The 72,089-nt window shown below is 39.2% G+C and overlaps 4 protein-coding genes and 2 long non-coding RNA genes across 7 annotated transcripts; 2 read left to right on the forward strand and 4 right to left on the reverse strand.

Moving 5' to 3' along the window:
- The first annotated feature begins 523 nt into the window (after positions 1-523).
- LOC136251343 (uncharacterized) lies at positions 524-2,558 on the forward strand. The gene is made up of 3 exons (XR_010699026.1): positions 524-606; positions 1,501-1,688; positions 2,216-2,558. It is a non-coding gene; the product is annotated as an uncharacterized lncRNA (long non-coding RNA).
- Positions 2,559-2,687: 129 nt separating this feature from the next.
- On the reverse strand, positions 2,688-4,499 carry LOC136251347 (uncharacterized). Its single transcript, XM_066043795.1, has one exon. The coding sequence runs from the start codon at positions 3,834-3,836 to the stop codon at positions 2,796-2,798; it is 1,041 nt and encodes a 346-aa protein (XP_065899867.1). The 5' UTR covers positions 3,837-4,499; the 3' UTR covers positions 2,688-2,795.
- A 13,434-nt stretch (positions 4,500-17,933) lies between these two features.
- Positions 17,934-26,672, reverse strand: LOC136238205 (uncharacterized). The gene is made up of 7 exons (XM_066028560.1): positions 26,540-26,672; positions 20,888-21,341; positions 20,639-20,834; positions 20,455-20,592; positions 20,250-20,399; positions 18,968-19,117; positions 17,934-18,915 (listed from the first exon to the last, which is right to left on the reverse strand). Exons 2-7 carry the CDS (start codon positions 20,939-20,941, stop codon positions 18,533-18,535), a joined length of 1,071 nt encoding a protein of 356 aa, XP_065884632.1. The 5' UTR covers positions 20,942-21,341; positions 26,540-26,672; the 3' UTR covers positions 17,934-18,532.
- An 8,728-nt stretch (positions 26,673-35,400) lies between these two features.
- Positions 35,401-35,928, forward strand: LOC136248071 (uncharacterized). The gene has a single exon (XM_066039888.1). It carries the CDS (start codon positions 35,401-35,403, stop codon positions 35,926-35,928), a length of 528 nt encoding a protein of 175 aa, XP_065895960.1.
- Positions 35,929-36,743: 815 nt separating this feature from the next.
- On the reverse strand, positions 36,744-40,807 carry LOC136238213 (uncharacterized). The gene is made up of 3 exons (XR_010692854.1): positions 38,885-40,807; positions 38,600-38,830; positions 36,744-37,153 (listed from the first exon to the last, which is right to left on the reverse strand). It is a non-coding gene; the product is annotated as an uncharacterized lncRNA (long non-coding RNA).
- Positions 40,808-51,943: 11,136 nt separating this feature from the next.
- Positions 51,944-55,299, reverse strand: LOC136238219 (uncharacterized). 2 transcript variants are annotated; one of them, XM_066028586.1, is made up of 5 exons: positions 54,300-55,294; positions 54,062-54,250; positions 53,878-54,010; positions 53,518-53,829; positions 51,946-53,398 (listed from the first exon to the last, which is right to left on the reverse strand). In XM_066028586.1, the coding sequence occupies exons 2-5, from the start codon at positions 54,221-54,223 to the stop codon at positions 52,884-52,886; spliced, it is 1,122 nt and encodes a 373-aa protein (XP_065884658.1). In that variant the 5' UTR covers positions 54,224-54,250; positions 54,300-55,294; the 3' UTR covers positions 51,946-52,883. The 2 variants fall into 2 exon arrangements, with proteins under 2 accessions (XP_065884649.1, XP_065884658.1); XM_066028577.1 differs by having other exon boundaries at positions 51,944-53,398; positions 53,878-54,250; positions 54,300-55,299.
- Positions 55,300-72,089: the final 16,790 nt, after the last annotated feature.

The following is a 72,089-nucleotide window of genomic DNA, read 5'->3' on the forward strand; positions in this document are numbered from 1 at the left end:
GGGGCGATACATTGATAGGTGTGCATAATGCGTGCGAGTTGGCATGTCTGCATACGGTCGGACGCGGACACGGACATTTTAAAAATACACTTTTACATTTACAAAACAGTTATTTTTCATACCTAACGTCGTTTTTACAGCAGCATTCGCTTCCAGACCCAGGCGTAGATCTTGTCATAGCGCTTATCCATTTATAAGCGCATGTGCGAAGGGTAGACTAGCACTCTCAAGGCTATATACAATATAGTGTTGTACACGTGCTGTAGAAATCTAATTCAGTGTCATAGAAGCTGGCATGTCCCAACCTAATCTCGTAGGCCAAAATCCTTGAAACCCTCAACGCTTGGTATAAGCGCCTGCGCCTTATACTAAAAAGCGTAAGATTGTGGATTTGTCCTGCTAAGCTAAATTGCATGGGGCTCATCTCTCGATATAAATCTCTGTATTAGACTTTAGAGTATGCATGTACGTGTACAACACTGTATGGTCTTGGGAATTCTGTGGAGTGCTGGTTAGTCCTTCGCACGTGCGCTTATAAATGGATAAGTGCTATGACAAGAATTCGCCTGGGTCTGGAAGGGAATACTGCTGTAAAAACAATGTCAGGTATAAAAAATAACTGTTGTATAAATGTAAAAGTGCTTTTTGAAAAATGCCCTCGTCCGATCGTATCCGCTTTTTCCAACTAGCTACCCCCTATAAAGGATCTATGCCCCTACGTATGTAGGAGCTGCATGCTGAGGTGTTAAAACTGTAAATGACCCGTGAATTGCAGTGAGGACCTTGCTACATGGCTGATTAAAAAAATTGAGATGATTTACTGGAGGTTTGGAGATCCAGAGAAGTGAGGACTAAATGATATTATGGAACAAACTGCAGATGTCACAGTGTAGCTGGCAATACAGACTTTCATGTGGAGGGAAAACTATAGCCCCTGTGACTGATTTATGGCATGTAGTAAATGTGTTCTCTCAGAGTTGTTTTAACTTCATAGGTTCATAACATCCATGAATGAAATTCAATTCACTCTAAATAGGCGTCCAAAGCTGGTACTTGATATGTTTCAGGCAGTGTACACTGTAGCTCAGTATGAATATGGCAACACCATGCAAATTAATGGTTTGTTTTTAAATTTAGAGTACTGAGTCCACTTAACTGCTTGATCTGGCACAGAAACTACTTTCGGGCATGCTTTTTCAAAGTATACACTTAGTTAGAAACTATATCAAAAGTGCTTATAAGCAGTCTATTTTCTTCTAAGAAGATATAAATCCAACTAGTTTCTTAGAATGTAAGTATCCTTTATTCATCAAGTTTAAAGCAACAAAAGTTGTGAGAAAGAATGTAGTTTGAATGTGTACCATGGAATTCCATTCTCTAGCGGAATAAACTTCTAAATTTTTTTGCCCCCCTTCAGGACTCCTGTCCCCCGAACAGTGTCTCCTAGATATACCTATGAGTGCTGAGGTGTTACAATGATAAATGTCACATGAATTACAGTGAGGATTATGAAGGCCTTGCTATACATGGTTGACAAATAATTGAGATGATTTACTGGAGGTTTGGATATCCAGTGGTCTAAATGATATTATGGGACTAACTGCAGATGTCATGGTGTGGCTGGCAATATGGACTTGCATGTGGAGGGAAGCTGAAATGGAACTAATAATTCACCAATGACATCTGAGGTAAGATAGTAGATGAACAGTCATATTCATAGTCTTGAACAATTCTACTGACTTGATGCTTTTGGTCAACTTCAAAGTCCCTGCATCCTTTCTTTGATTTCTGGCATGCACTAAACATGTTCCTCAGAGTTGTTTTAACTTCATATAGGCTCATCACTTCCATGCATGGAATTCAACTCTATAGGTGTCCTGAGCCTTTCTTGCTTTTCTGTGCTTTATGATGTGCTAAGCACTTTTCACATTTGGCACAGTGATTTTATCATCAACTTTGTTTAAATCTGGGTTCGAATAACTTTAATCACACTTGTTATCTTTGTCAAGATGTGAGGTATTTATTATAAATTGTGTATATATTTTGAGTGAGAGCTGGCACTTGATATGTATGTTTCAGGCAGTGTACACTGTAGGTATACAGCAACACCATCCCACTTTATGTATGAATTTTAGTGTCTACACTGTATGTGTGTGGGGTATCCACCACCACACATTATTTAATTAGTGTTATTCTTTCCCACTATATCCTTTAGTGGCAATGGAAACAGCTGTTAGTCTTTGTGTCACCAAAGAACACTTCCAGTTTGCCTTGAAAGGACTCAGAAAAATGTCAGCACTTTGTGTTTATCTCAATGCCATAGTATTGTTATAGCATATCATTTATGTTATTGATACAAGTATGTTGGAGTTGCTGCTATTTCCAACTTCACGTGATGATTCTTTATGGCTACAGTGCAGTCAATTATATGAAAATTTACCACCTACATGGACATGTGAATATACCTAGCTACCGTACTTCTGAGAAGGGTTTCAACTTAAAAAGGGAACTGCAGATACTTAGCATGATATGTATAGCTAACTCAGAACACTAGCTAGCAGGTGAATCTGGCTCGAGGATTGATTGACAATTCCTAATGCAGATAGGCCAATGCCTCATGTCTCCATGAAATTCCTGTGTTTGTTGTGCCATGCATAGTGTAAATAATAATACAGTTGAACAGCAAACTTTTGAAAATGGGCTTAGATATATAGCTACGTATAATGGAAGTTTGTGTACAAGGTATGTGCAATGAATAATACTATCAGTTAATTCGAGAACCTCAATTGTGATTTTCATTGTATATACAACTCCATTTGGTCAATCAATATTGATCCACCACTGAATGCATCCCATCTACAAATTCTAGCTTCTATACTGCTATTACTGATCCCATTCAAATCATGATAAAACCATGGCTGGGTGAGATTGCTACAACAGCTCGGACTACTGTAGCAGTTAGATCCATCCCACAGAGTGTCATTAAAATAATAAAAACTTGCATCACCAGATGCTCTGTCAACTGCTCCAGCTTCACAGTAATAGTTTGTTCCTACAAAGGAGGGAGGAGATGGTCCTCCACCAATGGCACATGGGCAATTACAACATGAGCTGGCCTCATCATCAAAGTCACCATCTGCATACGTCCAAATATGTTGACGTGGACTACCGTAAGTGATTGATAGTCCTTCAACATAAGGGCCATCTATTGTTACACGGCCGGTACCATAAAAAGCAGCTGATCGTCCCTTCTGATATCCTCTTGCTCTACCACACACCCTCTGGTAACTTGTTCCATTAGTGGAGAAGTAGGCAGAAGAGCAAGTCTGGCCACTGTCACTTACAACACGACAGAAACTAACACCAGAGTAAGTGTCTTTGCGCCATCCAGTGGGGCAGTCACTTCCTACACTAATATCTAAATTGGCAATTCTTGTCCATCCTCCACCCACACCGGCGCATGTGGAGATAAAACCACTAGCTGCAATTGCTGTCATGTTGCAAAATGTCCATTGTGTGTCATTAATACGATAGTAACCTGACTTGTCACGAGTTTCAGGATTATTGCTGTAGATGTCCACACAAGATGATCCAGCATAAGTCATTCCGCAGAACACTTTCCTTGGTCCATCTGTGATCCAGTAATATCCTGACCGTGTGTGACTCTCTGGATTCGCATTGTAGATGTCCTCGCAAGTTGCACCGGGGAAGAACGGTGACTTAAAACGGTACACAGTACACTGCTCAGCAGCCATCACCAGTTCCTTAGTGAGGAGTGCTGTTAGTGTTGTTACAAAGTAATATACCACCAACCGAGCCACCAACATCATCTCCATTCGTAGCTCAGTAGTACACAAATGATCAAAACACTAATTGCACACTATAAATAGCTAGCTACTGCGACGACAAGCGCCGCGGAAATGATAGCTACAAAGGACGGGAGTGAGAGGTTTAGTACGACAGAACGGAACGGAATCAGAAGCTAAAGTATCACTGGCGAACTGATTAGTCTCGCGTGCCAGACGGTTTGTGTGGGGGCGGCAAATAAACCGTCTGGTCACTGTTGCACACTTTCCGTGAACTCACTGGAATGCAATTAGATTACATCACGGCGTTGTTTTGTGCCAAGGATGATGTAATAATCGTTCCAATCACCTCTGTGAGCAGACTAAGACGATAATTGTACTGGTATTGTCCTGGTGACGTATTCGAAACATTGCTGAACGTCTTACTCTACAATTCCGCCGTTTCACAAATCCGTAGTGAACCATAATCGTTCTTATACCAACGCTTTTAAGAGCCCTGTACTAGGGAAACAAAGATCCTAAGCCCATGGCGTTGTTAAACTTTCGAAAAAGTAATCTGTAGCCGAGATTCAGTTCTTTATTACACTAAGAATTTGAATTATTAGTGTTTGTTTCGTCACAGAGTCCGCGAAGCGATCTGATTGGCTCTGCCAACATTCCGGCAGTGGTCCCGGAATGTGTGCAACAGTGACCAGACGGTTTATTTGCCGCCCCCACACAAACCGTCTAGCACGCGAGACTACGAACTGATAAGGGGGGCACGCCCCTCCCTCCAAAAAGAAAACCATATATAGGGTCCGCAACGCGAAAAATCAATATCCTCCAATCAACTAGAGTAAGCCACCGATGTTCGGACACCAGGAATTTTCGGACACTCGTACGCAGAAACTATACAACGTATTCCCTTGCATTTTGCATTGCTATTACCTTAGACCCTCACCATTTAGCCCATCAAGTTTCGTAGGATTTCTTCAAGGACTGTGTGTTTGGCGAGCCAATAAGCATGTGTCCGAATCGCATGACGTTTTGGCCAAAAGTATGGATTTTCGGACTGTAGCTCGCAAAGCACAATAAATGCACGGATTTAGATGAAAGTTGGCATGCAGCTATGGTAATCAATCAAGGTTCAGCCCACCAAGTTTCAGCTTATAAATCGATTCTATGCTTCAGTAATTATTAAATCTGTAAGCGCATGTAGGCGTATCAAATATCGGACATTTATTTCCGCGAAAAACTACAATTGCTGATCAAATTTTTGAGTAAATTCAGATGATTTCAGCTTTTACACACTATAAAGAGCAAACAAATCACAAATGATTGTTATTTGAGAGCTCATATATCTTGTGACAGTCTGCAACTGCTCAGCTGACAAACTAGCTATGCACAGAGAGCCACAAACACCTGCTGCATAGCCACAGCAAACTGTAAATCTTTATTGGAATATCCTCATGAGAAATGATACAGCATCCAAGAATTGTGAAGAGATTTTTACTGTATCTAAGTGACTGTTCTATTAGAGTAGTTCATTTTGCCTGACTGCCTTATTAGAGTATCTTGTGTTTTATTCAAATTATGGGAAGCCACTAAATAAAACTGATGCTATATCATGTGAGAAACAATTGCTTACAACTAAAATAAAATTTGTAGTGTGTTCTGTTTATGTTAGATTCTTGATTTTGGAACCAGATATCTTGATATTGTCTTGCTCCTTGCAAGTAACTATAATAACTTAAAATAAACTTAAAAGGGGTACTGAAGCCACTTATAACTGCGTGGGTATAGCATGCCCTGACTGATGAATTTATACATGCCACTCTTCCTTATAAAATCAGGCAACTACAATAGATGTACATCTAAGTAATTTGGTATATGCCTTTCTTCAGTCCAACACCTACAAAATCTGTGGCATTTCCAGATTTTATAGACACTTTGCAATTGCAAGATTAGATCTCATAAAATAAATATAGCTTGACAATAACACAGTGAAGAGATACATTGCCATAACATACGTATAACTCTATTGCTACCCACATGTATTCAACTATTCTGATTTTGGTTTTCCTTATCCATTTATTTTAAATATATAGGATAAGTTTGCATATGTATACAAGTGCAGAAATGCAATGAATACATTCACACCAACTATTTAGCTACAAAATTTGATTAAGATGTAATGTGAAGTGTATAGCTTGAAGAGCATGCAATGTAGCCCGGATTGTTGCTAGTGTTGAACTACATCCCGCAGTAAGTAGTTCCATGATAGCTCCGGGGATGATGTATGTGTTTGATATGCATGGTCATGCACTCGAGGTCATTGATTAAGTTATTATTGGAAGGAGTTCAGTTAGACCATGGATGGCTTTACCATTGTAAGGGATTGAAGAGTGATGAACTTACTGGAACTCTGTATGATGACAGCAAGTAAACCTTGAGTAATTGCATAGCATAATAATAGTGTTTCATATTATAACAGTATACTTTTAATAAGGGAAAATACATGTACAGACATGTAAAATTGCATGGATGATGCATACGATTTTAGGAAACAATTACATAGACTCTAAATTGATCCATTTACTATAATGTGTTTCCAGCTCTTGGATCATAGCAGAGATTATTGATAGCTATGTATACAAATCTTCATCAAAAGTAAGCACCTGATTGCAGCCACTGTCCTACACAATTAATCTTTGCAGGATATACACAATGGAAGATTGAAAATGGCAACATGCTACGGATGGTTCAGTTTCCAAGCTTTCATGAGAAAATCAATTTATACAATATTTATCTTTTTCCTCCACTATGTGTCCATTAAACAAATTGTGCAGTCATTTATGCTTGTCACACTTATTACACAAGTAAAGCCTTACAGTGCAGCTTTGTTATAATTACATCATGCATATATTATGGCATGATGAAAGCAGCTTTATTACTTGAATGACAAATGATTCTCACATTCCAATAATGATTTTTCCTTCAGGGAGGCACAAATATACAGGTGTACTTACAAAAGATTTACACAATAGCAATTCAATGCAAAAATTTGCACAATATTGGCTATATGTATAGCGATGCATAATTAGATCTTTAACAGGGTAAAAATGCTTAAAATCATTCAATCACTTTAAAATAAAGGTTGCACATGGCTTCATGAAAGTTATAGCATAAAGGGCATGGAATGGTTCTTTCATATCAGTAGGATTCAGGACTGGGAGATGGTATCAAATTATTTTGCCTTGATATCTAACAAAACTTATAAGATTACAAGCAATTCCATTTTACTTAGAAAAGAGAAGAGCTAATTCAGAGTGTGAACTTCTTATACTTAGTTTCAAGGGTTACATTTTCAGGAAACTTCTTCGCACTATAGGTATAGCCAAGAGTTCATATATATAGGGAGGGATTGTTATGAACTCTAGGTATAGCTATGTATTGGCGGATAAACAATGTATGGCTTCTTACATGACATTTATTAGCACTATCTGATCATATTGTAAGTATAAAGACAAGATATACCTTAAAGCAGTCAGACATAATGAACTACCCTAATAGAACAGTCACTTAGATACAGTAAAAATCTCTTCACAATTCTTGCATGCTGTATCATTTCTCATGTGAGAATATTCCCAATAAAGATTTTACAGTTTGTTATGGCTATGCAGCAGGTGTTTGTGGCTCTCTGTGCATGGCTAGTTTGTCAGCTGAGCAGTTGCAGACTGTCACAAGACATGTGAGCTCTCAAATAACAATCAGTTGTGATTTGTTTGCTCTTTATAGTGTGTAAAAGCTGAATTTGCTCAAAAATTTAATCAGCAGTTGTAGTTTTCGCGGCAATAAATGTCCGATATTTGATACGCCTACATGCGCTTACAGATTTAATAATTACTGAGGCATAGAATCGATTTATAAGCTGAAACTTGGTGGGCTGAACCTTGAGTGATTACTCTAGGTGCATGCCAAATTTCATTCAAATCCGTGCGTTTATTGTGCTTTGCGAGCTACAGTCCGAAAATCCATACTCTTGGCCAAAACGTCATGCGATTCGGACACATGCTTATTGGCTCGCCAAACTCACAGTCCTTGAAGAAATCCTACGAAACTTGGTGGGCTAAATGGTGAGGGTCTAAGGTAATAGCAATGCAAAATGCAAGGGAATACGTTGCATAGTTTCTGCGTACGAGTGTCCGAAAATTCCTGGTGGCCGAACATCGGTGGCTTACTCTACCTAACTATTGTCATGTGTTAGGTTAAGTGTAACTTGAATAACACCAGCGTGGCAGTCAAGTTTGTCACTTTCTTCTGGTAGAAAACGATACAAATTTCTTAAAATCACGTGATTTTTCGTTGCAGCAGTTCGTAGGGTTCTTCGTATGCCACGATATTCACTCTCAACATTGTTCAAGTAGTCTATCATCAACTCAAAGTATTGGTGGTTTGATTTTATTGGTCAATTTCTGGTGGCAGCAGGATCTGTGCAGTTTTTTGACGATAGACAAAATGTTTCTTCTTCTGGAGCACAGGACAAGCAGACCAGCAACTGCGCCGTGGGTCAGCAATGACCAGTACTAGGTAAAGTACCTGCATGATGCGGAGTATGGCTATAATTGAAGCTTGTTAGCCATCCGGCTGAGCCACTGATCTTTCTGCTGAAGTTCGGCCAAAATTACGCGATTTTTGCAAACAAATATCAGAATGGTTGATAAATCAGTGAGACAGTCTCCAACAGCAAGGATAGGAAGCTTATAAACACCTAACAATACGGCTATCTCGCCCAGTAAACGCAAAGAGCAACTCAATGCATGAAATAGGCGCTTACGTGATTGAAATCAAATCGCGGAAATGCCCATGAAGTCGCTTTCATTTCTGAATAGGAACCATGCAGTGTGCTTCTTTTGTAAATATTTGTGTTAATGGTTCACTCAGGCGTGGTCTAGGCCAGTGCAGGTATGTTTTACGCTGTGATGGCATCATAGGGAGAGTCCAAGGTTGCTGGGCAGTGGCGGATTTAGGGGGGGTTCAAAGGTTTCTACGGAAACCCCCTTTGAAAAATGATTGCGTAACAATTAAATGTTTTAATTATCGCGGCGTGCGTCTCGATCGAGATACTCTAATAGAGCAGTCACAGTAGCTACTAAAGTAGTGTGTAGGAAGTTATTTAATATATTTTATGTACTATTACTAGGCTGTGACCCTTTTTTTTTTTTTTCTTTTTTTGGTTTTTGGTCTCACCTTACCAAACCAGACGATGTAGTGCAAACTTTTGCGTATCTCATGTCAATATATATTTCCACCTTCTAAACTGGAAACCCCCTTTATAAATTCCTAGATCCGCCACTGCTGGGTCAATCAAGATGCTGAATCTAATGCACACAAACTGATTGTCACTTGATTCCAAGTGATTTTAAGGTCATTGGAATAGATAATGGTTGTATTTTCCAAGATTTGAATATCGATCACGTGAACGCCTATTTCATGCATTGGGTTGCTCTATGCGTTTACTGGGCGAGATAGCCGTATCGTTAGGTGTTTATAAGCTTCGTATCCTTGCTTTTGGAGACTGTCTCACTGATTTATCAACCATTCTATATTTGTTTGCAAAAACTGCATCATTTTGACTGAATTTCAGCATATAAGGCTGTAGCACGTGTTGCTGTCAGACCTTCAGTGCTGGTCACTGTAGAGTGCTAATAATAATAATAATAAGGCAGTGGTTACTGAACCGAAAGTCGGTTCAATAAAGGCGGGGCTATTGAACCGACAGTCACGTGACACTTACAAAAGTTGACTTTTACAGGCTATTGGAAGGACCAACTAATTCCAAACAACAAATAAAACAGTAGAATGGATCATTATCTATCGAATCTGGTCTGCTTTAATAATCACGTGATCCATGCACTTAAAACTGAAACGTTTAGTGTTAAAGAATGGTGGAACTACGGATGGCCATGAAGTACAAAGAGCTGGCAACATTTACTGTGAAAGTCAGGATGTTTCTAGTCAAGAAACTAGGTGCTGAAAGGGTTTGTACATATTACATTCGAGTCAGAGACGGAGTCCAGGCGGACATTATATATGCTAAGTGGACAACTCTACTAGGTAGTGGAAAAGGCTCAAGAACAGCCTAAATATACATGCTGTATGTGAAAATTCTTGTGTTCATGGAGGACAGTACAGTTGCTGAAGAGCCAACCGAAAGCTAGCACAAAATTAATGTAAGTGTTTTGTGTTGAGACATGTACAGTGAGATCACTGGCTTAGTGGATTATATTGCCAGTACAGTGGGTGATAATTGTACTGTGCATAGTACTGGCTTGGATTGGTGTGTACATAGTGTACATGTTTGTATATTCAGTTGAGGTGCTTGACAATAAATTTCTATTTAGCTGATACAGTAGCTAATTAAATGTCAATTCAATATTCATTATGCTAAAATGTGTTCAGTTTCTCCATATACTGTATTCATTCGTATAGGCATCCTGAGGGGTGCCTATACGAAACCCCTGAACCAGCTGAAAAATCTTGTTGCTCCTTGTAGTAGCTGCTGTTGACATACCTTTGACAAGTCACTAGTTTCATTAGTTGTAGTACTAAGCCTTGTTCTCTACAAATTAAGCTATTCTCCTTGTACATACCTCTTATATTAAGATAGTATCCCTGGCTTTCATTTAGGACCTGGAATTTGTTTGACCCCGGCTTTAATACGGATAAATACAGTAGCTACATAACCTGTTAAGCATAAGCCTGACTAGTTTTTTGTTTGTTTTTGTAATAAATGCATTGGGTAAACAGTGAAACAAGACACAAATTAATATACGTAGGTGATATTCCATTGCATGTATTTGCCTGTTCATGGAAATTAAGAATAATTATCTTTGGTTCATTTCAGTACCATCAAGCAAATATGGGTAATGTGTGTCTGTTATGTTTCTTTTTTGTTCAAATTTCCAAGCGTGAACAGCCTTAAGCTTTTTGCCGGCAAACATGGGTGGATTTAGGTTGAAAACCATACCTTTATGGATTTGCCAGTTCATGGTGAACACAATGATCCAAGTCCCAGTTCCACAGACTGTTGTACTCATAACGTAATGATTAATATAGTCACTGTACCAAATGACAGCTTTTCTGTTCCCATATACCTTCTAGTTTATAATAACAAAATTTGGTGACCAACTAAATTTTAGTGAATTGGCAATTCATCACTAATTCACCAAATTTAAACTTCGCTAATATTATTTTCATAGCTATGGTTCAAGGTTTTGATTGGTGTCAGTTTTGCCAAGCCAAGTATGGCTGTACAACACACCTCCACGTATTATGCAAGTGGGACAAGTGTGGCTCATGATAGAAGCTGCGTGCTGCAAGACTATAGGCTAGGAATTTGTACTCGATTAGTTGATTTGTAAGATTGCATACTGCAATACTTTCATTGATAAATGGGCGTAGCTCTAAAGACAGTAACACATGATCCCTACAAGTGGGTGTGGCTCACAATAGGGCTAGGTTAATGCACTTTCACAGTAACACATGATCCCTACAAGTGGGCTACAGCAGGGCTAGGTTAATGCACTTTCACATGAACTAATTATTGATCCATCACACACAAGAACCTGGATATTTTATAAAGCGGGGGATGACCCACCTCATTTTCAACTGTGAAAGCAACCAGGTGCAGGGTAGCCAGCCTGCTAATGCATGAAACAAAGCTGTAAATATTTCAGCACAAGAAGGATGGTGCAGTGCTTGCTTCGTCAACTTATAACATCTACAATTTTACGTGCAACAAAAATGGTGAGCATTTCACCAAATTAAAATGTCACCAATTACAATTTTTTAGCAAATCACCAAATGTTTGTTGTTATTTCACTATAACATATTGAGAGAAATTTTATAAAGGAACTAAAGAGAAATGCAAAATAGTTGGCCCATGGGTTTTTGCTCAGCCAGTCACAAATGGCAAATACCACAATAGGAGTGCTGTAAGCACTGATTTAGAAACAAAAGTTGGTGCAACAAGGCCCACTCACGTAATACTTTACAGGTTGACTTTTATGAGGATTAAGGGCTTAATAAAAAATAAACATGGGAATGCATAATATAAATCTAGGAGTCTATAGTCCGCTATTTAATCACATCAACAATGTATTTTGAATTTTATTGCAGGATACCAGATGATTGAATCTTGAAGTTCCTCCACTCATGTAGTAATAGTTGATAATATCTGCTGCCAAGTTTATGGTGGAACAAATTGTGAGTACCGCCATGCCAGGCAATAAAATGTCGAGTTCTGTACTGATTGTTATATATTGTGTTTGTACACCAGGTGGTTCTTGACTGGCCAACATTGTAGCACATGTTTATACACATCAGTTTATACATTAAATTAGATTGTTATGTATCAACCTGTTTATAACATATTAATATCATAGAAATGGAGAAAGGCCTTTCAACACTATTATACAATGAAGCCAGATTCACATGTTCATTTTGTATTGAAAGCAGTACGTGGTATATGCCCAAGTTAAAATTAAGCTCAGGAGACATCCCACACCCTATACTGTATTGTGTTGCCAAGAAAGTAGCCTGTGTCCATGATAACAGATAGACTATAGTATGTTCACGTTGAGCTATTAGAACCATCTAACTTAATGGATCATGGAGTTATGATTAGTCAAGCGTGACAATTTGGAAAGGTTATAAGACCCCTTTTCGCAGACTGGGTCGCATACACGTACATGCATACAGTATTTAAATTATATTATTTAACATTTGCATACTGTGTCCTATATATCCAGTTATGCAAATACAAATTGTATAATACAGTGTATATAAACTGTACAACCTAACTGTAAACTTGAAGCACAAATAAGTACATTAGTGTGACAATAGTACTATACTACGTATATGCTAAGGACATTGTTATTAATTTATGCACCATACACACAATAATTATAGCGTTTAACTTACCTTGAGCATATAAATAAAAACAGAGCTTATGATATGTATGTTCCTCTTGTATTAAACACTTCTAATTATTAGTTACACTATATGTTGTCTCACACTACTACTACTACTACTACTACTACTACTACTATAAATAGAATACAAAACCTGTTTATGTACTACCAAAAAACACTGCTTTATGTTTATTTACATAAGAGGCCACACTGCATTGTGATGTGTCTAATACTGCACCAACAGTTAACATTATTTTATGATTCACTTTCTTCTTCAGTTTCTGTCCATACTTCCACAGAAAGAAAGGTATATAGTGGTCTTAAGCGTTCACTCTCCTTATGCAGTTTGTATACAGCTACAGTCTTTCATATGTATCTCCATTGAATCCTTGATGCATTATTATGATATATATATATACTTTCAGGAGTTAATACTATCATAGTTACTAAAATGAGATAGGGTACACTGTATAGTGTATGTATGCATGTTGACAGATGACAAGGTTTAAAATTAATTCAATAAATTGTGGTGCTCATGATCATTCTCTGTATTCATATCAGTAACAATTTTTTTCCCAAAGATGGACAATAAAGAAGGTGTGCTTTTGCATATTATTACATGGCTTCCACAAAACAATGCTTTTCTCAGTATATACTCAATCCTCACTTCGTACAAGATCAGTAAAATGTTGATTGATTGATCATTGAGTTAAACTCCACCAATCAGACATAGGTGTTCCTCCTTGGCAGAGAGCCACACATAACAATGGTACACCACACAATGTATACATAGTACATACACAATACAAATTACAATGTGGGGCACTGTTATACAACTGTATAACAGGAGTAAGGTTTCTAGTAAAGATTGCTTTGCTATCTCACTAAACTTGTACTGCAGATACTGTTTACTTCTTGATATACAAATTTTGGATCAATACGTGATGAGATATTAGCTGAAATTAAAGGTTCAAGGTGGTATGCAGTCATTGCTGATGAAGCAATGGATATTTCTCACACTGAGCAAATGTCTTTATCAATTAGGTGGGCAAATGATATGTACCAGATTTTTGAGGATATTCTAGCTCTTGCGGAGTTGCCAAACACAAAAGCCAAAGTGTTCTACCTCTATCACAATGTAGAGGACAAGCCTATGACGGTGCAAGTATATACCATGAGCGGAATTAGAAATGGGGTTCAAGCACTGTTTAAACATGAAGAGGGTATGGCTTTATATGTCCAGTGTTTGGCACATAAAGAAAATGCAAAATTTTAAGAAATACCATGGATTTTATTTGTGAGCTTGTTCAGCTAATCAAATTTTCACCAAAGTGGTTTACAGTTTTTGAAAGATTTAAAAAAGAAATAACACTAAGTAGTGGGGAATCCACTCCATCTCTTAGAGTGCTGTGTCCAACAAGTTGGACTGTGAGGCATGTATCAATATCTAATATACTAAAAACTACAAGGTGTTGCAGACTACTTTGGAGGAAGTACAGAATGAGCATGATGAATATGCTGGAACAATTTGAAACATATTTCGAATTACAGTTGGCACAATCACATTTTATTTGCCCTTTAATGTCCAGGCTTTAGATATCACTGTACAAGAGGCAGTTAAGGGTTCTGTACTGTTGGTATCACACCTGAAATCATTAAGAACACACACAATGTTTAATCGATTTTATGAAAAAACAATAAGTGAATCTCAGTCATTAACAGGTCAGCCAAAGCTGCCCAGAAACCGTAAATTGCCAAAATGGCTAGAGTCTGGGTCACCAACTCATCAATATCAATTGAAATGTGTGAGAGATTTGTATCGGCAGGCTTATTATGAGGCATTGGATTTAGTGTCTGAGGAAGTAACTAGAAGATTTGAACAAGAAGATATTTTCTTAATCGTGGAAATGAACTGTTGATGCTGAATGCTGCCAATGGGACTTTTGTGGATAGCATTCCTGACAATATCACTAATTTCTTACAGAATGAGTTTGATCTAGATTAATTAAAAGTTCAACTTTGATGGTCTGGCTGGACCAACTTGAGGTGCCATAATTGACCACTTGTGCATGGATGATTCTGACAAATTATTATTATTAGCCAGAACTTAGCTATATATACAGTGACCAGCACTGAAAGGTTCCTGGCCAGTAGCTATAGTTAGCCAAAGGCAATCATAAATAAATAAATAATAAATAGCTAATAAAATAAAGGCATATTATAGTGTAATATTGCATAAATTGGCCATAATTTAAAAAATGTTTGCATAGCTATATACGTATATGGTATACGAGGTGATTATATTCAGGGGAGTATCCAGGGTTTGGCAAGGGAGGGGGGGATGCAGCCCCCCAGAAGCTAAAGCTATTTCATATGTTTCAGGGATTATAATTGTGATTTTATACGCAAATATATAGCTTTTTAAGTGGACTACATTGATCAAGAGTTATATAAGTGACAGACATGAGTAGTTGAGCTAGCTATAGCTAATAGTTATGGATCTAAAGAATAGCATACACAAGACCAAGTGCATTTCATTTGCAAAATACTTAGCTGGCTATGTGTGCCCATGCATGGGATAGTGCTACAGATGGTAGCTTTTTTTGTTCATATTATGCTCAGCAACTACGAAGGTAACATTAAGTGTGATGACTGTTTTATTAGAGTATTTTACTGACTGCTCTATTAGAGTATCTCTAGTATGTATAGCTATATATGGAATATATAATCTATGGCCAATGCTACAGCTCCGTCAGTTCATCACGTGCCATAGATATTAAGCGGGGCGCCGTATCAGTAGCCTTAGCACCAATAGTGCTATGTACTTTTAGTTGAAGACCACCAATACTTTAGATTAGATTAGATTATCATTTTTTGTCAAAAGACAAGGGTCACACAAAAGGCAAAGCCTGCAAACGTGCTCCCCTTACAAAGACATACATACATACATACATACCATAGGCGGCGGAAAGGGGGGGGCTAGGGGGCTAAAGCCCCCCCTTGGTCTGCTGAGGGGGGGCTTAGCCCCCCTCAGAATGATATTACACCGAAATTATCTTTCTTGGAGTGGGGCTGAAAACCTTGATAAAGATCGAGATACTCTAATAGAGCAGTCACTCTAATAAAGTAGTCAGTGTGTAGCGAGCTATATAAGGATTTTTATGTAGTTTATCAGCTAGAAATGGTAGCTGGTGAGGTGGAAAGCTCTTGTCAGTTGGTTGTGACCTTTTTTTTTTTTTTTTTTTTGGTCTCACCTTACCAAACTATAGAAATAAGTCTGGGTCAGCTCAGCGGAGCCCCCCCTCATATCAACTACTTCCTCCGCCGCTGATACATACATACATACAGTTACAAGTACAAAATAAAACATACAGCAGAAACATGACACACGACAACTACATACCTATACAAAAAGAAAACAAAGAGTAAAATACAAAATCAGGTTAGCTGAGCAGAAATCAACGAAGTGCCATCCGAAAAGGAATTGCTTTGGAAATTTGTAAAATTTCTACAGGTACTGAGTTCCAAAGAAATGGAGAATTTATGAAAAAAGAAAAACGGTATGCGTTAATGGTAGATGATGATGTGGTAAGTGAAAGTGAATGGATTGGTGCTTGAAAACTTGAAATGTGAGTTGAATGGGATAGAAACTCTGTCATGTAAAATATTGTGTACTTGAGTTATAGTAAAATAGGACTGACGAGTATGGAGCGCAGGCCATCTTAGGTCCTGCAAACAAGAAGTAGAAGATTTGGACCAGTTATGTGAATGAGGATTCCATCTGCTACCACACACCCGGCGTGCAGCTCGTCTCTGAATTGCTTCTAGTCTATCAATGTCTCTGGCAGTGTGTAAATACCATACAGGTGAGGCATATTCTAGTAATGGTCTAACAAGGCAATTGTAGGCAGCAGATTAAACAGTAGATGGACTTGCAAAAAGAGTGTGTCTTTAATAGTTGAGTGAACAGGAGGCTTTAGCTGTTATGTGTTTGACATGATCACTCCATTTAAGATGAGAATTGATGTACATCCCCAAGTAACGAACTACTGATTTAGATGGAATAGGCTGGTCATTAAGATGGTACTTGCACATTGGTGGCGATCGCTTATAAGATATACAAATACTTTCACATTTATGTGGATTTAATTTCAGTCGCCATAACTGAGACCATTGATAAACTTTGGTCAAGTCTTCTTGAAGTAAAGTTTCATCATGAGTTGAAACAATTTCCTTGTATAAGGCAATGTCATCAGCAAATAACTTAACAGTACTGTTGGAAATAACGTGATGGATTTCGTCAATGTAGAGTAAAAATAACAACGATCCAAGAACAGAGCTTTGTGAGACACCTGAACGAACAGGAAGCCATTCTGAGAAACAGCCATTAATAACAACTCTTTGATAGCGATTGGTAAGGAACAAACCAAACCAATACTTCGTACTTGAGGCCAGCTTGATCCACTGAAGTGGAAGAAAGTACCGGAATAAAGCGGAGGACTGAAAAGTGACTGGTTTTCTACAGGGGAGAAAGTGCCCACTGGATTTTTAAGTCAGTGTTTTAAGTGTTATAGGTACTCCTCATGAACAGTGAACTGTGGTGATCCACTTCAAATTAGCTACTGATCGTCATCATTAGTAACTACTCATGCAGTGCAAGTTGAAAAGTCTGGCTAATAAATCTTTTATTATTTTATTTATTATTAACACTTTACAGTGACCAGCACTGAAGGTCTACAGCAACATGTTCCTCTGAATGTAGAGGAAGCTTGCATGGTTAAATAGCTGCCAGACTAATTATCAAGCTAGGCTGAGTCGTGATCATTGGGTGAAGCCAGATTATAGTATACTACTATAGAGTTTGATGTATCAGTGTTACTGCTATAAGACCATTCTCAAAACAAGGAGAATTTTAAGCCTTTCAAGATTAAATTTGAGGGTACTTTTGCTGGTTGAGCGTGCTATTTTAAAGGTCAACCTGCCTTAGAGACTTTTAAAGCTTGAAATTGAATTTAAGGACAACCAGCAAAAGTACCCTCAAATTTAATCTTGAAAGGCTTAAAATTCTTCTTGTTTTGAGAATGGTCTTATAGCAGCAACACTGATACACATTAACACAAAGTTAATGTGTTACTTTAAAAACAGGCTTAATTTTAAGACACTTGGGCTCTTGGATATCAAACTTAATAGTCAGTTCAGTACTACAAGTGTGAAAGTTAATATGTTGTGTGTACGCAGTTTTAACCTGGGAAATATTTATAAATTAGCTAGACTGTCTCAAGATCGAACTGATCTGCATACAGTGTAATTGTCACTCACAATTTAAGGGGTGTATCTAAGATTTTGGGAAGGGTATTACATCTACATATTATAACATCAAGTTGCAGCTCTCCAACATGGAACAATTTCAAGTACTGTTCAAGTTCCCCTGTAGTCAAAAGATCAACATTTGAAATAGTGAAACCAACTTTTTTAACAAATTCTCCACATCAAGAAAAATGGAGTCAACAGATCCAACTCCAAAGTTTTACATCCCAATTCTGTAAAGTGTCCACAAGTTCCATTGTATACACACATATCTACTGTATGCACACACCATGTCATTCTGTATACTGTCTATATACCAGAAACTGATTATTATTTTTAGTTGTCATTTACTGGCTGCACCTTTTATGGTACACAATTGATCATTTGAACTATAACAGTACAGCAAAGAAGAAATTTCTTTAAGTAATTAATGTTTGACTCCTTCGTGAAATAATCTTGGGCTACCTATTGGTCAGCAGATTCTTCAAAGCATGAGCGGCATATCCATACTCTCCTCTTCGGTGATCTTTTGAGACCAACACAATTAAAGTGGTACCATACTAAGCAGCTTTCACAAATAATTGAATTCTTTTCATCGTCAATTATCTCCCTTGTGCATCTTCCGCAATACCATGTGGGATTGGCTTGAATTATAGATACTACACTGTTAATAGCTGCCCATGCTTCCCGGGTGCAATACTTCCTGCACATATCTAAGCAGACATTTTCATCAGTGCATGATGATGAAACCATCTCAGGTCTCATTTCTACATCATCCTCTTCTATAATTCGGCTCCCATCTATGGCATCCTTTGCAATTTGTAGATCAACAAACCAGGTTAAAATCACTAAAAATGAAAACATCTTCCAAGATCCACACAGGTTATTTAACATACATACCAAGTTCCTTTTGCTTAGCACCTTTGTATAGGAATGACACAGGCCTGCTTCCTCTGGACTTCTTTCTAGGGAGACCAATAACAGTCTTGTCAGCTCCTTTAGGTCTTCCTCTCTTTCGCATTTTACTAGGTAACCTAATACTTTGTAACTCTGTGGATGCAATCAGATAGTGATAAATGTTTTGCAAGTTTGTACCATAGCTCTAATACCACCCCTGGTAATTTACTGATTGCACTGTTTCACACACATACACACTACACATACTATACACAAACATGCACACACACAACACATACTGTATTACCGTAAAACAGGAAAAGTTTGTCGTCAAAAAATTTTCATCACTGGCTGTATCAATGAAAATTAAAACGACGAATTATTGTTAACTATTATATGGATAATTCGTGTATACAAATATTAACGTATAGCTAGCTATTCCATCAAAAGTGACAAAAATATGTAGCATCGAAATTTTAATAGACGAAAATTTTCTGCGTTGAAATTTTCCTGATTTACTGTATATGTACACTTGCACAAAGCAAATGCAAGAATCAAACCCTTCAACTACCATAATACGTACATCAAAATTACCTAGTGGACACTGGGAATTGTAACATCAAATGGCTACCATCAAACCCTTCAACTACCATAATACGTACATCAAAATTACCTAGTGGACACTGGGAGTTGTAACATCAAATGGCTACCATCAAACCCTTCAACTGCCATACTACGTACTACATCAACATTACCTAGTGGACACTGGGAGTTGTAGCATCAAATGGCTACCATCAAACCCTTCAACTACCATACTACGTACATCAAAATTACCTAGTGTACACTGGGAGTTGTAACATGTAATGGCTACCAGGTGTTAACTCAGGAAGCAAATGCCAACTACCCATGTCGGGTGAAGGTTGGCTAACAATACCTTCAAGTGTGAGACATGATACAACCTCTTGTATTTTATTAGTCTTGCCCCAATAGGATTCGACTTTTAGCACCTGAGTAGCGCAAAGTCATCAGGTCCCCATGAGCATCTAAGTAATGTGAAGAAAATTTCTTGCTCAAGGAAACAACAGTAACTGCATAACCAGGTACTGAACCTAGAATGTTTTGACTATCAGGCAGGTGCTCTAGCCACTTGGCTCACGCACACGCACACACACACACGCACACCATTTACATCATTTGCTTCTAGTTTGCACTGTGTCTACCAATGGTACAGGCGGCTGATATCCTAAGCAAAATTTGAGTAAGTAGTCATTAAACTACAAAGTACCTTGATCATGATGATCATTCTTTTCAAGTAGGTGATTTTCTGTAGTGTTTACTTCACTATTTCTTGTACCATCACTTTCATTATCACCATGGCTGGTACTTGATCCACTACTATTACTACAAACAGCATCAGATTGTGTCGTACATGTACCTATCAAAAGAGTTCATTGCATAAGTGCTGAAAATGTTTGTCAGTCCACACTCACCAGCATTCTCAACAGCTTGACTACCTTCATTCCTAGCATTCTGATTAGCACTGTGACCTTCACTGACACAACCAACAAGGGATTGACTTGCAGTAACAGCAACAGTTCCTCTTTGGTCACTGCAGTGCTGATCTTGAGCTGCATAAATGTCATAAAATATTAACAAATACGGGTGATTATATACCTGCACAAAGAATTGCATCCCTTCCAGATGCCCATATATCTCTCAAGGTCTGTAGCAAAGTGTACCTTCTTGTGAATTCAGTCATGCCAACCTCGGAAGAAAGAGAAGCTAACTCCACAGCAACAATATGGCTTTTATGGTATTTCTGGTGCTGTGTTAAACATGACCGTTGTGGTCCATGCCCAATACTTGAAATCTGTACATACAATTATAGTGAATTATATAGCTGTATAATCATATACTACTCACACTGCTTGAAGCCTCAACTGTTAATTCTGATTTTCTATAGTAAGCATCTCTCATATAATCCTTTGTCCAACGTTTCGCAAGAAGTGAAGGAGTAAATAAAGGATGTTTCTTTCTTTCTCGCACAACAAAAATATGACGACAAGGTAGGTTGGTGGTGTTCCAAAATGCACAGTGGCATCTGTTGACTGTCACCTTCAAAATCCCTTCCGATGATGTAATATGGCATTCTCGATCATGTTCTGAGACTATGGTGACCTTCCTCCGCAATGAAAGCTACTTGGATACATAATTTAATGCATAAGGTGTGAGAACTGAGGAGTATTCAATTTCTACAGGATCTTTCATATCAATCCTTTTCTTCACCATAGCCATCAATGTGCAGTGATCCCTCTCATTCCGTAAAGTTGACAGCAGGGCACAAAAGAGTTCAAAAAAATGCATGAGTGTGCTGTACCTGTACAATGATTTATAATTTAAATTAGGATATTACATAAAATATACATATATAATTTTGTATTCATCTATCCATGAGCAAGAACACAAGAGGTATGTATTAAGGATGTGCTGGTTGAGGCATGCAAACTGAGTAATTAAACAGTATAAGAATAGGTATAAGTGATCATGGTACATACATTGATGAGAAATGTTGAAATCATTGCAATCATACTACCGTGCAACGATTTGCACTAGTACAGTATACAGTACATGGTAATAAGCAAGTACACTTATATAATATTTCTTAGTTATCATTCTTTCCCTAACTTGGATAATAATTAAAATAGAGTGAAACCGTCTAGAAAAGTCCCTATAACATGGTGAGCCATAGTAGTTACTCATATAGTAAGTGATCCACACGTATAATCACAATAGATATGTTTTAATGTTTAGCCCTTGAATATGAATTGTGTATTTTATAATTATACAACGGCCACGAGTGCTCTGCCTGATATAAACGCACGAGCCTGAGGGCCGTCAGGCCCGAAGGCAAGTGCGTTTATACAGGCAGAGCACAAGTGCACGTTGTATAACTGTTATGTACCACTCACCTAATAGGTGGGGAGAGTCTCACAAGACAGCTGTTACACTTATAAAGGCCAGGTTTCTAACATCGATTGTGGGTAACCAAGCCGGACGTTGCAATGACGTTCCCCCTGCAGTGCTGCAACCACCTGAGATATTGAAAGCTAGCAAGCTATGGGTTATATCACTAACCTGCATTCGCTGTTCCACTCTCATCATGTAGTGCTCAGCATGCCAGCGTGCCATATAGACTAAACACCAGACTAATCGCCATAGTGATTCTCTCAAGCGAAAAATATCAGCTAAATAGATGGTTTAAGTAAACAAAACCTAACTACTAAACGATACTAGTCTAATTCTTACTATTCACACTGGCTAAACTCGAATCTGCAGCTGGTGGCATGACAAAACTGGTTACCACAATCGAACGTAAAGGTTAGTATTATTTTGTTTTATTGAGTCATTGTCGAAGTGGACTACAGTTTAATCTGGGCTAAGATGGCACCAGACTAGTAAGGTGTATAAGTACGTTTATATATATGTAGACTAGAGTTGTGGCCACCCGCGTTGGCTTTTTCGATCGCCATTGGCTGCTTGTAAACATTATACGTATTGGTGACGTTATGGCCCATAATCGACCTTTACATGTCAGGCTATAAAAGAATTCGAGTGATCTGTGTAGTGTCTTACTGTCTTTCCACCTATTAGGTGAGGTGTCGTAGTGGTCTTCGCCACCGGCACTTGTGCTATGCTGCACAAAACCGCAGCCAGTGCAATATCTGTATATTGCACTGCGGTCGGTGTATTATAACATATAATGCACTCGTTGTGGTCTACAAAACCTCAACCAGTGCGTTATAAGTTATAATGCACTCGCTGCGGTCTGCAACAGTGCAATATACAAATTATGGCACTGGCGGTGCCTTTGAACTGCCCACGCAGAGTGGTACATCATACATTATGCGGTATACTGTGCTTTATATTAGGGAACATGGAGAGCTGGCCAAAAATATCATCCAAAAACCACTTTCACAATACCATCCTGTCGCCTTGGCAGTATTGGTTAGGTATAACCAAGCCCAAAAGTGCCTTCAGAATGTTTCCAATAGATTTTTAAATCTTTTTGTTTAATGTAATGTCTACAGCCTGCCTGCCTGCCTGCCTGCCTGCCTGCCTGCCTGCCTGCCTGCCTGCCTGCCTGCCTGCCTGCCTGCCTGCCTGCCTGCCTGCCTGCCTGCCTGCCTGCCTGCCTGCCTGCCTGCCTGCCTGCCTGCCTGCCTGCCTGCCTGCCTGCCTGCCTGCCTGCCTGCCTGCCTGCCTGCCTGCCTGCCTGCCTGCCTGCCTGCCTGCCTGCCTGCCTGCCTGCCTGCCTGCCTGCCTGCCTGCCTGCCTGCCTGCCTGCCTGCCTGCCTGCCTGCCTGCCTGCCTGCCTGCCTGCCTGCCTGCCTGCCTGCCTGCCTGCCTGCCTGCCTGCCTGCCTGCCTGCCTGCCTGCCTGCCTGCCTGCCTGCCTGCCTGCCTGCCTGCCTGCCTGCCTGCCTGCCTGCCTGCCTGCCTGCCTGCCTGCCTGCCTGCCTGCCTGCCTGCCTGCCTGCCTGCCTGCCTGCCTGCCTGCCTGCCTGCCTGCCTGCCTGCCTGCCTGCCTGCCTGCCTGCCTGCCTGCCTGCCTGCCTGCCTGCCTGCCTGCCTGCCTGCCTGCCTGCCTGCCTGCCTGCCTGCCTGCCTGCCTGCCTGCCTGCCTGCCTGCCTGCCTGCCTGCCTGCCTGCCTGCCTGCCTGCCTGCCTGCCTGCCTGCCTGCCTGCCTGCCTGCCTGCCTGCCTGCCTGCCTGCCTGCCTGCCTGCCTGCCTGCCTGCCTGCCTGCCTGCCTGCCTGCCTGCCTGCCTGCCTGCCTGCCTGCCTGCCTGCCTGCCTGCCTGCCTGCCTGCCTGCCTGCCTGCCTGCCTGCCTGCCTGCCTGCCTGCCTGCCTGCCTGCCTGCCTGCCTGCCTGCCTGCCTGCCTGCCTGCCTGCCTGCCTGCCTGCCTGCCTGCCTGCCTGCCTGCCTGCCTGCCTGCCTGCCTGCCTGCCTGCCTGCCTGCCTGCCTGCCTGCCTGCCTGCCTGCCTGCCTGCCTGCCTGCCTGCCTGCCTGCCTGCCTGCCTGCCTGCCTGCCTGCCTGCCTGCCTGCCTGCCTGCCTGCCTGCCTGCCTGCCTGCCTGCCTGCCTGCCTGCCTGCCTGCCTGCCTGCCTGCCTGCCTGCCTGCCTGCCTGCCTGCCTGCCTGCCTGCCTGCCTGCCTGCCTGCCTGCCTGCCTGCCTGCCTGCCTGCCTGCCTGCCTGCCTGCCTGCCTGCCTGCCTGCCTGCCTGCCTGCCTGCCTGCCTGCCTGCCTGCCTGCCTGCCTGCCTGCCTGCCTGCCTGCCTGCCTGCCTGCCTGCCTGCCTGCCTGCCTGCCTGCCTGCCTGCCTGCCTGCCTGCCTGCCTGCCTGCCTGCCTGCCTGCCTGCCTGCCTGCCTGCCTGCCTGCCTGCCTGCCTGCCTGCCTGCCTGCCTGCCTGCCTGCCTGCCTGCCTGCCTGCCTGCCTGCCTGCCTGCCTGCCTGCCTGCCTGCCTGCCTGCCTGCCTGCCTGCCTGCCTGCCTGCCTGCCTGCCTGCCTGCCTGCCTGCCTGCCTGCCTGCCTGCCTGCCTGCCTGCCTGCCTGCCTGCCTGCCTGCCTGCCTGCCTGCCTGCCTGCCTGCCTGCCTGCCTGCCTGCCTGCCTGCCTGCCTGCCTGCCTGCCTGCCTGCCTGCCTGCCTGCCTGCCTGCCTGCCTGCCTGCCTGCCTGCCTGCCTGCCTGCCTGCCTGCCTGCCTGCCTGCCTGCCTGCCTGCCTGCCTGCCTGCCTGCCTGCCTGCCTGCCTGCCTGCCTGCCTGCCTGCCTGCCTGCCTGCCTGCCTGCCTGCCTGCCTGCCTGCCTGCCTGCCTGCCTGCCTGCCTGCCTGCCTGCCTGCCTGCCTGCCTGCCTGCCTGCCTGCCTGCCTGCCTGCCTGCCTGCCTGCCTGCCTGCCTGCCTGCCTGCCTGCCTGCCTGCCTGCCTGCCTGCCTGCCTGCCTGCCTGCCTGCCTGCCTGCCTGCCTGCCTGCCTGCCTGCCTGCCTGCCTGCCTGCCTGCCTGCCTGCCTGCCTGCCTGCCTGCCTGCCTGCCTGCCTGCCTGCCTGCCTGCCTGCCTGCCTGCCTGCCTGCCTGCCTGCCTGCCTGCCTGCCTGCCTGCCTGCCTGCCTGCCTGCCTGCCTGCCTGCCTGCCTGCCTGCCTGCCTGCCTGCCTGCCTGCCTGCCTGCCTGCCTGCCTGCCTGCCTGCCTGCCTGCCTGCCTGCCTGCCTGCCTGCCTGCCTGCCTGCCTGCCTGCCTGCCTGCCTGCCTGCCTGCCTGCCTGCCTGCCTGCCTGCCTGCCTGCCTGCCTGCCTGCCTGCCTGCCTGCCTGCCTGCCTGCCTGCCTGCCTGCCTGCCTGCCTGCCTGCCTGCCTGCCTGCCTGCCTGCCTGCCTGCCTGCCTGCCTGCCTGCCTGCCTGCCTGCCTGCCTGCCTGCCTGCCTGCCTGCCTGCCTGCCTGCCTGCCTGCCTGCCTGCCTGCCTGCCTGCCTGCCTGCCTGCCTGCCTGCCTGCCTGCCTGCCTGCCTGCCTGCCTGCCTGCCTGCCTGCCTGCCTGCCTGCCTGCCTGCCTGCCTGCCTGCCTGCCTGCCTGCCTGCCTGCCTGCCTGCCTGCCTGCCTGCCTGCCTGCCTGCCTGCCTGCCTGCCTGCCTGCCTGCCTGCCTGCCTGCCTGCCTGCCTGCCTGCCTGCCTGCCTGCCTGCCTGCCTGCCTGCCTGCCTGCCTGCCTGCCTGCCTGCCTGCCTGCCTGCCTGCCTGCCTGCCTGCCTGCCTGCCTGCCTGCCTGCCTGCCTGCCTGCCTGCCTGCCTGCCTGCCTGCCTGCCTGCCTGCCTGCCTGCCTGCCTGCCTGCCTGCCTGCCTGATGCCTTCAGACAAGTGTAACTCGATAATAGCTAGTTATTTTATTCGATGTTGCTTTAGCTTGACAGATGCACCACAGCATGTGCAATGTACACATCATGGACTTACCTTTGTCCTCCTTTGTGTCCCATTTCTTTTTGTTAACAGCCAAAGGTATCAATTTGTGATAACAAGGTGTTGATTGCAGTAGCGCAATGGCTTCCATACAATTGTAAACAGGAATCATCCGTATTTTCCATGGTTACTTGATTGATTGCAGAGGCACTTCTACTGTTTTTTTGTTTGTAGCACTGTGAAATGGGCTGAAATAGCTGAAAGCAAAGTGTAATGGTTTTGAGACAATAATTTATAGTTGGGGAACATGTTCAGTCATAAACATTACCTCTGGCGAAAATGTAAACAAACAAGTACATATATAAAAGTTTTAAGTTTGACTAGGGATCATACAGTAGTAAAAATGTAGGGAACAAGGGAGGTTGCCTACACCTACAAATATGTTAGTGAACATTATTTATCCTTGTATCCATGACTGAATTATGGATTAAATGTCCACTAGTTTATCTGCAAGTGTTGGTGACCTCCTACTTTTTTCTATGATCCCTAATGGAATTTACAATTCTTAATTTTTCCTTATACTTGTCTAGGTATGCATTCAAGCATGCAGATACCTTGCACAAACACTCTTCACTTTAACATTGATACTCTCTAATCTGTTGTTTGTCCTCTCACCCAGGGTGAAGACTGTGTTCTTAAAACATTCTACCCATTCCTCTCGAATGGGATGCCATTTATCATTGCAGTAAGTAAAACTGTGGTGAGACCAGCAAGCCGTAAATCCTATAATAACAACACCTTGAAGTCACATAACACACCTACATGCATAATACACATGATACAATAGTGTTATGAACCTCTTCAAAATTTGACTGATTAATTGGTCAACCCATTTTGAAATGCGCCACCCAGATTTAATACTACAAATTTAGATAGGCCCATTTTGAAATAAGTTAGCCTAACCCTTTTTAAAACTCGCTTATAGGTGAGCTGTACATGTGTAGTTAACTACCTCTTTTTGTCTAGCTGGAACCCTTTTAAGCCAACTTTTAAGTAGATACTTATTGTCTTCTCTTAATTGCCATAGAAATCAAGAAATGGTAACCACACCTCTTAATAAGCTATTGTGTAGCTCACTCAGTATAAGTAGCCAGATGATATTTAATAAAGCATTCACAAATCAGTGAAAAATGTCATAAACTGAAATGCGTAATACATCACTAGATTTGCCTTTCCATGGAGAATATCCTTGCTTCATTTTTGTACCACAAAGAAATCGTAAGCTATTATGTTGTAAAACGTAAGTTTATCGTACCTTGATGAATACCTCAATTCACGGCATTGTTGCAAATCAACTTTTGCTTTCTAGTGCTGTAACTCCAAAAGTACATAGTACTGACCAGAAAAGACTGCAACTTTAACACCCCATTGTTTATTCCCTCTAGACAACAAAGAAGTTGTAAAATCAAGCAAGTTGGGTTTTCACTCAGCAGGTCACATATACATGATTGAGCCATGTGTACAGTGAGTATGGTTTTAATACAGATGCATGACTACAATAAGCACATCAACTACCGTATTTCTATAAATATAAGCTGTGAGAAATTTTCACGAGTTAAATTTTCGTGCTAAAAATTTTTCAACTGCGTCCTCAAGTGACGAAAAATTTTTAACAATGAATTATGTAGCTTTATTATATTAATTCATTAAAATTGTACTGTCCTTTTTGGTTATAGGAGAAGTAGAATGACAAGCTGAGTGAAACTTCAAGTGTGGCATCTCCGTTCCATGGAGGCTGCACCCCAGATTGAGCCAGAATTGTCCGTCACGAACTCAAGCAGTGGACTGGAGTGGAATTGCTGTAGCTATAATCATATTTGTATATATACTTCATTTAATGTGTCCTGTACTAGTAGATGTCTATCATGGCATGGCGTCATTGCCAACGCTATCGCTGGCGGCGAAATATATGAGGACAGCTCTCTCCGAGGCCATTCTTGTTTTATTAATATACTGCAACAAAGATATACTATTGAAATTCCAATGGCTAAGCTTCAATCCAGGTGACCAGAAAGCAGTTAACTGAATTCATTCAACGTCTCCAATATTACGTTGGCAAAAATTTTTCACATAATTAATTTTCATCTGATGCTAGCTTCAACGAAATATTTTTAACAGTTTATAATTATAGAAATACGGTATTTACACTGATGAAGTGGTAACAACTTATGCATCACACATTCTTGCTTACTTCATAGTGCTGATTGTAGTCTGACTCAGACCTAGAATATGCAAGTTTTAACAAAATTTCCAAAGCATGATCTCTTTCTCCAGCTCTGATTCCCATTTTGTCACAAGTAATCTCTCGTCTAAAACTTCGTAACACATGAAATAAACAGAGCTGTAAACAAATACCAGGAAACTCTTTTGCAAAAACAGCTCTCTCACTGCAATCTTTGTCTAAGATTAAAACTCTTGAGGAGGCCCAAGCGAGATTGTGAGACTTGAAAACTTGTATCATTTTGCCCATTGACTCTTCAGTTTCCAAAACTGTAACAAAGGCACACACAATTTCACTTTGACCATTTCCATCAACCACGTACACGGGCATCCTCAATTCTGTTAATTTATATGTTGCATCCACCAGTAAAACTTCTGGGAAAGCAGAAAAGGTTGATTTCATAATGCCGTCTTGAAAAACAATACCAACAAGATTCTTGTCTTCATCACACAGAAATTCAACTGTTGATCCTGGAAGAAATAGCTCTAAAGAGCACTTCAAGTATGTACACAGGTACATATGTACTACATATTAGGGTTGAAGCCGATCTTGATGACCCATGACCCCTATAGTAATTTTGGAACTGATCCTAAAACCAAGGTATGGATCAAGAGCTACATTTTATGATACATAGCAGCAGTCAGACATGGGGCCAAGTACATGAGTACTTATACTTAAGTACACTTAAGTACAGATTTGAAAGCACTTGTACTTTACTTAAATACTTTCTTAATTTCCCCAATGTACTTGTACTTATACTCAAGTACTTTGCTAAGTACTTGTATGTACTTGAGTACTTAAAGTACTTTTAAGTACTTGTAAGTACTGCAAACATTGTACTTAGTTTGTACACAGTGGGTGAAGGTGCAGTTTACAACTTTTTGCGATTCTTCTACTGCCTTTCCCAACCTTACTATGTACCATGTTGCCACGATTAATGATGTCATAGCATTCTGGCAAACAAAAACAATGCTGCTATTCAAGTCAGTGAATTTTAAGAGTTTAAGAGAGAGAATGGTTGACAAAAACCAACCCCACTAGGTGCACTTACATACTACAATACACTGAATACAGCATATATTTTACTACAGCAAAATGTACTTGTACTTTACTTAAGTACTTCCAGCATGTACTTGTACTTTACTTAAGTACTTCCAGCATGTACTTGTACTTTACTTAAGTACTCTCTTGATTGCTGCTGGAGTACTTGTACTTGTACTTGGAAAATTCAAAAGTACTTGTACTTTACTTAAGTACTCTCTTGATTGCTGCTGGAATACTTGTACTTGTACTTGGAAAATTCAAAAGTACTTGTACTTTACTTAAGTACTTTTAAATGTACTTGGCCCCATGTCTGGCAGCAGTTATATCTAATATCAAATATTGAACAAAACATTATACACTTGTACACAGTTATATCTAATATCAAATATTGAACAAAACATTATACACTTGTACATAAATCAGCGTTTAATCAGGGTCAAGTCACCTGGGTCACATTCTGAGCTGGTTTACAGAATATCGAGGTCTGACCCAAATTGGATCGCATGTGACATTAATCATTTAGTTTGGTGACATGGGAGTAAATTGATGCATCATGGTGTATCATGGTCTGAGCTCTTTATTGAGTCACATCCACTATGTAGCATAGATAATATTTTCTATTACTGCATGTCTGTAGGCATACGTGGAGCCATGCCCCACTAATCCATTATATATCATACAACTCAATGAGAAACACAGTGATTGTATAAGTCTTTGCCAGCTTCTTTTGTGGGGCATGCCCACTTATTGTAAATGTGTGATATTGCCCAAAGGTGATGAACCTACTTATTTAGCCAAACCAACACCAATTATTTTACTGACTGATCATTATTATAGCTCACACTATATAGCTAGAAATTTTAATACTTACACTAGTGGGGTGCCCAAAATATAGCTAGAAGTTTTAGATATAAATAGTGAACCACCTTGGGTTACTTCCAGGTCATCTGAATCGGTAGTAGTGACCTGATTTCAATGTTGCCATAAATAGTACATTATTCCAAACCAGATAAGTTTTTATTGATGAATTGCTTCAACAATATAATCGCAATAAGTGGGTGTGGCTCCAAGGCCTACAGAGAGCAGCATATAAATCTTGCTGTTTGAGATATCATCCAAAACTTATTAGAAACTAATTCCGTGTTTCATCACACAGTCCCATTCTTGAGTTATTGATTACAAATGTTATGTTCTCCCTATATACAAGGCACCTATAATGACTAATCTGTCAGCACTACCCTGTGAAAAGGGGTGGAGCAATAGGTTGCTTGCAGGCAATCATTATTTTTACTAATCATTCATTATGAAACCCCACCAGTGGCACACTTACATTGCCATCCACCTAAACCAATGCAGTGATGAAACTTGATTGATACATCATTCATGTTATCCAATATTTTGTAAATGTGACCTACTTGACACAAAAATTATGGCTCAGCTGACCTGGAAAATCCAAATAACTCTTGATTTTTAACCCTGCTATATACAACACTGTACATATGGCATGCAAAAAGCACTCACACCTGTGGCGTTCAGTATGTGTGTGTGTGTGTGTGTGTGTGTGTGTGTGTGTGTGTGTGTGTGTGTGTGTGTGTGTGTGTGTGTGTGTGTGTGTGTGTGTGTGTGTGTGTGTGGGTGTGTGTGTGTGTGTGTGTGTGTGTGTGTGTGTGTGTGTGTGTGTGTAGGCATGTGCAGGTGTGTGTGTACAGGTGCATGTGTGAACGCGAACGAGCATGCATGTTTTATGTAACATGAAAGACCATTCCACAATTTTAGTTATTTAGGCAAGTATGCACAACATGACTATAGCACAGAATGGATTGGAAAATGGACTTGCAAAAGCAATAATTGCAGCAGTTAAAATCCAAAAAATACGTACTATAGCATATAATTGATGGTATCTTCCAAGCTTGTTTCTTGGATTACATATCACTGCAACAGGTTTACAGCCATAACATGATGAGTATACTACTTCTAACCACTGGATTTCAAACTAGTTTCAAGTGCAGGGGTTATTTATTTCTTTTAAGACTTTACAGCACAAGTGCAACTGAAGGTTTGTAGGACACCTGGTCCAACAGCCTGTTTAAAGATGTTATATTAAGTGTGTTTGAAAAGTTACAGAAAGGAGAAAAATCCATGACTGTACCTGGGAAGCCTGGCAGCCTTGAATCTGCATCCTATATCAGTTCAAGCACTCTTCAAGATTGTGTTCAGAGATTAGCATAACTGCAATTGATATTGTTTTAAGACAACTAAACATGCAGTTAAGCAGTGCATATATACATATTTAAGGCAAGTTTCTAGTCCATTAGTAAGTCAGTTTCCAGTCTGTTAGAGGAGATATATAGAAGGGTGCTTACACACCCCTCTATTACTTCTGCATTCAAGTATGCATACACATAATATATATTATGCAAGTGCATATGAGATAACTATGTTATGTGCTCAAAGAAGTACTGCTGCTATATAAGACCGGATCTACATTTTTAACTCCATTTTAATTACACATTTATCTACATAGGAATGGTCAACCAAAGTTTCAGCCTATAAACTAAGAACGTTCAAAGCAAACTGGTAAAAACAGAAAGAATGATTTGTACAGTGACAAAATGGAACTTGAAAATAAATTACATGTGCTTAGTTCAACAGTCACAACTTACGAGTACAATCAACACGACTTTCACTATTACTTTCTCATAAAATTAATAAGTAATTTATGCCTTTCAACACTACAAGGGTAAAAATTTGAAAAAAGTGAGAGTGAATGGCTTATTGAACATGGTGTATACTAATGCTCATAACTTCCATATCCTTGGGAACATTGATGATAGTAAACAAAGATTTTTAAACTTTGGGGAATATGTTTTTGCACTTAGCACTTTTCTTCATCATGAAAACAAGTGTTCAAAAAATTTACACAATTTTTATTGTTCACAAATATTTCATCCATTGTATCGATTTAATACTGTAAAATTAGGTTTGTGCGAAAATGTGGAATACTTGCAATGCACAATAAATAAAATATTTGGTGACGTACATTACTCAGTTACACAAAATGTTTTACCTTCTATTGCCTTCAGATAAGAAGACGATTTTTCCAAATCATTTCCATCCATTTTCCGTATTTAGTGCTTTATATTGCTGATATCTTTTAGGGTAACAATCTTCCCAGTTGATTGTGATAGGTGCTGCTGAAGTAGCTTATTGTTCACCCTTAATTTTAACAATTCAGCAGCTTCATTCCGTTCAGATGGTGTCAACTTTCGTTGTCGGGGTAAATGATCATAAATGGCCTTAGAAAAAAAATTACATGTACACACGTAATAGAAATAGCCCAATGCATGATGTAATTAATTTCTAGCGTACTGTACCTTGCTGACTTCATGATTGTGAGTATTGCAGACGTCTGTGACGTACCTCCAGGTACTGGCCATCTTCACTTAAGTTAAGCTTTATACAAGCTTTGCAATTCTGCTTAATTGTGCTGCACATAATATTATACATAACATCATCAGCTAAATAAGTTTCGACCACTTAGTTGCTATACCTGTGACAAGGTCTCTGGCCAGACCCTTTGCTGTGGAACGGCTTTCCACCAAGATTGCACTTAAGGTGCAAAGAATAATAATGTAATTTTTCATTTGCTTTCTGTATTCTCTTCGGTGCTCTTTTCCAAGCAGCATCCAGCGTCCGCGAGTCAGTGTAGGCTAACTGGACAGTTTTCCCTTGTTGGTACGTAGTAATCTTCTCCTTCAGCTGCTCGTAAGACGAAAACTTCTCACCAAGAACAAAGTTTACGCTGTCACACTCCACTTCAACAGTCCCTAACACTCCCTCCCGCTCAGAGTCACTTTCTTCCATTAAAACCATACAGCACGATACAGGTACAGGCGACAGGCGGCCCAGTCTAGTTCAACTGAAATACCGCGTGTTGAAGTATCACATCACGTGATGGAGTGACGGAGCTGTAGCATTGGCAAACCACCTCCGGCTGCCGAACACCGTTTTATCGATGTGCTATAGTCCCTACTCTAGTTGAAAATTCCAAATTTTTTCGTGTACTTGTTTGTTAACTTCTTTTGTAAATAATTTTATTATGACTGGTGAACCCACGCATACCGCATCTGAAAAGGCACCGCGCGCCCCAGCTATATCAATTATCCTGTGAAAAGTGAAGTATCCATTACGCTTCGTTGTCAGGTAGGGGCGGAGGAGGTAGTTGATAAGAGGGGGGGCTGGGCTGACCCAGACTTACGGAAATAATCTACATTGTCTCTGCATGGTTTGGGAAAGTGAGACCAAAAAAAAAAAAGGTCACAGCCAGCTGACAATAGCTGCCCACCTCACCAGCTAGCTGATAAACTCATAAAATCCTTGACTGCTTTATTAGAGTGACTGCTCTATTAGAGTATCTCGATCTTTATCGCGGTTTTCAGCCCCACTCCAAGAAGAAGAATTTCAGCGTGATATCATTCTGAGGGGGCTAAGCCCCCCCTCAGCAGACCAAGGGGGGGCTTCAGCCCCCTAGCCCCCCTTTCCGCCGCCTATGTTGTCAGCTATGTTCAACCCGTTACACAGCATTTCGAATCAAGAACTGTTCGAGAAGCACCTCCACAATCCACGCATACCAAAAGAAAGAAATCGTGCCGCACGCCCCAATCATATTAATTATCGTCTAAAAAGTTAAGTATCCATTACGCTTCGCTGTCGGCTATGTTCAACCCGTTACACAGCAGTACGAATTAAGAACTGTTTGAACACGATGAAAAATACGGACGATTTCCGTTTCGAAGAGAAGCCATCACGTGCTCGCGCCAAATTGACACCTTTCCCTGTCAGCAAAGATGAATGGGACACAAAGGAGGACACTGGTAAGTCCATGAAGAATGCATGTACGTACTGCGGTATGCCACTAAAGCGAGGCCAAAAGGCACCTGTCGGGCTGAAGTGACGTCGAACAGTGAAAAAATCAAGCCTGTAGCCTTAGCCGTTATCGAGTTACGCTTGTTTGAAGGTATCAGTCAGTCAGTCAGTATATAGAAAATTCCGTTGAATAAATTACTTTTTAAAATTCCGTAACAACTTGTTGAAAGCGTTTCGGGTCGATCTGAAAGCTTGTTTGGGCTTAGTCACCTCACCAATACTGCCTCATCGTCGTAAGGGGAACTTGAGGCTGATTTTTGGGTGATATAAGTAACTAATGTCTTAGTGTCTAATGTCTTGAGCAGGCTGTAGGACCAGGTGTCCTACAGACCTTCAGCACTTGTGCTGTAAAGCTTTAATAAATAAAAATAAATATTATTTCGTGGGCCACGCCTACTCCTTTGTGGTCCCTACTATACAGTTACTATCGTACTGTATGATAAGAAAAAAACTAACAAGCTGGAGTATACATATTAAATATGTGACTGGGACTGTGAAACAGGGCATGTGGGCACATGAATTTTGCCTACTTTCTTAGCTAATAACTTTTAATACCATTATGCTATGGCAATGTAATTTTAGCCCTTAGTAAGCATTTAATTGGCTTTATGATGCAAGTTACAAAATGCAAATAGTCTGCTCCAGTACTGAGATATGATCTATAGTGTGACTGAGTGTGGTTTGTGCCCACATGCCCTGTTTACACAGGCCAGGTCACATACTGTATATTGCATAAAATTGTTTACTGCAAACCATGCACTGTATACTCACTGTTACAGTTATTGAATTGTACTGCATAATAAAACCCAGCCAAATGCTGTGGCTAGTCTTCTAGAATTTACTTTGGGTTCAATGTCTTTCAGCAGCTCTAACAGTTATAATAAAGCCCAATCCATCTACAAACATTGGAATATATATAGCTATATATATATATATATATATATATATATATATATATATAGCCACTGATCTAAGCCATCTTTGTGTTAACAGAAAGGAGAAAGAGACTTTGTAAGTAATGTAGCCTCCATTTCAAAGCATCTAATTTCATTGGGGAGAATTCCCCACCCCCAGACTCAATTAATTTGCATGTGTTTTGTACATGTATTGTTATACTGTATGATTAAATACATAACAAGGTGGTACCTACTATGTTCACTCTAACATTGGTACAGCTCAAATTATTATATTGATGGTACTCTTGTTCTTTCAGGTGTAGGAATGATGCACATGTTAGTCTACAAGGATGCCTTAGGTGCAAGTAGTGTTTTGGTTGATGGGTTTAAACTGGGTGAGTACATGAGACAGCATTTTGCTGAGTATTTTTCTCTGCTCAGCCATGTCTCTTTCCACTGCCATCTGAACTTCCATGGCAACAATTACAACATGCGCCGATTCACCTTTGGTGTTGACAGTAGTGGCAACTTGAAAACTATACACTTCAACAATTATGATCGTCAGCCACTGGATGAATCACTGTACCAAGCTAAGGAACTGCTTTCTTGTGATGATGATGATGAGGCAATGAGGAAGATGTATCCAGGTATACGTTGTTTCCACCAGCTTCTCTACAGTGATCGTTTTCACAACAAGTTTGACTTGCGTCCTCGTAGGATGTTGATGTACAATAACAAAAGAGTACTGCATTCTCGTAAGCAGTTAATTTCTGGTTTTCGGGTTGTATGTGGATTATTCCACAGTGAACAAGAGTGGCTCAGTAAACTGGAAAAAATGGAGCAAGACTTAGGGTAGAAATTTTATTTGTACTTCAGTGTGCACTTTGTGAATATAATAGCTAATTTTTTTGTTAATAGTTGTTATTTGGTCTTCATAATGTTAAGTTATATATTTAATGGGGTGGTACATAGATAATAACATGCTGTAAACAAGCTCCTGACATGTCTTAATGGTTACCAATGACTTTTGATAATCCATAAAATACAGTATGCATCCCACTTGCAATCAACTACAGTAGATTCAGTAGTGATCACAATTGTGATACAGTCATAGGTTCGATCCTTTCCATGACTATAGCTATAGATGTGTTTTAGTAGGGGTGGGCTTATGAAAGTTACCACAGGAAAAAATGTGGCATTTCCTGTAGCAGGATATGTGCCGGAAATGTACAGGACAGGTGACATTTCCAGCACATATCCGGGAGATGGAAATGTACAGGAAATTTGCAAATTTCCTGTACATTTCCTACTACATGATAGAGCACAATTTCCTGCAGATTTCCTGCACTGGACATATGAAATTTCCTACAGATTTCTTCTATAAGGTATTTATGAAATTTCCAATACATTTCCTCTATACAATATCTATGGAATTTCCTGTAGATTTCCTCTATACAATATCTATGAAATTTCCTATAGATTTCCCCTATACAATATCTATGAAATTTCCTGTAGATTTCCTCTATACAATATCTATGAAATTTCCTATAGATTTCCCCTATACAATATCTATGAAATTTCCTACAGATTTCCCTTATACAATATCTATGACATTTCCAACAGATTTCTTCTATACAGTATTAATGAAATTTCAAATACATTTTTGTACAGTATCAATGAAACTTATACATGTGGTAAAAACTGTAAACAATAATATCTACATGGTATTACATTATATACATGTACACAGTTACAAGGGTATAGTATAGCTACAAGTTAGTCACATAGTGCAGTACCATATATCAGATTTTGTGACCCATCACGAAATTTCTTTTGCTTGAGACAAAGTGTGATCACCTGGGCTGAACCTGTTTAATTGACTACCATCTTTATCATCATATCAGCATGTTTACTCCTTAAGCTTGAGTTTTAACTTTCATTAGCTCATCGTGTCACTCCTTGCTAGATGTCTCTCTGCTCTCTTGGTGTATCGATGTCACTTAATATCTTCTTGGTTGATAGCTATTTCCACCTTGCCCTTAAGTTCGGCATATTACAGCTGCTCCACTTTATTGAAGTTTCTGCAAATTGTATAATGTAAATGAATGCACGGTATAATACACATTAACAAAAAATGCAACCTACACTACAATATAACTAGTTGTCTTGGATATTTAAGAAAGTTGAACGATGCAAGATTACTGAAAACAGATCCAGTGTAACCATACGAAAAATGTTTGTGGTCAGGGCCAACAAATATGAAAAACTGAATACATTAATACTATGCATAGAAAACACATTAAAGTAGGACCTAATGTATTTCGCAGACTGGACTCGCAGACTGGACTCGCAGACTGGACTCGCAGACTGGACTCATGCACTGAACTAAACAGCTTCTTAACAGTTATCCAGGCATTATCTAGCTCCTGTACCACTGGAAACACCATTATCAAGCTAAAACTGTTGAAGCTGCTCTTCCTACAAAGTTACAGAGTTCACGAATACACTAATTTAATAGAATGTTTACAAAACATGTGTACTTGTGCATACTAGCAGTGGTGGAGGCTATTGTAGTTGCGTAGGATTAATTCCTTTGCTGCTTAGTACTAGTGGATAGGCTACTGTGAATGACCAGAAGTAAATACTTAGCGATGTAGTTAGTATTACGCTATCCGCTTAATGCTGCCCGCTAAGCTAGTTTACATCTAAAAATATGTTGTCACTATATAGGCTGTGTAGAAAAGGCTATGTGTAACCTATATCTAAGCACTATTATAACGTCTTGTAAATATTCTAATAAATTAGTGCACGTGCGATATTTGTGACTTTGTAGGAAGAGCAGCTTCAGTAGTTTTAGCTTGACATTAGTGTCTACAGTGGTACAAGAACTAGGAAATTCCTGGATAATTGTTAAGAAGCTGTTTCTAACTTAGTGTGAGTCCACTCATCAAAATACATTAGGCCTATTAGTAGCAGGTTGGCAGCTATTCTTGAAAACTAGCTCCTTAAGTGGCTGAAATACAGCAGAATCAATACCAAAATCTTTGGCTGGCTGTTGAAGGCCATCCACCACTGATTCTCATGAAGCGAGGTCCTCGTGTCAAAGCCAGAAAATGTGACTAGAGCCTGACAGGGCACCCAGAAAACATAACCTCAAGAAACCAGTTTTGAGCATCAAAATCGCCGGATAGTTTGATAGTGTAGCTACCCCCTAGAGGTGGTCGTTCAATTTCCCCTGGTGTATAATTTGGATCCGCTTTCTAAAATCAAGTTACAAATAATGGTAAAGTACTGTGTGGTATTATGTTCAATCCAAATGCACCTGGGAATGCATACATACTACTCAAGGTACTACTTAGCACAATTACTGTAGGCAAGATATGAGCAATGTAGGATATAAGGTTACACATATTTTGAACAGGATGTCTGTTTGTGGTCTTGTTTAATGATACACCACAGAATAAACACATACTACAAACAAATACATAATTACAAACAAGACTTGTAATCACAAAAGAGAACCTCACCTACAGACCAGGTAACACATCAACGACATTCAGTAACAGCTCAAACTCAATTGTAGGTTGGCATCCTGAGGTCCGATGGACTTTTTCAACAGGTGCTATAGTCTTAATGATGTTCACCATCTTGGCAAAGCTACCATTCTCTTAATATATCTGCTGATACATTCTGCTGACGAGTAACACAATATTTATCTCCAGACATACTACTCTATTGATGAGTGCGATTTTGATAACCTGGATATAATAAATATTTGTGTACTGGACTAGGCGACTCTAAATGATGCCTACCTTGTTTTCCTGCACCGAGTTGTAGTAAGAAGAGCTTGTTTGTTTCCTCACATTAGAAGCAGTGGCAATAATACCATTCCATTTCACATACCCATATGAAATTATAGCTGTTAAGGTAGGCGGGTGATGTGCGAGTAGTGACTTGAGTCCAGAACCCCTCGAGTCGAGACGGCCGCTTCACTGGCATTCTTTTATTTCACTACTTGCTTGCGGAGTCTTCTCTTTCTCTATGTCACAGAAGAACGCTTCGATTCTCTCCAACTTTCTGCCAGCACCTGCCAACGTCGCCATTTTTAATGTTCCCGCGCAGCATAACAAACGCCTCAACTTTTGTCAGAAAAAAACTATTAAGTTGCGCGCTTAGGTTAAAATCGATCGGTTAAAATTCTTGCTCTTTGCGACCCACCCAACCTTTTACTCTAGAAGAGAAAGAGAGTATCTTCCCTCATATTATGTACAGCTAGCTAAATATTATAAGTAGCTATACCATAGATTATATAGAGGGCTATAATCTATGGTTTTAAACTCTAGTGCACAGACTAACGTACGAGAAGCCATACAATTGCACGTAAGAGTTTGCTACTTGATATTATTTCAGCCCTTCAGTACACTCAGACTTACTTCAAAGATTCTGTTGAGCAGCATACAACTGTCAGCACCCAACTAAATTACGTTTAAAATGCTTTCAGATTGCTGCATCTCAGGCTTGAGTAATGATTTTTAAAATTTTCCTGGTGGAGGGGGTGCCTGCCCCCAGACCCCCTTGAAAATATGCTACAATTGCTATGCCCTCAACTGTGGTGGCCCACCCGCCCCTATTTTGCCAGAGCCAGCCCTGCTTGGTAGTCTTGTTTGGTTACACTTTGGTTCACACTTATCAGATTTGATCAATTTAATTGTTCAGGACAAGTAGTGCAATCTGGATCCAGAGGCAGAGATGTTTCAGTGCCCACAGGTGATTAGTATTGTGAGCAACTGGCAATCTGGCTCAGTGCCCGAGACATGGTGAAACACGTAGTAGCTACTGTAAAACATGAAGAAGTTAATTATATAATTACAGGGGAAGATCCAGACTTTTAAAAGGGGGGGTTCCACTTTAAATTGCAACTTCATTCTAGCTGTAAGTTGAAGATCAAAAAAAAAAAAGGTCATTACCTGCTGACAATAGCTGCCCCTCACCATAGATGCCCTCACCAACTACATTTCCTTATTTATAACTGTATACATATAGCTTGCTACACTGCTCCTCAAAAGACTACTGTGACTTCTCTATTAGAGTATCTCGAGTAAGAGAGGCTCTTCTTTCAAAAGGGGGGTTCCATGGAACCCTTTGAACCCCCCTGGATCTGCCCCTGAATTTGATACAGAATTTTGCATGTATGATCAGCTTTGGCTACACAGCATGTGCAATTCCCACTGAGCCAAACTGGAAATTGACAAATAGCTACACCAAAATCTTTTAAGTGCATTCTATGTAAGTAATCATGCATCAGATGTAAAGCAAAAGCACACATCACAATGTCGACCCCATTTGATGTGGTGTCAAACTCATACATTATGTAGAGTCGTTTTTCTACGATAAAGTGTGTGGGAATACTACCTTAAATAGACATATACTTCCTGTAGCCAATATAGCTCCTAATGGTGTTCAGTCCCCTTCATTGACTCATTGTCAATAGTCTCTCAACGGACCACCCTATAGTTTGTGGCTGCTGATAGTAAAATATCTGAGTTGAGTTAGCTACATATACGTATGCTGGTGAGAATTTTATAAATTTATCCCAGAAATTTTATTGTAGTTGTAGTGGCACAATGGATCCTAGCCACTACTGCTATGATCCAGTAGCAGTAGTGGCTACTGGATGGTAGCTTCATTGGTTTCGTATACATAATTATGTGTTGACCTGGTTATGGTGGTACTCCTCTGGTAAGAGTAGAAAGGTGTGTGCTGAAGTTCCAACAGGTACTGTAGAAAATGTATGGGAGATGAGTTTCCCAGTTCGCTGTGAAAATTGTTCCAGCTCATCGATAAAATGATATTTTGTTTATTGTGAGATGACACATAACAACCTATAATATTATTTAATTTTATGGTGATCCTGTGTAATTCATAATACAAAGTGACGTAATTATGCAAAGGTTGCTTGTTTTCTGTTTTGTGCCATGGTTACCAATGGGGCTCAATAGAGAGTGTCTGGAAAGCCACCCATTTGTTTGTTTAACCATTACTAGCACTTACAAATTGTGGCAAACCTATTATATCAAACAGCATGTAGCATTTTTTGAGCTGTAACAATTTGTTATTACATATATAGGTATATTGATCACGAGATTAAAGTTTGGTGCATGGGTTAATTTCTATATTCTGCAAGACAACAAAAACTGTGAAGTGTGCGATAGAATTTTCAGTGGATGCAGATATATTCATGTAATAATTCTACCTTTAGCTACCAGTTAAACTGCATAGTACAAACTGAAAATAAAATTATTGCAAAATTCTACAATAATTTGAGCTGAAGTGTAACCATATCAATTTAAAATTCCATAGTAACTTCAAATCAATGACAGTAAAAGTGGCACGTGTCAAACTTATATTACGTGCCTAACTGCAAACTACCGTAACAGGTGATAAGTACTAATACAGAAAATGCACCAGAAATGTAAACAAATTACCTTGAAATTTCCGCATAACTGGAAATCACCTGGACAGGTGGTATGTACTAGTACAGGAAATGTTCCAGAAATGTGAACAAAGAACTCCTTGACAAAATATGGTTGTGGAATTTCCTGCACAACTGGAAATTAGATGGAAGAGTGATATGTAGAAGTACAGGAAATGTGTCAGAAATGTAAACCAAAAAATTTCCTTGACATTTCCAGTTCCAGGAAATGTGACATTTCCAGTTCCAGGAAATGTGACATTTCCTGCATGAGTGGAAATTGCCTGGAAAGGTGGCATGTATTAGAGCAGGAAATGTGCCAGAAATGTGAACTAAATATTCCTTGACAATTTTGAAAGTGGCATTTCCTGCAAAACTGGAAATCACTTGGAAAGGTGATATGTACAAGTACAGGAAATGTGTCAGAAATTCAAACAGAAAATTTCCTTGACATTTCCTGTACCGATATAACCGCCGGAAATGTGGTATTTTTTGCTGTGTACTGTGTATGCTTTCTAGATGTTTGACAAGCTTTTGACTTTTGAATATATAGGAATTTTCTACTGACTGAAAGACTTGACGCCATATGCATCACAGTATTTCACTTGGATATAATCCACAGCAATTGTAAAATATATTAGTTATTAACACTTGTCCTTGGCTTCAAGCCTCGGACTCAAGCTTGTGTCAATAACTAAGATATTATTTTACTCCTGCTGTGGTAAAAGTATAATATTACATTGCCTATGCGATAATATTGCGAAAGCTAAATGCATTCAATAGTGTAAAAGGTTTCTCTCATTTTAGTGGCACCATTTCCAGCCATATATCCCTGTTAAGGATGCCTAAGATGCAAGGTAAGTACTTACATAAGAGCATATATAGCTATAGATTATTGACCTTGAGAACGTCTGCCATGGTCGTTGAAAGTGCTGCCATGTGGTTGAAAGCAATTTTTTAGTAATAACTAGTTGTTGAACTGTGAAAAACGAAACACCTGTATTACATATGAGAGGTCTATTAAAGATTTGTGAAACAATTTCCATAATTCAACCAACACCTGTACATTAATCAAAAGTGGTGAAGAAAGCATGTGAACAAAAATAACAGCTCAACATGTACACTGTAGCTTTTAAGAAAATGAAAAGTTTCACAGAATAGATGTATTGAACTAGGTCGGAGACATTACACTGTCTCATTTTTAAAGCTCTTTCTCTCATTGAATAACATAATTATTGAATTCCCCAAACACTTGGGGAATTTGTTTTATACAAATTCCCCAACACTTGGGGAATTTGTTTTATATCAGTTCGAAATTTCTGTGATGCATATTCTATTAAGAACAAAATTGTGTTTCTTATAGAAGAATAGATTTTCAATATATATATAGGATTCTGACCCTTTACTTAAAAGATCATAATTATAGTCTTGCTACTTATTTTACTCAGTAGGACCCAATTCTCTTCTGCAAGCAACAGACAAATTTCATAATAACAAAAAAATCAACCGTTGCCCCTAGCAACCTAAATTTTACACTATTTGTAGGTGTCAATGTTTTACGTCACCTCTCCAAGTTTTAAAAGGATAGCATATATAAGTCATGAGATATGACATTTCGAAGTTGCAATTTTCCCATACATTGTCAATGAGAGGGGCAACAGTTGCCCCTTCTCAGTAATCACAGAAATTGTGGGATTTAAAGAATGTCATATCTTATGACCTATATACACTATCCATTTAAAACTTTGATGAAAGATTATTGTTGACATTCACACCTACAAATTATGTAAAATTGAGATATATGTACTTTTGAATTTTTGGTTTTTGTATGTGTTGAAATACCTGATTTTTGTGATTGCCCAGAAGGGGCAACTGTAGCCCTCCCACATAGATATGTATAGGAAAATCACAAATTTCAAATTGTCATATCTTATGACATATATATGCTATCCTTTCAAAATTTGGCAAAGTTACTTTAGACATTATCACCTAAAAATAATGGAAAATTCTGGTTGCTAGGGGCAACAGTTACTATTATATGCTATAAAGCCTTATTATGGAATTTGTCCATTACACTGGGTCTAAAGTACTAGTAAGTATAGCTATTAGTATTTCAGACAATGAAACACTTCTCGTTTCATCAATCATTATGATAATTTGTATGCACCCCAATGGCTTGCCTTTCCATTGGAGCGCATACAAATTTTAATGACATACATATGCGTACCAGTAAGGTGCATATATTGAAATCACTACAAAACTCAACCTTGATATTAATCACACAGAAACAAAGCAACCTTTGAGACAAACTATTAATTTGACCTTACAAATTAGAAATGAGGTCACAAAGAACACCTTAGCCATGTTTAGGAGCTATAATGAAAGTTACAATTATAATAAGGTGGACTTATATACTGAGGTGGTCACTAAAATGAGCTAGGTTTTGCTGAAGTGTAGAAAATATAGCATGAGTTTTCATCAATTATTTTTCATACAAAAGCAAGCTAGGCTATGATTATATGTGCATACCTCCAGTCTTGCTTTGTGTGTGTGCTTGTCTCTATTTGCGACATTCACCACAATAATTATAATTAATAATCACTGCAGACATGCATGTATGGAGTATGATTAACTGTACAATAGTATCAGTATAAACAAATGAAGAAATACAAAATGCAAGCATGAGATTGTTATGCAGATTTGTGAGGTATTGACAAGCCAGTCTACTTTACAAAACATGAAGCAAAATGTGGCAAAACTGGGTACATACAAGACTGCATACATAAATGAGGCGTTGGTATACATCATTGTACATAGAGTTGAATTAAGTCAATCGCAACACCCTCATTGTTATAACCCTCCTTCTGACAAAGCCTGACTTCAACATCTTCTTGTTGAACTGTTGCAAATTGCCGCAAGAACCATGGCATGCCGACAGATGTACAACAATTGTTATTAGTACCCACACATCCTTCACCGTCCCACAAAGGGTCCTCAGTGTAATATTTGTCATTAGGAGGAGACCCATCAACAGCATTGCCACTCTCACAATAGTAATCTTCTCCAACAAATGATGGTGGTACTACAGTTGAATATGTTGCACAAGGACAGTTTCTTACTGGAGTGTTCCGATCGTCATCATATCCAACTGCATATGTCCACACATGTCTTCGAGGGTGACTTATTGTAATTGACACACCATTTAAATAGGGAATATTGATACTGTACCTACTCATACAGCTTGATCTCCCCTTCTGATAGCCTTTAGCCCGTCCACATACTTTTGTGTATTCAACACCGTTTACTGTGTAGTTTGTTCCAAAGCATCCAGGAGTAGTGGTAAAGACTTGATGACAGAGGTCAACACCATTGATAGTCTCTTTAATTAAATCTCCAGGGCAGTTGTCTCCCCTGCTGGTGTCTAGGTCAGCAATCTTCATCCAACCTCCCTTGTGTCCACCACACTCCAGTTGCATATCACAGTAGACTTGATGCACACCAGTAGAAGTTTGGATCCAGTAATCATCGGAAACTCCTCTACTTGCCTTGTTGATTTGATAAATGTCATCACAAGACTTTCCAGGGTTAGATTGCAGCAATCCTAAACCACTGCAAAAGCTGGAACACACCTCCTCTGAGGCTGCAAAGCTTGTCAGTATAACAACCAGAAAGCTCTTGACAAGGACCATGATTCTTGTTCCAGATGAACTAAGCCAAAATTTCAGCAGTTTATATAGCAGCGACTAGCTGTAACACATGTTATTGTATGGCCTGCCATACATGTATATCATACACCATACTTTGAAGTTTAACAAAAACCTTATAATTATTTGAATCCCAAAAGCGCAGTACAAAGTTTAATGCAATTTACACAACTATTTGTTTAAAATTACTCAGCTATGATATCACACTGTGCAGATACTAACAGCTACACATCAGTACATATATTATTCACTGGTGCATTAATCATCGCACACTAGTATTCATGCTTGTATTAGTACTAGACTACTCATTGAAATCATGTGACCCTTTATTTATCAGCTCACTTCACGTATTATTGAGAAGTACATGAAGGCTTTGAAGTTTGAACTAATTTTATGCACTTCACATGTCATGAAAACTACTCACAGTGACATTGTGTATAACTGCTTATTATGGTACCATGCCACATAGAAGTAGCTATTATTATGAGTATTATACTATTACAGAGTATATAGTTGAATACTACAAACCCATGATTGTTTTAGGTAATCCAAAGGCCGCAACACAAGTTGCTGTCAGACCGATCTTTGCATACATTTCAAGCTTCCTTGACTAATAACTTTTAATACCATTATGCTATGGCAAGGTAAATATTAGCCCTTAGTGAGCATTTAATTGGCTTTATGATGCAAGTTACAGAATGCAAATAGTCTGTTCCAATACTGAGATATGATCTTTAGTGTGACGGAGTGTGGTTTGTGCCCACATGCCCTGTTTTCACAGGCCAGGTCACATATATTGCATAAAATTGTTTACTGCAAACCACTTTATACTCACTGCTATAGTTATATTGAATTGTACTACTCCTTGTATATTAAAACCCAGTCAATGCTGTAACTGGTCTTCTAGAATTTACTGTGGGTTCATTGCCTCTCAGCAGCTCTAACAGTTAATAAGCACAACCCATCTACAAGCACTGATACAATTTGCAGCATGGACTGAACAGATTACCATTTCCTCATACTTTTCAGGTGAATTCTGTGGCACTATGAAGCAGTAGAAACATTGGCATTTAGGAAGTGATAATTGCATCAGTGTAGTAACTAAATTTGTGTAAACAATACTTCAGTACCAACATATAGGAGTAAGATAACAACACATACTTGACAAGTTTACTTACTGCAATGAAAACATAATATTGATGTATTGTACACACGTACAACCACACACCAGTGCTGCTTGTAATTTTAGTTTGCCATGTACAATATCCTTCTTTGAGGTACATATACTCAACCTTAGCTTGTGAGTATAATTATGGAGTACAAAGCTTGAATGGAATAGCTAGCATTGCAACCACAGACACAAAAAGCTGCATTCATCTATGAGACAGCTAATGGCATTGCATCACATTATTTTTATGTCCTCTGTGCTTTGATCTTCATTACTGATGTAATAAATCAAATTTAAAAACTCTGTTTGGAAGCCATTGCATACATGCTGATAATTTTTCTACTGTAAGTAATGGCATTACACAGACAGTTATAATTTCATTATGAAAGCTGATCCATCTGACTCTTATTACACATACTCTAGTATCTTCACTGACACACCACTATCATACGTTTTGTATGAGAAACACTGCTGTACTGTATAGAATAGAATTGAGTACATGTTCATAATGTATACGTAACAAGCATGGAGGCCAGTACACACCAAAAGTAGACTGATGATCAAGAGTTCATTAGTTACATTGCACTTCAAGAAAGATATTTTTGGCGAGAGACTGTTCAGAACAGACAAACATTATTGTACTGTCCACAATGGCCTTTGCTATACATATGTGATCATGCTATACATATGTGATCATGCAAGTCTGCGGACACTCCACAATTGATTAATTATAAGTTGTGGAATTACTAATCATGTCTTTTCTCATGATTAACAATGGTTTCTCTCTTGAAAGTAGCTTGTACGCCAGATATTACTATAGAGCTTATTAAGTACACAATAACAAAAAAAGTAGTTTTGTAAGTAACAGTGTTCTAAACAAAACCCAGCCCAAGAATACTAGTTCTACAAAAATCATTTACAGATCATACAACACCCATAGTACTGTACTTAAGCTGTTTATGACACATGGAATCTCCATAGTGTATTATTATGTTCAAACTACATAGTTACCACAGGATAAATTACTGCCAAAATGATACTAGGTTGGCATGTGGTTTCCATCTGTGTTTTATGGCCAAATCACTACTAGCTTCCATCACTAGGTAACTACCACATTTAAACAATTTTCGATGAGACATTTTTGCTTTAAGATTAGTTTCAAGATCTTGATCCAGCAATTCAAATGCATCGTCATCAATGAAGGCTTGAAATGTCAGTAGATTAGGAGAGTTCACTACCAATACAGTAATACCTTCACTGGTCACTGATCTCACATACAACACCACATGTATTAGTCTACCATGAGCTGATATTGAGGAAATAAAGTCATCAGGAAGATCAAGATATTCTGACTCGATACACAACTGTTCTAAAGTGTGCACAGGACTTGGTGTGACATAATGACGACGCATATTGCTTTCTTCAGTAAATATTAAGTATTTGAGCTGCTTACAGTTGGTAAGTATGTCATGTAGAGCTGTAGGACAATAGTGATAATAATATTGATTGTGTTGAAAGTGGATTAATGTTGGGAAGTGGGACAGTATTGATAAACTATTGCTAACAAAAGTTGAAGTCCAACAGGAAATCAAATATTCTAATGCTTGTAGACTTTTGCATTTCTTAAACAAACTAATCAACTTTACTTTGTCAGCTTCTACAGATGGTAACAACACAGACAGATCTACTGCAAGGTGGGTCAACTTGATGCCACTCAATATTTCCCACAATTGTATTTGATTCTCTACAAAATCAGTTGATATGCCCATCAAGTTTAGTCCACGCAAGTTGTGACAGGTGCTGGCTATGGTACGTAATCCTTGTAAACTATTCAAACAATCTCCACCTTGCTCTAAATTAAGCCGTTCAAGGTTAGGACAGACAACAGCTAGTCTTTCCAACTGGTTGGAGTACACATCACAAGATTTAGCATCAAATTCATATAACAATTTGAAGTTGGTAAAAGCATGATTGCCATGGACAGATAATGGAGTTTTTCGCAGAGATGCTTTGTATATCACCTTATTGCAATAAGTACTGTAAGTTAATAATAGGAACAAACCCGATTCTGAAAATCCACAAATATCAGCATTCACAAGTGGAAGGGTAACCGCTTGACCAAACTCTATTTGAAATATAGGTACCACAAGACCAAGATCCATTGGCATTTTAAGACTAGTGTAAAACTTAAGCAGACCACAGGCACCAGTTGATAAATTGGATATTGACTCGCAAGATTTTCTCAGTAAGAAATCTTCCAAAGCGTTATGAACATATTTTACAACACAGTTTAAATTAGGTGGTACAAATCCTTTTGCTATCCAATAATGTAACCACGGTTTAACTGCTGCTATATTGAAAGAGTTGTATGTCATCCACATTTCTCTAATTGTGAGTTCCTTCAATTTCATGCCACTGTGTTGAACTATCTCCAACAATTTTTTGATATCATTTCCCCATTGAATGTCCAAACTTTGTAAGTGCCCCATGCATACAACAATCTCTTCTAGTTGTTCAGGGTCTAAATTAGTTGTCGGTAGACTAAGTTGTACTGCATTGCTACAATATGCCAACGTCCCCACCAATTTTGATGTTGTGATCACGTGATGAGGAAAGGATAATTGTTTCACGTGTTGTCCACACACCTTTAGCACGCTATTCACACAGCCTTCATCACCAGGGTAGTAATATGGCCATACAAACTCCCTCCACAGTGACGGTGTTTCCGTGCACGCACTTTGCAGTCTCCGTGATACGTATCGCAATTTAATCCTTTCACGTAGCGGTGTCACGAATGATATAATGTAAGCCAATATTTCTGTTGGAAGGGTCAACAAGGTACTGCCTCGATGTTTTCTATCCATACATTAGTATAGACATAGATACTACACCCCCCTATGGTGTAGATGATTTACTCAGAAATTTAATAATTATTTTTGCACACGCTTCTCTGTACTTCTGAGGCGCTTTATACTATTATGTTTCACCATAGATTATATAGTTAGGGTGCTAAGACCTTTTTTTGTGCACTTTTGGATAAAAGCATGAAACTTGCCACATAGTTTGCATGTATCATAAAGGTTATTTTTTGATAGGGAGCCACCTCAGATTTGACCTTTGGTGGCCTTTACACCCAATTTAATGCTTAAAAATGGTCAATTCTTCATCTGTCTTACCTATAGATGGTTCAAAATTCACAAACTTGGTGTCAAATTAATGCTCTTGCTCTGTAGAGTACACTAACATTTAAAGAAACTCCATAGCTTTTACTATTGCAAAGTTATAGCCATTTATAAGAACAAAAAGTAGCCCTATTTTCTCCTGCCCACGCACACCATGCAGTATGGTACTTAAACATAGTGCAGATTGTATTTCCAACATTATTATTAGATGCTGAGTTAGATATGTGATATCACTTACAATTGTAAGGTGGAACCTGTCATATAGTGACCACCTAAGTTAAGGGACCACATTTCTATAAAAGTTAACTTCAAGACATAGAATGTACATTGTACAGTAAAACGCACTGCATACTTGTCTATATAAGATAGAACACTTGGCTAGAATGGTGCTAATGCCTATGGAATATAAAATAGCCAGTAGCTACACTTAAGCATGCAGTATATGTTTAGTTGTCACCCTGTAACAATTCTCCATTCTATATGTATCCTTAAGCTGTGTATACAGTATACTAAGCATTATGTTGGTATGTTGTAATTGGTAGTACAAGGAACTAGCATTAAGCAGTGCTTACTAACGTGGTGCAATAAGATAGTAAAGGAATTGGTAGTTTATTTACAATAGCAGTATAAACACCACTAGCCAAACAGCATTATAATATCTGCACATATTGATCACCCCTATCAAGACTCACGGTAGTGAGTCGCGTGGCCAGTAAAGCAGAAACGTGCGCCGCAGACAATGAATAATGTGATTGAAATTACATAGTAAACTGTACAAATAAGAGGTAAGAAAACTACTAAGTTACTACATTCCAGACAATTTATTTTAAACCGTACAACATAAATAGTCACACTACTGACTACTTAATTTTGAACAAAATTAATGTTATGATTTTAAAACTGCACCATGACCAGTACCTATCTATGGTATGTATGAGCAATAAATCAATTTTACTTAGTTTAGTTGCCGGTGTAGAATTTTCCTATCATATATCAGTTACCGTATCACCCATTACTTTGCTCAAAAACCTGTGTGGGGATGTTAGCAATATCAAACAGACAAAGTATTATTTCATTGGTGCAGCAAACAGTGTCAGCTTACAAAGATATTCTGGATTAGATACAGGTGTTGAATTAGAGAGGTTTCACAGTAATAGCTTTAAAAATTATAATAAGAACAATGCTTATATAGTATTATATGCACTAATATACTAAGTTGCTATTGTATAGGGTAGTTTCAAATATTCTTCAGTAAACATTATAGTGATACTATATATTTGCGAGTTCATATAAAATCTAAATAGTCTACAACAGAAATTTCTGCAAATGCAAACTTTAGTCTACAAAACACAAGCAATTGTCTTCACTACGACAATTCAATAAAAGTAGAATCCAGAAAGCTTAGTGTGAATTCATACAAAAACTTGCAGCTAAAATTTAGTTGATCAGGAATTTGCAAAATTTACACAAACTATACCTTGTACATAAACCCGCCGCCATTCAGAATAATGACCTGCATGGGCATGTAACCCATGGCACATCGATTGATCTATCTCTAAGTATCATGCCTATTTAACATGTCAAATTGTTATACAGAATAAGTACACTTTATGTAACCACTTTAAACAAGGTGTAGGACCACAGACCTTCAACACTTGTACTGTTATAAAATATACTAATGTCCATTTGGTTCCACCTGGGGTACTTTGAGATAATAAGTCATTCACTAGAGTTCCTATGGATACGTATATGTGAAATTGAACATCCTGGCTGCCTGGCAGACTCCCGTAAGCGTTTGAACATTAATCGGATGGCTGCAGGTTTGAGGCTGCAGCTGCCTAGGTCATTCCAGTTATGGATTTTTTCTCAACTTTTCAAACACAACAAATTTCAACAGGATGTAGGACCAGGTGTCCTAAAGACCTTCAGCACTTGTGCTGTAAAGCCTTAATATAAAAAAAAGTAAACCTTCTTTCTGTACATATTTCAAAATTGTGTGTGGGCGGGAGACAATAGTGGCATATTTTACCACAAAAATCTTTATAACTTTAGAACAGAATAAGCTATAGACTTTCTGTAAAAACCAACTTATTCTTTAGGGCAAATGCTTCAATTTGACACCAAGTTTGTGGATTTTGGATCATACAAACATGAAATAGAGACAAAACTGACAGTTTTTGAACATTTAATTGCCTGTAAAGGTCACCAAAGGTCAAATCTGAGGTGGCTCCCTATCAAAAAATAATCTTTATCATACACACAAACTTTTTGCCAAGTTCCATGCTTTTATCCAAAAGCACACAAAAAGGCCTTTTTTTAAAGGCTTACAACCCTGACTAATATATACTACGTACCCGGGATTTTGGAAACGCCGGTTTTTATCCAAACTATCCGCGTTGGAGCGCATCCTTACGAGAGTTGAAGCGCCCAAAGCTTCTCGTCTCTCTCAAGGGCAACGCTGTTGTCTAGTTAACAGGTGACTACTAAGTGTTTTTGAAAAGTTGTTCACCGCTATTGATGTTACTCAGGTGGTTTGGTCTTGTCAAGAGGTTTTCCCTCCGAAATGTTAACCAGCCTTGAGAGGTGAACCTTCGTTGCAGCAGACCTTGGGGGAGGGAAAGAAGCACGATAAGTACCCAAGATTGAACTGAGTTAAGTACTGTACTATGTAAATTGTGGCATGGAGAAACTGCCGGTAAGAGTAGCGTGACACAAGCACTTGGAATCTGATCAAAACACTTCTTATTGTAACTAACAAAAAGATGTGACCATCATGTATCAATTTATAAATTAACATTATTTACAGGCATCATGCACTTCACGACGTAAACTCTTAGAACGTTGTGTAGACTTCTTATTCAATTGTTTGTACTGCTCCATCAAAGCACTTGCTTTTGAATGGCCTCGAATTGTAAGAAACAGTTCTACTATCTTGTGCAGTGGGAGATCATGTACCTCACTATCCTCAATGTCAAATTCTGCTGTGACTGTCAGCCAGTAGAACTGTACATTTTCATGATTTTCCACATGTGTTATTATGGATGTTGAGTCTGTTGAACAGTAGCTGGTAAGTGCATTTAATTGGCTTCGCATTTCTGTTTCTATGGCACAAATCAACTGGTACACCGTGTCTTTTACATGTAGGAGGCCACCCCTGTCCATTAAGTCTGTCCATTCTTCGTCAGGTCCACATTCTTCTATATCTCCGTCCTTTGTCATGTCCATCAGGCATAATATTAACTCTTATTTCAGCTCATGATTGGTTCTTTCAATTTTCTTTCTTAGTTACCTGCAGATGTATCCAGCAATGTAGCGTAGAATATTCTTTTCTGTTTGTGTAACATGCATGGGTTCATTGTTTTGTTGTTCACTGTGTAAGATTTTGAAATAGTTTTGTAGTTGTCCTTTGAATATAATGTCCGTTAAATGCTGATATAAGGGGGGTTTGATGGCAATGTTTACAATGTTTATCAAGTCTGTCCACTTCTTTATAAACCTCTTTGATGTTCTTAAAACAAAATAGTTTTTCCATAGCTTTTCTCTGTTGTAATTATAAGATTTTGTAATTGATGACTTAATTGTTGTACTTAGTTCTTCAATTATACCCACTGAAAAGGAGGTTAGTGTTGCTGTGTTCTGTAAATTTTCACACCATTGTAAGAAGCATTCTGCCGTGTGTCGCAGTTGGATTGTACTGGCAGATTGTATTCTAAATGAGTCATCATTCATTATTTCTTTCAGTGATACAACCAAGATGTTTTCATAGTTTGAAATTGAATTGTACTCCTTACTGGTACTACCTATAGCAAAAAAAGGGAAGTGAGTTGTGTAGTGCTAATAAAAACATAAGTTGCTACTAAATACATTTTGGATCAGATTCAAAAAGTGAATACCTACTTACTATACATGAACATTTAACCTGTAGCCGAAGAGTCTTTACGTCGTCGTTTTGGAAGAGGTTGGCTTTCAAGTTCCATATCTAGTGGTGTTTTATTTTTGTTTCCTCTACAGTTTCCTGTATTAGACATGTTACGACAAACTGTGTTCACCACCCGTAGTGACTGCATTGCCTTACAAAAGCTTTGCATGTTAGGGTTTTCATTGGTTCCCCCTTGCTGCCTTAAGCAACTAAATAACTTCTCCAATGAATCTTGTGACAGTTTTTCACTTAAAAATGTTTTAACTTCAGGAATGGAAAAGAGATATGGCACTAATTCCAGAAAAGAAGATACTATAGGGAATAATTTTAATGCTATTCGCTATGTGCCAAATAACGTACTTGTTGCATCAATCCCAAGACGTGTTTGTTGTGGCATAAGCATCATTGTTTTTTCTTTATTACTGTAACCAGTTGTCTCCATCACACTTTTTTCCCACTTCTCTAAGTAGGGCTTAAATTCATCTTTTAACCACTGTAACATGCTAATATTCAGTTGCTGGTCATAAACAATGCATGAGCTCACTGTCAAACGGAAGTCACCATTTGATCTATAAGGATCCTGAAATAGTTTCAACTGGTGTTTTCCCGTTGTAAAGTTATTGACATTGAAGGTATCAAACAGCTTGTCCATCATTCTCACAAACTGTATAGTCGCAGACATGCTTTCATCACCTTTAAACTCCATTGCTTTGGCTACTTGTTCACTAAGCACCTACATAGAATGTGGTATATCTTATGAAACAAGTATGACTTATGCTTACTTCTGCAGCCAAATCTACCCTCACTTTTGAGTAGTTGTTTAGATATATGTGCTCGTATTTCACTTTTGGTACAAGTCTCAATCCAATGGGAAGAAGTGTATCCTGCAAATACACCCGCTCCAGGTGTGACCATGATATAGCCTTTCCATTACACTATATAATTATATAAATTTCTATGCAAGTGTGTAAAACATACATTATACAGTGGTTCCTCCATTATCTGGCCACCAATTATCTAAATGTTCTGTCATCTAAAAAGTATAGATGACTGCTCTATTAGAGTGTTTTGTCTAACATTGTGTTCTATTAGAGTATTTCAATGGAGCTCTGTATATAAATGAATGGGCTTCATTTATCTGAACTTTTACATTATCCAAATACACTAGGGCCCAATGAGTTTGGATATTAGAAGGATCACTGTGTATATTTATTCACCCTGCAAATGATAAATTATATTTCATCTTACCCAAAGATTCCTTTTTTTATTGTGCCAGCTATTTCTGATAGTTTTGATCAAATGGAGTGGGTCCGAAATGAAGTACACAAAACGATATTCATTGGCATATACATTAGGCACTTTGTGAACAACTTCCTTTTGTTCACTGTGGAGCTGCCAAAACCGTCGATGCACCATCGCATGTCAATGCCATTACTTGAAATCCCATCCTCTCTAACCTAGACACAGCTTCCCATACTGGGTCAACCAACAGATCACCTGTCCAATTGGAGCATGAAAATTGTACATAAGGAAAAGCTAAGTTGTTGAAGAGTCCTCTGACCATAAATACCAGCATTGAGTTTGCTAATGGTCGGTCAGTGTCACCATTCATAGTAGCTTCAAACTCGAGGAGTTTATTGTTGGTGTTACCAAGGTCCACAAAGCCAATCAAGTGTCCCTGATGTTTGTCGTATACTAGATCTTCCTTTATGTGGACTTCATCCATAACAAGTGTGACATAGCGGTTTAGAGAATGATTGGTTATGTCTGCTGCATTTAAAAGACAATTATCTATATCAGCAGAAAAGCCAATTAATGTTGAAATGCAGTGTGTGTGTGTAGTCTCGTAGAGTTCTTGTAGATGGTAGAGAAATGCACCCTGACGTCCTAAGGGTTTCATATGCTTTACTGGAAAGATGTTTAAGGTATAGGCTCCACTAATTGATATATAGTGGATGCCAACGCATGGAGGAACTGTTTTTTATTGATGCAGCTTTTGTTTGCTGATCCCAAAAAATTTGCTGGAAGCTACCTTCTGGGTACATTACGTTGATCAGATTTGTGTTATCATTACTGACGGCCTTAAGACCTTTGTGTAATTCTTCATCTACTGTTATACCATCCCTGTTGGCAGCAATCTATGTTCTTCAGTTTCACAAGCTGTTGTTTTAAACTCTTGTTTTGTTCATGAAGTAGTCTTAGACGTCGCTCCTTTTCAGAAGAATTCAGGGCTGGATAGACTGTGTGACTACTAGGATGAGTCTTGTCGTCCTTGTGTGGACGTGTCAACATAGCAGCTAAAGATTTTCGATGCGTAGTACAAAAAATGCAACGTTCACAAGAGTTGTCAGGTGGTAGCAATATTTCACAGTTACAATGGTATATAGATGGATAATTTCCTCTGCTTTCATTAACTGCAGCAACAACTTGTGTCCCTATACAGTATAATGCACAGTACATGTATATTAGATTGTGAATGACAGTATAGTTATACTTATACCTACTAGCTGCATTCATTAACACTCCATTTTGTATGTTTGGTAAATCCAAAAATTTGGAGTCCAAGTTACCTTGGCACACTTTACTCTTCCCTACAACTTCTAATAAGTTTGTGAGTTTAGACACTATACAATTCATTTAAAATAAGTATAACTACAATGCATGGTCACTTTATGCAATTCACCTGAATTGATGTGAGGTGGAATATTTTTCAATAGCCTGCTTGTTTCACAAGGTATAGTGTGCTTTTTGTACTTAATGGTCCATGTGAAGTCTTCATCAATAGCTACTGAAAATGTGACTTCTACACCGGAATCTCCATTTACCAGCTGACAAAAGCATAGCTTGTTACCTTGAGAAAAGTTTACCCATCCTGTATAAGACACATATAAGTATTATGCATGCAGTATAATAATGCTGAACCTTCAGGCAAGCTGTTTAACTTCTTCACTCTTGCTAGCAACAACTCAACACTGTCAGCCACCAAGTCACAATAAGTTGACAAGGGAAATGATAAATGAAGAGGCTGTACCAGAATTGACTGAGCTGTTGTCTTACGCTTGCTGTATTTGATGTGCTTCTTGCTGGAAAGCCTGAGTTTTCTGTGGCCTCTAGACTCAGCGTAACCCTTCATTGGTGTACAAGGTGGAACATTTCAGGCGGCCTAGATTTCAACGCCTCGGCGGCTTTAAAGGTAGCTCAGAGCCACGCAGTATTTCCCTACAGATGTACCTATTGGTTTTAGAAACAAAATTGTCAAGTTTAAGAATGGTTGAGACCTCAGACACTCCAGAATATTTGTATTGTCCCCGGTACTAACAGGAGCTAAATCAGCTGATTTTAGCTTGAGGGGCCACCAACTCACGAAAAAGGGGTACGGATTTCAAAATCTTGAACAAATTTCTCAAGATTTCACGGGTTTCAAAAGATTTCGCAAAATCGAAGGAGAGCTGCAAAATCTGATTTTAAATTACGGGTTGGTGTAGAGTGATAAGTTCTGAAATCACCAAAAAGTAGTGAGAGAAAGAAACAGAATCTGGACATTCCTACGTATCCCATTTGTGACCACATTATATTTTCAACCGAAGGAATTGAAAACTTACTTCAACAATTGGATACTAGCAAGGCTCCAGGTCCTGATGGGATTCCTACGCAAATACTGAAATTATGCAGAGCTGAAATTGCACCTATACTCCAGGTAATTTTTACTCAATCTTTTACCACCAACAATCTTCCAACTGACTGGCTAACAGCAAATGTTGTCCCTGTACATAAGAAAGGCAACCGAAACTCAGCTAATAATTATCGACCAATTTCTCTTACCTCTACCTGTTGCAAGGTAATGGAACATATTGTTTTTCACTCAATTATGAATCATGTAGACCAAAATAATATCCTCAATAATTGCCAACACGGTTTTAGGCCTAAGTACTCATGTCAATCCCAACTAGTAATGCTAACAGAGGAAATCTTAAAGGTAATGGACCAACAGAAACAAATAGATCTAATTTTATTAGATTTCTCAAAAGCTTTTGACTCAGTTCCTCATAAACGATTATTACAGAAACTATCACACTATGGAATACAAGGAGACCTTCATCAATGGATTAAGGCTTGGCTAACACAACGCAAACAAAGAGTAGTGCTAAATAATGTAACTTCCAGGTTTGTTCCAGTAAAGTCAGGTGTCCCACAAGGCACTGTACTTGGGCCATTAATGTTCCTACTTTACATCAATGACATATCTACAAATATCAACTCCTCGATTCGTCTCTTTGCCGATGACTGTATTATTTACAGAATTATTGATTCAGAAGAAGACAATAGTATCCTACAACAAGATCTAAATAAAGTCTTCCACTGGGCTAAAACTTGGCAAATGAAACTAAATGTTGAAAAGTGTGTTTTTCTACGTTGTTCAAGAAGCAAAACTCCCATGCTCACCACCTACAGCATTGACAATAAAGCTCTGGAACTGAAGAGTCAGCATCCATATCTAGGGGTCATATTCCACCAATCAATGTCTTGGTCCCACCACATCGATCATCTTTGCGGCAAAGCAACTAAAAGTCTCAACTTTCTTAAACGTAATATAAGTAAATGCTCCAAAGAAGTTAAGATAACAGCCTATTTAACATCAATACGTCCTCTGCTGGAATATGCTAGTTGTGTCTGGGACCCTCACCAGCTATACTTAATTAATACTTTAGAGAAGGTACAACGTCGTGCTGCAAGATGGGTAGCATCGGATTACAATCCAATGAGTAGTGTCACTTACCTGTTGGATCAACTGCATTGGAAGAGTCTACAGAGCAGAAGATGTATTGATCGTTTGAACTTACTATATAGAGTATTACATCACGCTTTGCCATCTATCCAGCTCCCTGAGTATTTCAAGCCTACTTCATATCCAACTAGATTGCATCACCAATACAGATATATAATTCCTCCAACTAGAACACTTGCTTACCAACAGAGTTACTTTCCAGGAACTATCAAGCAATGGAATAACCTCCCTAATCACACCATCGATACAGAGTCACTAGAACAGTTTAATAATTGTATTTTTGGACTAGATTTGTTGTAATTAACCCCCTTTTTGTTTTGAGGGTCCCCCCCCCCTCCTGGATGTAACCAGCACTGAGTGCTGTCTTTCCAGTATCTAATCATAATCATAATCATAATCATAACAGAAGTTCAGCAGGCATGTAAGAGCAAAGCCTCACGAAATTGAGAGGAATTGTGAAGCCATATAAAACCAGGAGTAAAGCCTTGGCATAACTATTAAATGAAACCTTACAAAACCAGGAGCAACTCGCAGCTGAAGCCCTATAAACCAGGAAAAGGCCAATCATTCAGGGGAAATCCCGTGCGAAACTCCACAAAACCAGGAGCATCTCAGTGTATGCTTAAGTTGCTTTTGTAGTTGGTGCGTTGCTAAGTTTATGAAGTTTTGCTAAGTTTAGGCCACTCCAAGTCATACCTTAGTTTCTGGTCACTCCCAAGCCTACAAATGGATGCGGGCGGGCGGATGATCAGGACTTCAGGACTATAGACTCTACTGTGACAATATACTGTATGGTACTATTATTTGCTCAATTTAGCAAATTCATGTTGATTTTTAGTCAAACTTAACCAACAACATAAGTAGTTGTGCTTCGGCAAACAATGCACTAGGAAAGTTGTTGATGGATCATGGCTAGCTATACACTGATGTATAGCATTTAAGTATATTTATTTATTTATTTAGAATATACTATAGGAAATGTTTTGCTCATGTAGCTACTTATGCTTTCCAAGTGAAATAAATGTCTCATTAGCTATGTCAGGAAAGTATTACTATGACTTATAGCTAAGTTGTTCAAATGGTCATGATCCAAAATGAAATTTAACTTCTATTTTCACATCAGAAATTCTTCATTCAAATGTGAAGTCTTAGCCCACTAGCTATGTGTTTCCAGCCTTCTATTCAGCAAACCTTGAGAAAAGTAACTGTCAAAGTTTTGAGTCATTGAGTGCTCCAGACTAGTGTTTTTAGTGATCATCTGGGAATGTTTAAACTATAAGGGTTTCTACTTGCCAATCTAATTTTAGTTATGGAAAAGTTTAAGTTTAAGCTCACCAAATGTTGCCGGCTTTCCATACCCCTGCAGTGTTCAGTAATAAAGAATTTGAAGTTACTAGACTAATTATTAGAGGACTACATTTGAATTATAAAGTTAAAGCTATGGCCCATCTGCATGGACTAGTAGTTAATGCTACTGAAATTACTTTGGTTACAGAAACATTAGTAACAGTTATAATCTGAACAGCTATATAATCAAGGACAAAACTAGCTATAGTTAGAAACATTTTATTAGTGTGGCATATATACCATAATATTAGAGTTAAGAGTAGTGTGACTGCTCTATTGGAATCCCTGACTACTCTATTAGAGTATCTCGATCTTTTGCAGTAAAAAAACATAAGTGTCTTGCTGGGTCACATGCATTTAAGCACCTGTAATATTAATAATAGTCCTCATAAACTAGGGTTCCAGGTTTACCATGCGGGCGGGTGACCAGAAACTAAGGTTTGACTTGGTGTGGCCTTATGTTGCTAAGTTCGCAGTTTGCTACAACGTTGAAACCGGGTCACTACTGCTGACCCGGATGACCCACTGACCCAGATGTGACCCGGATTAATTAAAGCCGAGACGTGTTTCGGCTAGTCTCGAGCGAGCGAACGAGTCTACATTTTCAGCGTTCGATTCGTGTTGAGTAAATATTGCAACTTCAGCCTAGCTGTAGGTTGAAGACCAAAAAACAAAAAAAGGTCTTCACCTACTGACAATAACTACCCCTCACCATAGATACCCTCAATTTCGTGTTACATACTACACTTACTAACAAATGAGCGTGGTTGAGCGTATGTTGGTAATGCGATAAGTAGGCGTGGCTCACGAAAGAGCTACGCGATAGCGTTTATAAGTTTCCAAGTCGTCAAACGAACGATTTCGTTTCTCACGTGATCCAATCCGGGTCAGACCCCGATAAATTGTAAACCGGGTCAGACCCGGATGACCCGGAGAAAATGTGACCCGGATGACCCGGATGACCCGACCCGGTTTCAACGCTGGTTTGCTAAGTAAATCCATTCTTACTTTTGTGCAGGAGCAGTTTGCATGAATTCCCCAGGTTTTGTTTGGCTTCTTTCCCACAGTTCCTGGTTTTGTTTGGCTTCCACAACTCGCTTAATATAAATCGGCTTCTTTCCCACAACTCCTGGTTTTGTTTGGCTTCCACAACTCGCTTAATGCAAATCTGAAACGGAGAGGAACATCGGATTTCATTCTCGATTTGATTCTCTTGGTTTTGTATGGCTTCTTTCCCACAGCTCCTGGTTTTGTTTGGCTTCCACAGCTCGCTTAGGCCACTTCAACTAAATCTTTTGTTTATCGGGCCCGACCGACCCTGTATTTTTCAGCATAAAATAATTATGTTAATCACGTGATCACCTTGCAAAGAGTGATAACACCACGAAGGAGTTGCAAATTTATCTTTAAGCTCTCAAAAAGTAAATATCTCAACATATAGCTGCCTACTCACAAGTGATACAGCAACCGTAATGTAGTTTAGCCACCGTTTGACTCGCAATATCACTCTTCAGCTAGCAAAATAGCCTATTTTTATTTTTATTTTACCGACCTACCGACTTTTATTTGGCTGAATTTCGCCCGAGAAACAAAAGAGTTAGTTGAAGTGGCCTTAATACAAATCCGAAGCGGGCGAATATTTTTTTTGGTCACACTTTGGACTTAGAAAATTTTCACGAAAATTTTTTTCCGTATAATGTTGTGTATATATCCCGGATACTGACATGTGAAGCCGACTAGTTTGCAGGGCCAACAGCAGAACAGCGTCGTGTTCTCCGCCAGGCTGGCAGCAGCTAGAAAAGAAGGGCGAAAAAAATTGTTTTAGAAGAGCCAGTTCAGAATAACTCTTTTCTCCTGCCGTTTTTCAGAAGTGCATGGACTGTTCTTGTTTCTCTCACTGGCTGCCTCATCAACTGATTTGTCAGTGACGTCTCGCATTACCTGGCAGCACAGAGCTATTTACAACATAGATACTATTAGCCTTACCTATATAGTATCTATGTTTACAACTATTGGTGAAACTGATAATGTGAGTGTGAAGCAGCTTGTGTTTTATTCTTGTGACACCACTGTGTGTAGTGTGTGTGTGTGTGTGTGTGTAGTGTAGTGTGTGTGTGTAGTGTGTGTGTTCGCTATTTAGAGATGTTCCTTGCCCTATAGAGATGTTATTGTTTTTATATACGTTAATTCACCTATCAATGTATTACCCCACTATACCGCCCTTGGGCATATGTGGGGATTTCAAACAGCTGAATCAACTGACCCATAGAAGGGCAAACCTATTGTGTCAAATCCCCACTTATCCACACAGGGATATGACAAGTTATGTTACTTGTGTGCTTAATGAATCATTATCAAAATTAATGCCCCATAGTGCGGCAACAGTTTTGTGTCAATTCTTCCTGTAAATACATTGATAGGTGCATTATAGATATAATTTTCATCACCACTTCATTATGTGGTCATGATTTTGTGTGATGTTGTGTGATCACATGTGTATTGGGTATGATGTTCTTATTTGTAGGTGGAAACTCAGATATTGCAAGCAATTGGTCAGGAAATTTAACGTCTAATGCGGTAACCTAACACATTACAGAATACCAAGAAATGCTTATTGGATCAAAGTCATCTCATCTTCATGCAATCACTGTGAGAATAAGGACTCATTGTTCCAACTAGTCTCCATGCCAGACGGTTTGTGTGGGGGTGGCAAATAAGCCTTCCATTCACTGTTGCACACATTCTGTGACCACTGTGATATGTTAGCAGAGCCAATCAGATTGCTTGCGGGCTCTATGATAAAATAAACACCAATTATTAAAAATCTTACTGTAATAAAGGACTGAAATTGAACAATGCCATGCGCTTAGGATCTTTGTTCCCCTTGTACAGAGCTCTTAAAATCATTGTTTAGTATGGTTCGCTATGGATTTGTGAAGTAGCGGAATCGTTGAGAAAGACCTTCAGCATTGTTTCAAATACATCATGACATTAACAGTACAATTTTTGCCTCAGCCTGCTCACAGACATGACTATACTGGCATGATTATCCTTGGCAAAAAACAATAGTGTGATGTAATCTAATTGCATGTCAGTGTATTCATGGAAAGTGTACAACAGTGACCAGATGGTTTATTTCCTGCCCCCACACAAACTGTCTGGCATGTGAGACTAGTTAGGTACCTATATACAAATGTTGCTCTTTTTTTAAATGACCGTGCATATTCAATTTTTGTTATTCAGACAAAATAATTGTTAAATCTGCAATAATGGGGGAGCTGATGAAAACAGAAAAGAAATTCACTAGTTTCTAATAACTATGTTACGTACTGTGCAAGAATTGTGTATGATCATAGTCCACAGATGTGGTTACTGTTAACCATTTAATTGAGTGACTGACAGGCTACTTACTAGCTAATGTAGAACATAGTTCTACGTATATGACTCAACCATACGGTTAGTCAGTTACAGTGAACCCCTTGATTGTAGACAACCTCATCTTTCTAGGTTCCAAATCAATAGCAGTGGTAGTTTATTAACCTCTTAACTAAGGTACATCTTTATTATTACAAAGGACAAAAATTACCAATCTTTAAGAGGTTTCTTATCTGTTGGAACCACTATGTAATGAACCACTACGTACGTAATGAACAGTTTGAGACCAACTGATGAAATCTTACTGAGAGGTCCTTTAAATTGTATTCTATAGGAACCACAGAAATGTTTCTTTATACTTTAAGAGAGGTTCTACAGTACTTAAGTTAGATAATCCATTCAATACTGCTTTAAATTCAGGAAAAAGAGTTACATAGTGCAAGTCAGGGTTGTTGATCAACAGGAAGAATTGTCTGCAAAAGAAAATGAATAAGTAGCTACAGGTACCAAAACACACATAGTCAATGATCGATAAGTGGGTGTGGCTCTGTGATAGTCTACAGGCTCCCATAAGCAGGCATAGCACTTGTTCTTGACACCATGCAGACTTTTGTTGCCTACAACAACACAATCCCAATAAGTGGACATGATACATAAATGCCCATAGAGAATGTTGTGAATGTGGCTCCATATATCACTTAAGACACCAAAAACACATTCTCAAATGGTGCATGAGTATGGGTCCACATTAAGTCTCTTGAAATGCAACCCAAATGACCTGACACTAACACACTATTGACCAATAGCACTTCAAGTTCACACATGCATATAGAAGTACAGTAAATGTACTCTATAAAATTGACGAGGATGCATTGATTTTTATTGCTGAAATTTTAAATGACGTGCTCTTATACTATAGTACCTGATAACTGATACCAGTAGTATATGGCTATGGGAGAGTAAACTTCACAACTTCCTTTTTTATCCCCTAAATTCATCAGGTTATCATTAGTTGTACAAGAGATGATATGGTGACACAATTAGTACACACATAAAGCATCCACTATTAGCTGTCACAACAATGGATATATCACACCTAATAGAAGTGAATACTTGATTATCTGAGCTTCGACTATCCACATACTTACAGTAGATGTGTCTGTTCTATTAGAGTATTTCGTCTAAGGTGTACAATCCATTACAGTAACTCTGTATATAAAATGGGCTTTGATTATCCAACCTTTTGATTGTCTGAACATGTCTTGGTACCTAGGGGTTAGGAAGCACTGTACGAGTAATTTCTTTACAGCCGTCAGCCAGGCATTATTTAGACAAGTAAAGGACAATACATTTTCAAGTACAACTACCTTATAAATCATGGAGTAATAAAAGTACTTCAAATTTACCATTGGATAAAATAGCAAATGTGACCAGATCTTGGAAAACCTACCTTTTGGGCACAAGCTAACTTTTTGGGAAAACTCAAATGAAAATTTCAACAATATTTTTAAAATTAATTTTTTTGTACATTTGGATAAAGCAACTATTAAACCTTCTTGCTGTGAAGTTTCACAACCATAGCTTCTTTTTCCTAGGAGATATGGATGATTATATCAGACCATGTAGTAATTTCACATGCGTGGGACAACAAGTAACTTACAAATTCAGTGATTTGTTCAGGTGCTGGAATGGCTAAAACTTAGTCTTAGACAATGATACAAGGCATTTAATTGCAGAAAAGTACCAAGAATATTTCATTAAACTATCAGAAATGTCTTTTAAAGTATTTTAGATGGTAAAAATGGAATTATTAGTAAACAAAGTGATTTGTCACCATTTGTCACCCTTAATCACCCACAGAACTCAATACATTACCATAAAAGTTACTTTGTAATGTACAGGACAGAAGATCAGCCATATCTCAGAAATGCTTAATGATATTAAGCTGAAATTTTAACACAAGATAGATGAGCACCTAGTATCTCATTTAAGCTATAAAACAGAAAATTGACCAATGTGCCAAAAAGGTAGGTTTTCCAAGATCAGGTCACAAATAACTTGCACTAAATCTACTACACTAACACTAATGCAGCCTTCAGGTGTGGGGATACAGCTAGCATATTGTGCATTGAGGTGAGCATACATTCTATGTACAGCAAAATACAATTGGCTATATATTAGGGCTGGGCGGTTTCTCGGTATTATAGTAATACAGCGGTATTGCAATGAAACGATATCTGTATCGCGTAGATTTCGGCGAAACGATAATATCACGATATCGATATTATTACGATTTTTAGTGTTTGTGACAGCTTATTAAGCCCTTAAGATTGTTATAATGCACCTCAATAATCACGTGATACTACTGCAAACAAGGACCTGGTACTAGCTAGTCAATTTTTTTTACAAAGATCGAGATACCCTAATAAAGCAGTCAGCTACTCTAATATAGCAGTTATCTTTAATAACCGCGATAAATAGTAATATCGTGATATATTTCTGTACGATATATCGTGAAGCGAAACTCCAATACCGCCCAGCCCTACTATATATACTCCAGCAAAAAGAATATACCATTTTCTTAAAGACGGTGATATCAATAACATGTAACCATCAACAAAAATTAGTTGTGTGGAGGTGCTTTACAATACACACACTGGTGCTATTGTAATATACATCTAAATGCAAAACTTCAATCATGTCTTTTGTTGTTGCCATTACCCTTGAATGCTCAATGTCAAACTATTCATTGTTAAACATAGATCAGTTATCTCACAAGATCACCATGATAATATGGACTCATTGTTCCACACCTCAATTAGACGAGAAGTAGCTTGGTTAAAATCATTCACAATAACAATGTGAATCCACCTACAAATTAAGAACATCACACTCAATCATAGATTGTCACACAAAATCATCATCACCAGTGTTGGGATTAACGCATTACATAATATTATTACTTTTGTGATATAACGAAATACGCTATAAAAACAGGTAATATAACTCAAGTTATTTTACTTACAAATGTAATGCGTTACTTAAGTAATATAGTTACTGTAACGAATCTAATATTACATAATAAAGTAGCAAAGTTACTAATCTCGTTAGTGATCCACTGAGTAACGCCTAGCCGCAACGAAGTAGTGAAGCCTACTGAATGAAGCTTATTCACCAGCTTCTTACTTATAACCAAGATTTGCACATTGTCCAACAATGCAATCATGTCACGTGATAAAGTGGTAGTTTCACACATGACAGCCTAGGGCTGTGGACACAAAGTAATATAATATGTAATATTATTATAGTTACTTTACTTTATGGGTAATATGTAACTGTAACTAAATAGTTCAGTTGCAAGTTATATGTAATATGTAACTAGTTACTATTAAAAAGTAACTGTCCTAACACCGATCATCACATAACAAAGTAGTGAATTGTTACCTAATACAATACCTATAACATACTGCATACATAAAAACAGCAACATTTCTGTAGGGTAAGGAACATCTGAGTGGCAAATTAGGGAAAAATATTACTTTATATTGTGAATTGTGATGTACTTCAGTCTTTAAACTTGTAGTCACTTGATATTACAATGATAAAATAATTTTTACAACAATAAAATGGGTAGTGCTAAAAGCCGGAACGGAATGGAACGGAACGGAACCAATTAGGGCGCGCGCCAAGTAGAAAATTGTTTGAGACGGATTTTGCATCGTTTCCAACTGCCACATAGTGACTAGAATTGTGCTAGAGTTGATTTCCTTATACTTATATGCAAGCTAGAAATTGCGCTCTCGAAGTTTCTATTTAATGCCCGCCACGTGGCATGTTGTGCTCTTACCAATCCATCAAATTCTGTTTAATCCTGATGTAGAATTGCTTCCTTAACATTCTAAAAGGTGTAAACTACTGTAGTATTTTCATGTTATAGTCATGTCTAACTCTTTAGTAACAGCGAGTATGGTTTTCTGAAGTCTGCCAGCATGGGCAATAATTTACGAGAGTTAACCACAGTGTATGTTAGTGGCTGTGAATCATATGCGTATAGTGCTTACAAAATAATAGTGTAGCAGGTTAAATGATAGTTTTTCAGCGTAGGTAATTGCAAAATGCTTTCGTGTAGTGGGCATTAAATAGAAACTTCGAGCGAGCGATTTCTAGCATACCTACAAGTAGAAGAAAACTAACTTCAGCACAATTCTAGTCACTATGTAATGATAAAAAAAGGTGTACAATCTGCAAAAACGATTTATTAACTTGACGCGCGCCCCGTTCCGTTCCATTCCGTTCCGGCTTTTAGCACTACCCCAATAAAATAACAAACACATAATTATCATGCTTTCGTATGTCTTCCTTTGATAATTAATAAGCTTGAGACAGATACCTGATCAATTCAAATCACATTTATAGTAATTTCACTTACTATTACAACATGTTTCGGTATTTTGGTAGTGCATTCCAATCTTCAATTAGTATTCTTTAGAAAATATTTCTTTGCAAACTTTTATGCGCTACATGCTTGTACAATTTAAACGAATGTCAATGAGAAATGGTGGATCTAGTAAGCTGCAAGGATTGGTGCATGTTACCATGAAAACAACTGATACATGGTGATCATGTCTTCTCTAAATTTTCTATATAATAAGGTGGGTAGTTGTAAATGATGGAGTCTTTCATAACGATGAAAATCACTAACTAGTTTTGAAGCTCTGTGTTTAAGTGATTCAACTCACCCTAACAATGAGGCCCATAGATTACAGCAGCATAGTTGTAGAACTGGTCGAGTCAAAGTTATCTCCAATACTACAGACATCATAGCGTCCAAGGACAAAACATCTCTTTATTAAACCCATCAAAAGCAAAACTGCTTGTTCACACAAATATAATACTCCTGTAAAACCATCCATGACAGCGATCAAAATTGAATCAAGATATCAAAACTGAGGTTAGTTTCTACTGACTTAAAAGAGGCAATCAGGTGGCTTGTATTAGCAAAGCAGTGAAGATCTTGAGTGAAGCTTTGTCTCCTTTTCCTGAGATGAAATCAAGGTTGATCAAAAATCTTGATCACGATCACAGATGGTTTTACAGGACCATACATAGGTAGTGAATATCCCTTGTTCAGTCAGAATTCATAACACCAATCCTATATGTCCTTGTTATCGGCGCTCTGGGAAACCAATACCCACCGACTTCAATCAACTGTCACATTAGTATAACTGTAATAGTAATGGCTGTGGGTACATGTCGCCCACAGGCTATTAATGCAGGCTTGAAAAGCATATAATACATACACAGTGGTTCATTTATTTCACAAGAATAAAACACAAGCTGTTTCCATAGATAATATATATGGTATAATATCTGTGCTGTTTCATACTCACATAATCAATTTCACCAATAGCTGTGAATACCTCTGTGCTGCCAGGTAATGCGAGACGCCACTGAGAAATCAGTTGATGAGGCAACCAGTGAGAGAAACACGGTAAGAACAGCTCGGAACAGTCCATGCACTTGATATTAAAAACGGCAGGAGAAAAGAGTTCTTCTAAACTGGTCCTTCTGAAACAATTTTTTCGCCCTTCTTTTCTAGCCGCCAGGCTGGAGAACACGACGGTTGTTGGCCCTGCCGCGAACTACAGCTAGTCTTCCACTAAGAGTACATAATAGTTCCAGCTTGCTTCCACATGTCAGTATCCAGGATACGTACACAACATTATCCGGAAAAAATATTTCGTGAAAATTTTCTAAGTCCAAAGTGTGCCCAAAAAAAAAAATTCGCCCGAAGCGGAGCGGAACATCGGATTTCATTCTCAATTCGATTCTCTCCTGGTTTTGTATGGCTTCTTTCTCACGGCTCCTGGTTTTGTTTGGCTTCCACAACTTGCTTGATACAAATCCGAGGCGGAGCGGAAAATCGGATTTCATTCTTACGTTAGTGCAGGAGCAATCTGCATGTATTCTCCTGGTTTTGTGTGGCTTCCACAACTCGCTTAATACAAACTCGAAACGGAGCGGAACATCGGATTTTATCGATAAACTTTTGGACTAGTCTCGCGTGGCCAGACCTCTTTTTCTCCATCACGGCGCTTATCGATTAGAGATTATAAGCGCCTACTCCGAGGGTCTGGTCCAGAATCAATACGTAACTTGTTTCACACCCCAAGCTAGAGCTCGGAGTATTTAATTAACTTTCGTCATAAAACGTATACTTCCTTTTAACTTTCAAGCCACGTACGCACTGGAAATGCCATGAACAATTGCCGGTAGCGGTGATGAGAGCCACTGGGGCTGGTTATTATTATTATTATTATTATTATTTAATGGGCTTGTAGATGCCAAGGCAAGCTAACTTGCCAGGCTAGGCCGCAGGCCTTTGAAGGTGCCCATATCTAGATTGCTTCCAAAAATTATCCAAGCGCAGCTTGAAGGTTGCAACTGTTGGTGCTGAAATGATAAAGTCAGGTAAGGAGTTCCATAGATTGACTATTCTATTTGTAAAAAAGTTCTGCCTAACAAGTAATCTTGATCTTTCTTTAAAAAGCTTAAGAGAATGGCCCCTGGTGGTAGCAGTATTTAAAGTAAAAAATGTAGATGGGTCCAAGTCATAATGTTGTTTAAGTATCTTATATGTTTCAATCATATCACCCCTTTGACGTCTGCAATACAGAGAATAGAGATCCAGAATTTCAAGACGGCTTTCATAAGTCAAGTGGGCTAATCCGCGAAGGTGTTTAGTTGCACGTCTCTGAACCTTTTCAAGGGTGTCGATGTCTCTGGCCAAGTACGGACTCCAAGACTGCACACAATATTCCAAATGCGGTCGAACATACATCTTATACAGAAATATAAACATATCAGTACAGTCAATTCTAAAAGATCGCCTAATAAGCCCAAGAACCTGTGTAGCCTTGACTGCAGCTTTTTGGCAGTGTAGAGATGGCTTGAGATCACTTGTGCACCACACTCCAAGGTCCTTCTCCTCGTTGACTAGTTCTAGGCCAGTAGATACATTTGTAGTGCCATCGTACATGGTGTATGATGCAGGAAGAGAGTTACCAATCTGCATTACTTTGCATTTGGCTGCGTTAAATCTAAGCAACCAAACACTTGACCATTGCATTAACTTGTTGATATCATGTTGTAGTTTAAGGCTGTCATGAAAAGATTTAATGACCGAGTATATCTTGGTGTCATCTGCAAACATCTTCAAATTACTCTCAATGAGGTCAGGCACATCGTTGACATACAGTATAAATAACAAGGGACCCAAGACTGAACCTTGAGGTACTCCACTCTGAACATCAACCCAATCTGACTGAGACCCATTAACCACTACTCTCTGAAAACGATTTGTGAGAAAATTGGATAACCACAGGGACAAGTTTCCACGCACACCGTATGCTTCAAGTTTAGAAATCAATCTACGATGTGGTACAGTCAAATGCCTTACTGTAATCCAAGTATACCACATCAACCCCATAACCCTGGTCCACCGCACTTGTCCAGTCTTCAAAGGTTTCCAACAAATTAGTTAAACATGACTTGGTTTTCTAAGGCTGAAAAGGACACGGGTTGATTGCTTGTTCAGTTCTCCTTTAGCCTTTTCGTTTTCACAAGGAATCGTTCCATGACCTTTTCAACCGTAGCCTCAGTGTCTCTCATCACTGCTACCGGCAATCGTTCATGGTATTTCCAGTGCGTACGTGGCTTGAAAGTTAAAGGAAGTATACGTTTTATGACGAAAGTTAGTTAAACACCCCGAGCTCTAGCTTGGGGTGTGAAAACAAGTTTACGTATTGGAGCAGGCGCTTATAATCTCTAATCGATAAGCGCCGTGACGGAGAAAAAGCGATCTGGCCACGCGAGACTACTTTTGGACAGTTTGCATGGATTCTCTCCTGGTTTATGTGGCTTCTTTCCCACAACTCCTGGTTTTGTTTGGCTTCCACAACTCGCTTAATAATATAAATTCGAAACGGAGCGGAACATCGGATTTCATTCTCTCCTGGTTTGTGCGGCTTTTTTTCCCCACAGCTCCTGGTTTTGTGTGGCTTCCACAACTTGATTATACACCCCCGTACAAATCGGAAGCGGAGCGGAACATCGGATTTCATTCTTACTTTTGTGCAGGAGCAGTTGAGTGTAAGCTACGGTACCAGAACGAGTATAGAATCAGAATCACGATAACAACATAAGATTTCGTATTTCAGGCAGGATTTTACTGGAGGTGTACGAGATTTCGAAGCAGTTGGTGACCCCTCGTTTTAGCTAGGAACGCCGTATTGAGTAATAGTTACCTAGCTATAGTACCACTGGAAAAACCTAATGCTGATTTGTTATAGCTTATTTAGGCCTAAAAACATTTACACTATGCTGTGGACTCCCGAAACTTAGCTTAAGACATGGCATGAATAGTTCGGCACGATATAGCCCAACAGTGAATGCAGCCACCCACCTTTGAGTTTCGGTGAGTTGTCACGATGAGTCAAATAACTATAAAGCGACCAGTATAGCTTGTTTAAGCACAGTGTAACTCGGTAAACAACTCGTTCTTCTTCGTTTCTTCCCGTACGAACACGTTCAAAAATGGGCGGTTATTTGGGAGGTGCGCTCCAACTCAGATTGCTTTGAGCATGTGTACACGAGTAATTGGATCACGTGTCTCCGTTTCCAATCCCGGGTACGTAGTATATATAATCTATGGTTTCACCTGACTGTAGGGGCACCTAGTCTCGTTCTCTTTTGTGTGGGGGCGGGGAAAGAAAAGGGTCTGGTAAACATAGTATAGAATCGTTGTTGGGCTACGGTAGGTGGGGAAAGTTACGCGTGGGAAAAGTTTCGCGATTGCATTAACTATCGCGAAAATTTTAGCTTCTACATGCTTGTATTTGTATTAGTATGCAAAATCAGCATCGCGAAACTTTTACGCCGGAATACAAAGTAGAGTGCAATTCGCGAAATTTTCCCACGCGTAACTTTCCCCGTGCAAATGACGTAATCTATTGCATTTGCGTCCTGTTACCATAGATATTTCAGTAGTAGCTATGGTAACATG

Source organism: Dysidea avara, chromosome 1 (genome assembly GCF_963678975.1).
Source record: "Dysidea avara chromosome 1, odDysAvar1.4, whole genome shotgun sequence".
NCBI classification, from domain to species: Eukaryota; Metazoa; Porifera; class Demospongiae; order Dictyoceratida; family Dysideidae; genus Dysidea; species Dysidea avara.

Bases quoted from the DNA above. Each gene is read 5' to 3' on its own strand.
- LOC136238205 (XM_066028560.1), bottom strand. From the start codon at position 20,941: ATGAGAGATGCTTACTATAGAAAATCAGAATTAACAGTTGAGGCTTCA. The intron at 20,400-20,454 runs GTGAGTGTGGAC...CTCTTTTGATAG, and splicing joins TCAAGCTGTTGAGAATGCTG to GTACATGTACGACACAATCT. The intron at 18,916-18,967 runs GTATGTATGTTA...TTTCATTTTTAG, and splicing joins TGCTAAGCAAAAGGAACTTG to TGATTTTAACCTGGTTTGTT.
- LOC136238219 (XM_066028577.1), bottom strand. From the start codon at position 54,223: ATGGAGTTTAAAGGTGATGAAAGCATGTCTGCGACTATACAGTTTGTG. The intron at 53,830-53,877 runs GTACGTTATTTG...TATTCCCTATAG, and splicing joins TCTTGGGATTGATGCAACAA to TATCTTCTTTTCTGGAATTA. The intron at 53,399-53,517 runs GTTAAATGTTCA...TTTTTGCTATAG, and splicing joins TAAAGACTCTTCGGCTACAG to GTAGTACCAGTAAGGAGTAC.
- LOC136248071 (XM_066039888.1), top strand. From the start codon at position 35,401: ATGCACATGTTAGTCTACAAGGATGCCTTAGGTGCAAGTAGTGTTTTG.
- LOC136251347 (XM_066043795.1), bottom strand. From the start codon at position 3,836: ATGGAGATGATGTTGGTGGCTCGGTTGGTGGTATATTACTTTGTAACA.